At 38.5% G+C, this 72,089-nt stretch overlaps 1 protein-coding gene and 2 pseudogenes across 1 annotated transcript; 1 reads left to right on the top strand and 2 right to left on the bottom strand.

Annotated features, from left to right (window-relative positions):
* The first annotated feature begins 41,317 nt into the window (after positions 1-41,317).
* Positions 41,318-42,199, top strand: LOC111149903 (annotated as a pseudogene).
* Positions 42,200-48,486: 6,287 nt separating this feature from the next.
* On the bottom strand, positions 48,487-49,389 carry LOC111149756 (olfactory receptor 4C11-like). Its single transcript, XM_022507006.1, has one exon. It carries the CDS (start codon positions 49,387-49,389, stop codon positions 48,487-48,489), a length of 903 nt encoding a protein of 300 aa, XP_022362714.1.
* Positions 49,390-52,933: 3,544 nt separating this feature from the next.
* LOC111149902 lies at positions 52,934-63,661 on the bottom strand (annotated as a pseudogene).
* Positions 63,662-72,089: the final 8,428 nt, after the last annotated feature.

Raw genomic sequence — 72,089 nt, 5'->3', positions numbered from 1 at the left:
TAGGAGATGCTTGAGTATGAATTTGTTGATCTGCAAAAAATAAAGGAATTAATTCATGGTGTGATGTGTGATTTAATGGAACATTTTAAGCAAACTAAATATTCCTCATCATTAATATTTTGGGGGCGAGTTTTCACAAGTCACCTCAATAGTTCTTTCCTTCATTTATAATGATCTTTTCATAAGGTCATTATGAGTCTCAACAATCTTGTGAAGGTTATATCTTCCTAGAGCACTCTTCAGATACAATCTTATAGCATTTAAATGATTCTGATTAATTTTGACAATTCGATGAATATAAAGTTAAAAGATATGGCTCCATTTTATTACTAATGTCAATATTTTTGCATATTTAACATATCATTGGGCCCATGTTTTAATGGTGTATCACGTGGCATTTTCAATATATTTGACTGCCCTTAGAGGTTCATGGTATAAGTAAAAAAAAAAAAAAATCACACCTGATTTTTATCCTATAAGAATGCCTTTTTTATGCATATGTTTATCAGCCTGTATTTGTTATACATATTTATAGAGTATATTTTTGTATATTTTATATATTATATAAACACATATAAAAGAAATTTATAGCTTTATAAATATATAACATGTCCTCTTTGAGAATATTTGCTGCCTGATATTACAGCTTGAAAAGAGGAACAGGAAATGCTTAATCTTCTAAATAATGTGCTATTACCTTGATACACATTTATGATACTTAGTATTTGACAGACACTAATGCAGATAAGTGAATGAATGTTCTTTGGTAGTTGTTTATATCTCAAATATCTACATTTCTAAATTTCTCTCTCCCATTTCTGAAAAACACTCCTTAGTGGACCCCAAATCCCTGAGGTTATGTATAAATGAAAAGGGGATGTTATCATTCAATAGCTCATGCTTTCACTAATCCAAGTATTTGTTTCAGCCCTTTAGCTCTGAGGTCATTTGGGGAGATGTCACCAGGTAATTCATGTAAGACCAGATCATTATGACTGTAATCCCTAGTAGGGTTTACAGGTACCCCAAATCCCACTTCCTTGTAACAGAGCAGAGATTCAGAAGAGTGAGGCAGATATAGTTTTAGACAAGAGGAATGGTAATAGTCAGAACTGACTTTATCCAATTTGTTTTCTATCCTGGCAAAGCCGATGATCATCCAACTTTGCAATCTCACTCCTTTCAAATGAAAATTTCCCTTTTCAAATTTGGAGAAAAAAATTACCACTGACTTCAGTTCCAAGAACAAAATCTTTTTTTTTTTTTAAAGATTTTATTTATTTATTTATTTGACAGAGAGAGATCACAAGTAGACGGAGAGGCAGGCAGAGAGAGAGAGAGGGAAGCAGGTTCCCCGCCAAGCAGAGAACCCGATGCGGGACTCGATCCCAGGACCCCGAGATCATGACCCGAGCTGAAGGCAGCGACTTAACCCACTGAGCCACCCAGGCGCCCCATCAAGAACAAAATCTTTTATCTAGATCTTTCTTGTCAAGATGGTATTGAAAAGGCACTACATAAAAGTAAAAATAAAACCTGAAATGTGATGGGTTGAAATGTAACTTGGAAGATTTACTTATTCCATTGTGTTCCTTCTAAAAGTCATCTATATTATGCTGAATGATATAAGTCAAGCAGAAAGAGTCAATTATCATATGGTTTTGCTTATTTGTGGAGCATAAGGAATAACACAGAGGACATGGGGAGATGGAGAAGAGAAGTGAGTTGAGGTAAATCAGAGGGGGAGATGAAGCATGAGAGACTGTGGACTCTGAGAAAAAAACTGAGGGATTTGGAGAGGAAGGGGGTGGGGGATTGGGTGGGCCTGGTGGTGGGTATTATGGAGGACACATGGAGTGTGGAACTCTCTAACACAGAAAAGAAATTTAAAAAAAAATTAACAACAACAAAAAAGTCACCTATTCCTTTGCTATCTGTCCTGAAATTTGTGAGCATCCATAGCACAGATGAACTAAATGGACAGAAAATTCCCCTTATATATCTTTTCCTCTCCCTTGGTAAAGTTTCTTCTCCCCCAACATAATTAAACTGTACCTTATCTTCCTCCAAATCAAAAACCACTCTTGGGAAAGTGTCTGGTAAGTTTATTTACCTCAGAATTCCATTTTTTTTTTGTTTAATTTTCTTTGGATTGTGTAATCTTTGTCAAAGATTTCAAACTACAAAGAAAATGAGTTGGTGTCTTAATCAGTACAATAAGCTCATTCTTTCCTTATTCATTTGAAAGAGTGATCCATCACAAAATATTTGAACTTGAAACTATACCCCAAATTGTGACCACTCTTTTGAGTGTATTGTTTCCATGTTATCAACCCTTTAGATTTTTCATTCCTGAAGCAAAATTATATACACATGTGGATATATACTTTTAAGATAAATTAACATAAATACATATGGTTTCATTAACTTGTTAGTAACTGTGAGTTCTCATCAGATATATAATCCATAATCTTTAATCAATAATTTCCTTCCTTCTTCCTCATTTCTATCTACTTCAGTTGTCCCTAAACTTCAGGACCCAATTTGAAGAACTGTCCTCTGGAGACCTTTGGTATTTATGTTATGATTAAAAAAAAATAATTCTCACTCTTATTCTCCAATGGCATCCTTTATAGCTTTTCTTGTAAGATTATATATTGAATAGGAATCTTTGAAAACTATTTATTGTCAGGATTTTGTTCTCCAAAGTTCCAACCCCAACACCTTGTATCATATAAGCACTTAGTAGTTTTTAATTAAATTTTCTTAATTGCTTCTTAAAATATATTTATCTGATGGTTTTAGTAATATTTAGATTATGGAACACATTCACATCATTAATCCCCTGTGGTTCTCTATCTATTATGTGTGGCAGACAGACAAACATTCTCCTAATTTATAAATCCAGGAACTAAGCTGAGTTCAATTTTAAACAATGTAGTAAACATGGAGCAGAAAATATTGTATTCTGAAGAGCATCACACAGCCATGAAAGATTCTGAGAACACTGACACCCATAAAAATCATCGTCTTAAACATTAGCATTTTCTACAAGACTCTTTAACCTACAAAGAATGAAAGGAGAGCCTTGACATTTTTCTTATGTTCTTGTAACTGAGGCATGTTTTTGTCCAAGTTTTAGTGGATGACCACACGTCAATTTTTCCAAGGACATGTTCACACTTTCATATGGTTCCTCAAGAAATATGACATAAAAATGAGCTGCAATGACCTGGGGACAAATGGCCCTAATACAATAACACATCTTCTAATAAGTATTGCTCTTACCTCAACTTTTCAAACAAGTGCAGCCAACTTTGGAATGTCTAAATCTGTCAACACAGTAACAAACAAACTATTTGTTGGGTTTGGAGGTAACAAAGAAGAGAGGAAAGAAAAGCACACAGGAAAAAAAAAGTGGAGAATAGATGAGAGTGGAATAAAGTGTTAGGTGAATAATTCCACCCCATAAATCTGTCTTTCTGCAGCAGCCACAGTGCTTGCTGAAAGGCTTCCTTCAACTACCTAACCCTCCCTGATTGGTTACACTAGACTTCCATCTCTGGGAGAACCCCTATACTCATTTATATGCAAAATTCACATTCTCTGTGGGCAGGTTAATAAACTCTCCCCAGATTCTTTATACCTTAAAAGCCCAAACTGAAGAAGGATTAAAAAAGAATCCCACATATATGGTGGCACTATTCAATTTCATGATGTCGTGTTGCCTCCACATTGCCATGTTTCCTCCAAACTTTCCATGAGAAAAAGTTGTTCAGCAATCAGACTACATCTCAAATGTGGGTCAACTGCAAATTAAATTCTTACAATATTAGTTTGAAAACATATAAAGAGTAATAACTCCATGCCATGATGTGCAAATTTCTATTTATTTTTTAGATTTATTGATTTGTTTTAAAGAGAAAGAAAGAGAGAGAAAGCAGGGGGGAGTTGTAAGGCAGAGAAAGAAAATCTCAAGCAGACCTTGAGACCTTGACTACTGAGTATAGAGCTGGATGTGGCACTCAATCAGGGGCCCGAGATTATGACCAGAGCTGAAATCAAGAGTCAAAATGCTCAACCACCTGAGCCACCAAGGAACCCCACAACTTCCTATTTGAAACTGTCACTTGGAGATAGGAAAGTTGGCATTCTCCCAAACCTGTCAAGGTCACTGTCTCTATTGGCCTTTTCTCCAGATTATCACCAGGCTTAAGCTCTTCTAACTTTTGGTATCCATACTGAGGACCTATCCTCCTCAGTGACCTTTTATGAAAAGCATTTGTGAACCTTTACACATTCTGCTACCTCAAGAAACTATAATAAACCTTACAAAATGAAATCCATCCTTCCACCCCCATACAACAATGGAAAGCCACACAAAGATTTTCACATACCTGGTACTCATAAAATATTTGTGAGTTCATAAGATTTTTTACTCCAAAGCTTACATTTCATTTTATTTCATTATTATATTAATAGTAAACTTTTGAAAAAAACTCTTTTTTTTTTCATTTTCTCTTCTCAGAGGATTTGGGAGCAATAGCCAAATGACGTATGAAAATATATTTTAAATATATTGAATTATTTATAATGATGCCTCTCTGAGTACAAAGGTGTAAGCAACCTGTCACTTACCTGTTAGAACACCATAAATTAGTGCCAAATATTTCCATCCCTTTTTGAAAGCCGCCTTCCCATGAAACACAGAAAAAAAAATCCATTTTCTGCATCCTAGAGGGAATATTTTAAGACATAGTGATAAAAAATATTAGCACCCTAGAGAATATCATTCCCTAAAGTTTTCCCTTCTTTATTAGTCAGAAACATCCCAGATGTTGTAATATGTTTAACTTTTGGTTCTAACACAGTAGAGTAAGATAACTCTCCTCAGACTCAGGTTTGGTGGTTCTTGGTGCTTCTGTAGCATTTGGTACCTTGGGATGACCAAAGATACAGGGGAAAAAGGAAAATACAGATGCTTGAGGATGTGAAGAAGAAAAAACAGTGTCTTTGGCAAAAGAGGATGTTGTTCTCCGAGAAACTACTCTGACCCCTGCCCAGTGCCCTAAGTTAATATCTATGCTTTAGGAGATAAGCTTCTTTAACTCTTCTAATTTATTTGCAAGTACAATCCAGGGAAAGCAGTATAGTGTTCCAAAACCAGAGGTTCTGTTCTCTGTGTTATAGCTGAGCCAACCCCCAAAGAACCACAGATTTGTAGCAAGTGATCTAAAGATTAGTATGCGTATTGAATATATATCTCATATATATTTTTTTCAAATCCACTTCCATTTGTTTTGTCAACTAGTATTAGTAAAGATACTTGTTAAGGAATTCATTTTATTGAAATAAATTTATTACATGAATGTTTATTAAATGCCTTTTATAAACTATTTCTTAATTGTTTTCTATAAGTTATATCTTTTCATACACATAACTATTCCATGAAGTAGGTGTTAACAATAACATTTCATATGAAAAAAAAAAAAAAAACAAAAACCCTAAAACTCATGAAAATTAAGCAGCTTGTCAAGTTGTATGTTTAGTAAGTTCAGTTTGGAGATCTGTATTAATGATGCTCTTTTTCATAGTTTTTCCTGATTCCACACATTTTCCTGACACCAGCCTAAACTGAAAACCAGGAAGGACTGGAAAGTGATGATGAAGGACATTTCTAATAGCTAGCAATGGTATCTCAGGTTGAGGAGTTCAGAATTAATAGTAAAGCAATGAGAATAGCTTGAAACACAGGTAGGTAGCCATGGAATATATGAGTGAAAATCTTCAGTGGGCACTTGTTTTTTTTGTTTTTTTGTTTTTTGTTTTTTTTTTTAAGTATGAATTTCAAGTTAGAACTATAGGCCTAGATTTTGGTATGACCACTTATAAATGATAGTTTAAATCAAGAAATCAGCTAAGGTCGCTCCACACCACCTCTGCTCTGGAAATATCAGGTGGGTATTGTGGAGAAGTGAGCCAACAACAAAATGCAGGGTTACATCAACATTTAAAAGAATACCTGAAAAGAGGGATAGGAGTCAAGATGGCAGAGAAGTAGCAGGCTGAGACTACTTCAGGTAGCAGGAGATCAGTTAGATAGCTTATCTAAAGATTGCAAACACCTACAAATCCAACGGGAGATCGAAGAGAAGAAGAACAGCAATTCTAGAAACAGAAAATCAACCACTTTCTAAAAGGTAGGACTGGCGGAGAAGTGAATCCAAAGCGACGGGAAGATAGACCGCGGGGGGAGGGGCCGGCTCCTGGCAAGTGGCGGAGCAACGGAGCACAAAATCAGGACTTTTAAAAGTCTGTTCCGCTGAGGGACATCGCTCCAGAGGCTTAACCGGGGTGAAGCCCACGCGGGGTCAGCGTGGCCTCAGGTCCCTCAGGGTCACAGAAGGATCGGGCGTGTCTGAGTATCACAGAGCTTACAGGTATTAGAATGGGGAAGCCGGCTACAGAGACAGAGCCGAGGAGTGAGCTCTAAACTCAGGGTTACCTTGAACCAGTCGCAGGCTCGGTCAGCTCGGAGCGTGGCCGGTGGCCAGGGTGACGGGAGTAATTGGGCGCTGTTCTCTGACGGCGCACTGAGGAGTGGGGCCCAGGGGTCTCGGCTCCTCCGGGCCAGAGACTGGGAGGCCGCCATCTTCATTCCTGTCCTCCAGAACTCTACTGAAAGCGCTCAGGGAACAAAAGCTCCTGAAAGCAAACCGGAGTGGATTACTCAGCCAGGCCCCTGGTAAGGGGTGTGCAACTCCGCCAGGGGCAAAGACACTTGAGAATCACTACAACAGGCCCCTCTCCCAGAAGATCAACAAGAAATCCAGCCAGGACCAAGTTCACCTACCAAGGAGTGCAGTTTCAATACCAAGGAGAGCAGCGGAATTCCAGAGGAGGAGAAAGCAAAGCACGGAGCTCATGGCTTTCTCCCCATGATTCTTTAGCTTTGCAGTTAATTTAATTTTTTTTTCTTTTTCAATTTTTTTTCTCTTCTTCTGTTAAATTTTTTTAACTTTTACCCTTTTCTTTTTTAACGTTTTTTAACTAGTTTATCTAATATATATATATTTTTTTCCTTTTTATATTTTTTCTATATTTGTTTTCTTCTTTTAATTCTTTAATTTTTTTTTTCTGAACCTTTTTTTTTTAAAGATTTTATTTATTTATTTTACAGATAGAGATCACAAGTAGGCAGAGAGGCAGGCAGAAAGAGAGAGAGGAAGAAGCAGGCTCCCTGCTGAGCAGAGAGCCCGATGTGGGGCTCAATCCCAGGACCCTGGGACCATGACCCGAGCCGAAGGCAGAGGCTTTAACCTACCGAGCCACTCAGGTGCCCCTGAAGCTCTTTTTATCCCTTTTCTCCCCCCTCATGATTTGGGATCTCTTCTGATTTGGTTAAAGCATATTTTCCTGGGGTTGTTGCCACCCTTTTAGTATTTTACTTGCTCCTTCATATACTCTTATCTGGACAAAATGACAAGGCAGAAAATTTCACCACAAAAAAAAGAACAAGAGGCAGTACCAAAGGCTAGGGACCTAATCAATACAGACATTGGTAATATGTCAGATCTAGAGTTCAGAATGACGCTTCTCAAGGTTCTAGCTGGGCTCGAAAAAGGCATGGAAGATATTAGAGAAACCCTCTCGGGAGATATAAAAGCCCTTTCTGGAGAAATAAAAGAACTAAAATCTAACCAAGTTGAAATAAAAAAGCTATTAATGAGGTGCAATAAAAAATGGAGGCTCTCACGGCTAGGATAAGTGAGGCAGAAGAAAGAATTAGCAATATAGAAGACCAAATGACAGAGAATAAAGAAGCTGAGCAAAAGAGGGACAAACAGCTACTTGTCCATGAGGGGAGAATTCGAGAGATAAGTGACACCATAAGATGAAACAACATTAGAATAATTGGCATTCCAGAAGAAGAAGAAAGAGAGAGGGGAGCAGAAGGTATATTGGAGAGACTTATTGGAGAAAATTTCCCCAATATGGCAAAGGGAACAAGCATCAAAATCCAGGAGGTTCAGAGAACCCCGCTCAAAATCAATAAGAATAGGTCCACACCCCGTCACCTAATAGTAAAATTAACAAATCTTAGTGACAAAGAGAAAATCCTGAAAGCAGCCCGGGAAAAGAAGTCTGTAACATACAATGGTAAAAATATTAGATTGGCAGCAGACTTATCCACAGAGACCTGGCAGGACAGAAAGAGCTGGCATGATATATTCAGAGCACTAAAAGAGAAAAACATGCAGCCAAGAATACTATATCCAGCTAGGCTATCATTGAAAATAGAAGGAGAGATTAAAAGCTTCCAGGACAAACAAAAACTGAAAGAATTTGCAAACACCAAACCAGCTCTAAAGGAAATATTGAAAGGGGTCCTCTAAGCAAAAAGAGACCCTAAAAGTAGTAGATCAGAAAGGAACAGAGACAATATACAATAACAGTCACCTTACAGGCAATACAATGGCACTAAATTCATATCTCTATAGTTACCCTGAATGTTAATGGGCTAAATGCCCCAATCAAAAGACACAGGGTATCAGAATAGATAAAAAAAAACAAAACCCATCTATATGTTGCCTATAAGAAACTCATTTTAAACTTGAAGACACCTCCAGATTTAAAGTGAGGGGGTGGAAAAGAATTTACTATGCTAATGGACATCAGAAGAAAGCAGGAGTGGCAATCCTTATATCAGATCAATTAGATTTTAAGCCAAAGACTATAATAAGAGATAAGGAAGGACACTATATCATACTCAAAGGATCTGTCCAACAAGAAGATCTAACAGTTTTAAATATCTATGCCCCTAACGTGGGAGCAGCCAACTAAAAAACCAATTAATAACAAAATCAAAGAAACACTTCAACAATAATACAATAATAGTAGGGGATTTTAACACTCCCCTCACTGAAATGGACAGATCATCCAAGCAAAAGATCAACAAGGAAATAAAGGCCTTAAATGATACACTGGGCCAGATGGACATCACAGATATATTCAGACATATATTTCATCCCAAAGCAACAGAATACACATTCTTCTCTAGTGCACATGGAGCATTTTCCAGAATAGATCACATCCTGGGTCCTAAATCAGGTCTCAACTGGTATCAAAAGATTGGGATCATTCCCTGCCTATTTTCAGACCACAATGCTCTGAAACTAGAACTCAATCACAAGAGGAAATTTGGAAAGAACCCAAATACATGGAGACTAAACAGCATCCTTCTAAAGAATAAATGGGTCAACCAGGAAATCAAAGAAGAATTGAAAAAATTCATGGAAACGGATGATAATGAAAACACAGTGGTTCAAAATCTGTGGGACACAACAAAGGCAGTCCTGAGAGGAAAATATATAGCGGTACAAGCCTTTCTCAAGAAACAAGAAAGGTCTCAGGTACACAACCTAACCCTACAACTAAAGGAGCTGGAGAAAGAACAAGAAAGAAACCCTAAACCCAGCAGGAGAAGAGAAATCATAAAGATCAGAGCAGAAATCAATGACATAGAAACCAAAAAAACAATAGAACAAATCAACGAAACTAGGAGCTGGTTCTTTGAAAGAATTAATAAGATTGATAAACCCCTGGCCAGACTTATCAAAAGGAAAAGAGAAAGGACCCAAATAAATAAAATCATGAATGAAAGAGGAGAGATCACAACTAACACCAAAGAAATACAGACAATTATAAGAACATACTACGAGCAACTCTACACCAACAAATTTGACAATCTGGAAGAAATGGATGCATTCCTAGAGACATATAAACTACCCCAACTGAACCAGGAAGAAATAGAAAGCCTGAACAGACCCATAACCAGTAAGGAGATTGAAACCATCATCAAAAACCTCCAAACAAACAAAAGCCCAGGGCCAGACGGCTTCCCAGGGGAATTCTATGAAACATTTAAAGAAGAACTAATTCCTATTCTCCTGAAACTGTTCCGAAAAATAGAAATGGAAGGAAAACTTCCAAACTCATTTTATGAGGCCAGCATCACCTTGATCCCAAAACCAGACGAGGATCCCATCAAAAAAGAGAACTACAGACCAATATCCTTGTTGAACACAGATGCGAAAATTCTCACCAAAATACTAGCCAATAGGATTCAACAGTACATTAAAAGGATTATTCACCACGACCTAGTGAGATTTATTCCAGGGCTGCAAGGTTGGTTCAACATCCGCAAATCAATCAATGTGATACAACACATTAATAAAAGAAAGAACAAGAACCATATGATACTCTCCATAGATGCTGAAAAAGCATTTGACAAAGTACAGCATCCCTTCCTGATCAAAACTCTTCAAAGTGTAGGGATAGAGGGCACATACCTCAATATTATCAAAGCCATCTATGAAAAACCCACCACAAATATCATTCTCAATGGAGAAAAACTGAAAGCTTTTCCGCTAAGGTCAGGAACATGGCAGGGATGTCCGTTATCACCACTGCTATTCAACATAGTACTAGAAGTCCTAGCCTCAGCAATCAGACAACAAAAGGAAATTAAAGGCATCCATATCGGCAAAGAAGAAGTCAAACTACCACTCTTCACAGATGATATGATACTATATGTGGAAAACCCAAAAGACTCCACTCCAAAACTGCTTGAACTTGTACAGGAATTCAGTAAAGTGTCAGGATATAAAATCAATGCACAGAAATCAGTTGCATTTCTCTACACCAACAAGAAGACAGAAGAAAGAGAAATTAAGGAGTCAATCCCATTTACAATTGCACCCAAAACTATAAGATACCTAGGAATAAACCTAACCAAAGAGACTAAGAATCTATACCCAGAAAACTATAAAGTATTCATGAGAGAAATTGAGGAAGACACAAAGAAATGGAAAAATGTTCCATGCTCCTGGATTGGAAGAATAAATATTGTGAAAATGTCTATGCTACCTAAAGCAATCTACACATTTAATGCAATTCTTATTAAAGAACCATCCATTTTTTTCAAAGAAATGGAACAAATAGTCCTAAAATTTATATGGAACCAGAAAAGACCTCGAATATCCAAAGGAATATTGAAAAAGAAAGCCAAATTTGTGGCATCACAATCCCGGAGTTCAAGCTCTATTACAAAGCTGTCATCATCAAGACAGCATGGTACTGGCACAAAAACAGACACATAGATCAATGGAACAGAATAGAGAGCCCAGAAATAGACCCTCAATTCTGTGGTCAACTTATCTTCGACAAAGCAGGAAAGAATTTCCAATGGAAAAAAAGACAGCCTCTTCAATAAATGGTGTTGGGAAAATTGGACAGCCACATGCAGAAAAATGAAATTGGATCATTTCCTTACACCACACATGAAAATAGACTCAAAGTGGATGAAGGACCTCAATGTGAGAAAGGAATCCATCAAAATCCTTGAGGAGAACACAGGCAGCAACCCTTCGACCTCAGCCGCAGCAACATCTTCCTAGGAACATCGCCAAAGGCAAGGGAAGCAAGGGCAACAATGAACTATTGGGATTTTATCAAGATCAAAAGCTTTTGCACAGCAAAGGAAAAGTTAACAAAACCAAAAGACAACTGACAGAATGGGAGAAGATATTTGCAAAGGACATATCAGATAAAGGGCTAGTGTCCAAAATCTATACAGAACTTAGCAAACTCAACACCCAAAGAACAAATAATCCAATCAAGAAATGGGCAGAGGACATGGACAGACATTTCTGCAAAGAAGACATCCAGATGGCCAACAGACACATGTAAAAGTGCTCCATATCACTCGGCATCAGGGAAATACAAATCAAAACCACAATGAGATACCACCTCACACCAGTCAGAATGGCTAAAATTAACAAGTCAGGAAATGACAGATGCTGGCGAGGATGCGGAGAAAGGGGAACCCTCCTACACTGTTGGTGGGAATGCAAGCTGGTGCAACCACTCTGGAAAACAGCATGGAGGTTCCTCAAAATGTTGAAAATAGAACTACCCTTTGACCCAGCAATTGCACTACTGGGTATTTATCCTAAAGATACAAACGTAGTGATCCGAAGGGGCACGTGCACCCGAATGTTTATAGCAGCAATGTCTACAATAGCCAAACTATGGAAAGAACCTAGATGTCCAACAACAGACGAATGGATAAAGAAGCTGTGGTATATATACACAATGGAATACTATGCAGCCATCCAAAGAAATGAAATCTTGCCATTTGCGACGATGTGGATGAAACTAGAGGGTATCATGCTTAGCGAAATAAGTCAGTCGGAGAAAGACAACTATCATATGATCTCCCTGATATGAGGGAGAGGAGATGCAACATGGGGGGGTTTAAGGGGGTAGAAGAAGATTAAATGAAACAAGATGGGATTGGGAGGGAGACAAACCATAAGTGACTCTTAATCTCACAAAACAAACTGAGGCTTGATGGGGGGAGGGGGTTTGGGAGGGGGGGTGGGGTTATGGACATTGGGAAGGGTATGTGCTATGGTGAGTGCTGTGAAATGTGTAAACCTGGCGATTCACAGACCTGTACCCCTGGGGATAAAAATATATTATATGTTTAAAAAAAGTAAAATTAATTAAAAAAAAAAGAAATGTAAGGAAAAAAATACAAACAAAAATAAAGAAATTCTGGGAGAAAAAAAAAAAAAGAATACCTGAAAAGACTTAAGAAGCATGAATGGATAAAGAAGATATTGTCCATATATACAGTGGAATATTATGCCTCCATCAGAAAGAATGAATACCCAACTTCTGTATCAACATGGCCGGGACTGGGGGAGATTATGCTGAGTGAAAGAAGTCAAGCAGAGAGAGTCAATTATAATATGGTTTCACTTACTTGTGGAGGATAAGGTACAACATGGAGGATATTAGGGGAAGGAAAAGATAAGTGAATTGGGGGAAATCAGAGTGGGACATGAAGCATGAGAACTGTGAACTCTGAGAAACAAACTGAGGATTTTGGAGGGGAGGGAGGTGGGGTGATAGGTATCCTACTGGTGGGTATTAAGGAGGGCAGGTATTGCATGGAGCACTGGGTATGGTGCATAAACAATGAATCTTGGAACACTGAAAAAGAAAATTATGAAAAAATTAATTGAAAAGGAAGAAGCACACTCAAAGAATCATGAGTCAAAACACAAGAGGACAGTGATTTGCAACCTAAAGGAGTAGACTTTCAGAAGGACTGAATTTTCAGTGTAAGAAGGCCACCTGAGCACTAGTGCCTAAAATTCAGATGCATACAAATTATGACTGAAATGATCAGTTACTGGGAAATTAAAAATAGGAAAGTTTTGCATGTGGACCAGAAACCAAGAATTCCGATTTTACTCCTCAAATCTCCACAAGTTCCATAAACTTTATGTAGGTGTAATATTCCATAATATTCCATAAACTTTAAATACTCATTGAGGTTGGGAATTACCACTGTCTTATTATCCACCAAATCTACTAGTAAGTATTTACAAAAAGCAGTTCAGGGGTGCCTGGGTGGCTCAGTCATTAAGCCTCTGCCTTCAGCTCAACTCATGATCCCAGGGTCCTGAGAACTAGCAGGACATTGGGCTCTCTGCTCAGCGGGAAGCCTGCTTCTCCCTCTCCCACTCCACCTGCCTGTATCCCCTCTCTTGCTGTGTGTCTCTCCATCAAATAAATAAATAAAATCTCAAAAAAAAAAAAAAAGGAAAAAATCCTCTTTAAAAAAAAAAAGCAGTCTATATTATGTGCTAAGCAATCTATTGGTTACTAACTGAATGAACTGAATGAATGAATTAAACAAGTAAACCAAGCTGAAAAAAGTTTTGAGTGGGGGCACCTGGGGAACCCATTTGGTTAAGCATATGCCTTGGGCCCAGGTCAGGATCCCTAAACAGGCTCCCTGTTAAGTGGGGACCCTGCTTCCCCCTCTGCCTCTCTCTGTCTGTTTTTCATGAATAAATAAATAAAATCTTTAAAAAAAATGCTTTGAGTGATAATTTATAATTACTTCTGAATAATTCCTCTTATGATGATAGTTGGAATAAATTGAAGAGATTATTTCTGAACTAATCTAAAACTACTAATTTAGAAATAGTGGATTGAAGTGAGGTCTGGTCTGGGGAGACAACTAATAGTCCTCTAGGAGTCCCTTCAGTGTTGGGCCTCAATTGCAGCTAGGGTCAATAGCACTGAGACTGAATCCCACTAAACATCAAATAAGACCTTGAAGTGTCAGGTTGTCCTCATAATACAGTATGATATTTTTCATGAAGTGCTGTAGAATGTATCATCAATAAGGAGAACCTTTGGCTGGCATTTGCTGTTTTGATGAAACATCTCCAACACTTCAGCAGATACACCATACCTGCCTCAGGAAGAGGCTAAAGATGAGCTATAAAAACTGTCTTAGTTAGGTGCCTGGGTAGCTCAGTGGGTTAAAGCCTCTGCCTTTGGCTCAGGTCATGATCTGGAGGTCTTGGTATTGAGCCCCGCATGGGGCTCTCTGCTCAGCGGGGAGCCTGCTTCCCCCTCTCTCTGCCTGCCTCTCTGCCTATTTGTGATCTCTGTCTGTTAAATAAATAAAATCTTAAAAAAAAAAAAGGAAAAGAAAAAAAAAAAAAAACTCTTAGTGGGCCTTGTTTGATTTTTCCTGATAGGATTTGTCTTCCTTCTTTGAATGAACCTTGATTTTCTTCTGAAGACTCACAAATCCTCCATTTCTAGTATGAGTTATGAGCAGCATTTTCCCAAGGGTGGGACTATGACTTCTGTGTGGCCAATCAGAAAGCATTTCCCCCACCCTTGTTTAATGATCAAGTCAGAGATTTATTTGCAAATGAGATGCAAACTCAAAATTTTTGCTTGGACTCTTGAAAAAAGTTATTATTTTATTGCTAATAGAGTTTCTGGCATAGAGACCCAGAAATCTTAAGATCTTGCCATAAGGGAGAGAGCCTGATCTAAAACAGAGTGAGCCCAAAAGGAAGCAGAGCCAGCAGACAAGTAGGAAAAAAAAAAAAGCAAACCTATCAAAAATCTTTAATTCTACATTTTGCACATTTCCAACTCTTTTACCATATTTATTTTATTCATTTTATACTACTTTTTTTGCATGCTTTTAAAAACTATAATGAATATTTGCAAACTGAACACTATCCAAAGAACTAATATATTACCAAAAGTTAAATCCAATTAACTCCTTCCTTATCTTTTCCCTGCTTCATCCTAAAGGTAGCTAATATTTGATTTTTTTTAATACATCACTATCTTATTTCCTGAAAATAAAACATCTTAAATATATTGTTCAGTTTCTGTTTTGAATTTTAAAGAATATAGCAGACTATATGCAGAATTCTAGGAATTGCTTTTATTTTTCATTTAACATTATGTATGTTACCAAGTTTTACATTGGTTTGTGAATACAGTTGTAGATTAATTTTACTGTCATAACATACTCTCTTGACCTCAAAAAGATAGCCTAACTAAAATAGATTTACCTTCAGCCTATTTCATAATTTAAACACCCAATTTGAAGAGGTAATGGAAAGAGATGAATCAATACACAGAGGATCTTTAGGACAGTAAAAACAATCTGTATGACACTATAATATGGGATACATATTATTATTATACATTTGTCCAAACCCACAGAATGTACAACAGCAAGAGTTAATCCTAAGGTGAACTACAGACCATGGGTGATTATGACATATCAGTGTAAGTTCAGTTGCAACAAACATATGACTCTGATAGGGGATGTTAATAATGAGGAGACTGTGCACGTGTGGGGGTAGCCAGTACATGGGAAATTTCTATGCCTTCCTCTCAATTTTTCTGTGCACATAAAAGTGCTCAATAAAAGGATTTACTAGCTGATGTATAGACTTTTACACACATATGCCAGGTTTTCTTCTGGGGTCATAATCTTTCCTGAAGCTATGACAATGATGTATTCCTTAGTTCAGCCTTACTCTCAGAAGCCTTGAAACACCAACCCCTGCCTTTGGCTCATGATGCAGGAAAGGAAAAAGTGGATTCCCTGAGGTACACAGCAAACTGTGGTCAATAACTCCTTCCAACATGGTCTCCTGGTCTCCAAGGCTGATGCAATCCTTTAATTATCAGAATGTGTGATGCCAAAACCACTACCACACTAACAGGCACTTTTGTTTTTCAACTCCCCAGGGACACCTTCTTCCAGCAGCCAATGGTTTCTTGGAAAGAAGCTTCAGAGCTAAATTCTACTATTGAGCTACAGAAAAATGCTCCTACAGGCAGGCCCCAATTCTCCCAACATAATGACTGATTTTCTGAAGACATTACATCAGCCACTTTGAATGGCATCTTTGTATTTCTGTCTCCTGTGCCCTGCTCAGTCATGAACTGCAACTGAAGCCTCCAATCCTTCTCCCTAACCATGAACTCATGCCAAATCCCTGCCTTTACATGGAACATATTCCTGAGATCACTCTTCTCCTGCTTTCTGTCACTCAGATCATGGGCACAGAGCCATCTACTCATTCAAGTCTTGTGTGATCCATTGAAGTGTCCACTGTTTACACACATGACACCTACATGTTCCTTGATAATGTGTAAACCATTTTTCATCAAATTTATAAAAGACTTTTAAATAGGGATGCTCTGAAGCTCAGCTTCAGCCTTGGCATTCATCCAAAATAATTTATCAGTTTAGACCTCAGCATTTGAAAGACTAAAGAGAAAAAGGTCTACATCAATGTCATTTCTGGTTGTCTCTGCTCTTCAGGGATATGACTTTATAGGTTACTTCTGTGTCCAATCTGCCTAATGGTACAATTACAGATTAGTCATGGCATTCAAATTCACTACCGATATATGAATATTTATAGTCAAATATTAATGAACACTCTAAGTGTATCTTGGAGAAAATACTGCCTTATTTTTTTTCACTTTGGTTTTCTTGTCGACCTGAAATATTTTGGATATGACTTGGATCATCATTCTTATAATACCAATAATTAGAATACAAACCTCTTTCCCTGATGTGAACACACACATGATAGACACAAGTGCAACTGACAGCAAATCACTTCAGACTTCAGGAATAGGCACCAATAGGGTCACAAAACAAATGAAATTGCACGTTTTTTTCCCATTTTTTTAAACTCTAATGCCTTGTTGATAAATAAAAGAATCCTATTTTTGACTCTTGCCTCAAATTAATTAGCAAATTTATCTAATGGGTCTAGCACGGTCCTGTAATATTTAGATTATAACATTTAATTCTGAAATGTTTAAATCTCTTAAGAATTAAATTTATCTTTTAGAAATATTTTTACTTTTTGTTTGATTTGGGCACTTGTAGGAAATGATGACCACTTGAAAGGATCTTGATGAATTCTTCCAGTGAAACATTGAAGAAAGTTTCCAGCATAGGGCAGAATGGAAAAAGAAAAGAAAGAAAGATTAAAATGCAGGACACTGGGTCAAGTTAGAAACACAGTCTTTGAAAGGAAGGAAAATCAGCTTTTTCGGAAACCATCTGGGGATGGTAAATGCTCTAGGTATCGCTTCTGATACCCACAAAGATCTCCAAAATGATCTCTCCGCCTTGCTTCCCCATAAAGCATGCTTCCACAGAAAATGACCTCTGGTTCCCAGCTATTGAAAGAAGACTGAAGAATTAACAAATGCTAAAATTTCTATTCTTCTGTGTTTTGATAAAATTTGAGCATAAACATTATAATTAACAGTAAAATTCTCAAACACACTGGATCGTGGGAAGCTGAGCTCTACTGAGAAGACAGGGACTTTCTCAATCATTTGTTTCTTTCCACAAATACTCCTAAAACTAGAAGAGTTTCCCAAAATATAAAGCACAGCTCCTTCTCTTCCCTTCATTGTAAGAAAATTACCACTTTTACTCTCCTTCCCCACACCCCTTTCACACTTCTCTTCAATCCTTAACTGTCCCCTCTGCTTAATCTTGTTAGGGAAGTTTCTCACTTCCCTCTGCCCTTGAGTCATTATTAGAAAAACCTTCTCTACCATAAAGCTGCAAAACACCTTTGCCACGGTTTCCCTTATTACACAGATAAGTATTTTCTATTTAAATAGTTAACTATTTTTATTTCCCATGGTATAAAGAATATTGTTCCAGATAACTACACATGTATTGTCTTAGCAACTTTTTAAAATCATTTATTTTCCAAATAATTTAAATATCAAATTAATCTTTTTTCCCCAAAATCTTATACCTATTATGATCTATTTCAGAGATATGTGTTCAGCTTCCACGATATCTTTATTCCAGAGCTAATGCCACACACTTGTAATTATTTGTAGCTGGGTACTGTATTTTATCTGATAGAATTTCCCCCCCATTTTTTGTCCAAATTATCTGCTCATGTTTTGCTTATTTATTTTTCAACATAAAACAATTTGTCTACTTAAAAATATATGTTATTAGCGATTTTACTGGGGAACTCTTTAATGTGTAGGTTAACTTGGGAGAGTTGAGATTTTTGGATGTTGTGTATGTTTCAGATATCAGGGGGAATTGGAGGAAGCAATCCTTGACCCTCACTCAAGACCTAGATAAGTCTGGGTTTCCCACCCACCAGAATAGAGAAACTCATAATTCACAGGACTCAAGGTAAAATATTAAAAAGTGCATCGCCTCAATAGAGAGGAAAACTTAATCATAAAATGAACACTGTCCTAGTCCCATTTAACAAAGTTCAAGAACAATTATAGAAATGCAAAATATCCAGCAACAAAGATAAATATCATAATGCATAACAACCAATCAAATATTACCAAGCAAGAATATATCATTCATTTCATGAGGACAAAACAAAGAGGCGAGAATATATCATTCATTTCATGGGGACAAAAACAACCCATTCAATGCCACACACACACACACACACACACACACACACACACACACACACACAATGATTATAGAATTAGTAAATGAGTACCATAAAATTAATATTCTCACTTCATTGAATATCTTCAAGAAAGTGGAGAAAAATATTGAATATGGTAAGTATAGACATTGGAAACACAAAAGAGAGCCTTTTTTGAGGCTTTTACATCACTTTAAGTCTAGTGAATAAATATACAATAACTGGGATGAGAATAGCGGATGAACAGATTGTCCACTGCAGCAGAACAGATTAGTAAACTTGAAGACACTAAAATAGAAACCATCAAAATAAAAGCAAAGAAATTTTTTAAAAAGGACGAATGGATAAGGAAGATGTGGTCCATATATACTATGGAGTTTTATGCCTCCATCAGAAAGGATGAATACCCAACTTTTGTAGCAGCATGGACGGGGCTGGGAGAGATTATGCTGAGTGAAATAAGTCAAGCAGAGAGTCAATTATCATATGGTTTCACTTATTTGTGGAGCATAACAAATAGCATGGAGGAGAAGGGGAGGGGGAGAGGAGAAGGGAGTTGAGGGAAATTGGAAGGGGATGTGAACCATGAGAGACTATGGACTCTGAAAAACAATCTGAGGGTTTTGAAGGGGCGGGGGGTGGGAGGTTGGGGGAACCAGGTGGTGGATATTGGAGAGGGCACGGATTGCATGGAGCACTGGGTGTGGTGCAAAAACAATGAATACTGTTACACTGAAAATAAATTAAAAAAATAAAAAAAAAAAAGACTGAAAAACAAATACATGAGTATCCATGAGCTAAGAAAAGACTTCAAACAGCCTTATGGATGAATAATTGGAATCTTCAAAAAACAGGATGGGAGAAATTACAGAAAACAGAAATAATGGCCAAATTATTTCTGAATTTAGTGAAAACTATAAATCCACTGAGCCAATAATCAAACAAGGCACAAAGTCATGATACACACTGCACTAATAGATACATCATAATACATAGGCCAAAAACAGTGATTAAAAAGAAAATGTTACCCTAATGTTCATAGCAGCAATGGCCACAGTCACCAAACCATGGAAAGATCCAAGATGCCCTTCAACAGATGAATGGATAAGGAAGATGTGGTCCATATAATCAATGGAGTATTATGCCTCCATCAGAAAGGATGAATACCCAACTTTTTATCAACATGGACAGGACTGGAAGAGATCATGCTGAGCGAAATAAGTCAAGCAGAGAGAGCCAATTATTATATGGTTTTGCATAAGGAATAACACGGAGGATATGGGGAGATGGAGAGGAGAAGGGAGTTGGGGGAAACTGGAGAGGGAGACAAACCATGAGAGACTGTGGACTCTGAAAACAATATGAGGCTTTTGGAGGGGTGGGGGTGGGAGGTTGGGTGAGCCTGGTGGTGGGTATTATGGAGGGCATGTATTGCATGGAGCACTGGGTGCATAAACAATGAATTCTGGAACACTGAAAAGAAATTAAAAATATAAATAAAAATTTTAAAAAATGTTAAAAGCAGCCCAAGGGAAAAGACACTGGATATAGAGCAGAATAAAGATAAAAATCATAACAAACTTCCCACCAGAAACATTGTAAACCAGTGGAGCAGAAGAGAATGGAGCAACATCTTTAAAATACTCAAAGAAAAACTGTCCACCTCAAATTCAATACTCACAAAAATATCTTTAAAAACAAAGATGAAGTGAAGACTTTCAGACATATGACATTCAAGAAATTCACCAGTACCAGCCATTTAGTGAGCAGATAAGTCCTGCCAACTGGGAATATGGTTCTGAAAGACCATGAAGACCATGAAGAAGAAATGAAGGTAAATATCTGTGCAAATACAAATCGCATGATTTTATATCAGCAAAAGCCCACCTTGACTCTTTTTTTTTTTACTCTAGAATATGTGGGTTGTGGCAGATAAGATAATTTCCATTTTAATACTTTCCCAACCATGTACCAAATATTAAAAACCTAAATTTAAATGTTCTCCCAATATAACTAGAATCTCCCTCCTAAGTCCCTGAAAGTTAAATATGCTAGTTTCCCATAGAACAGCCCCAAACCATGCTAAAAGCTGAATATGGTGTAATTTTTAAAGCCTTGTGGACTGTGAAAAATATGAGAAATGTATCAAAAAATGATCTCATCTTCAAGAGAGAATTAGGAGATTTTATTTTTTTCTTAATTTTTTTGTAGAAAATGGAGGGCAATTTCCTTTTTTATTATGTTCAGTTAGCTAAAATATAGTTCATCATTAGTTTTTGATGTGGTGTTCAATGATTCATTAGTTGTATATAACACCCAGTGCTCATCACAATATATGCCCTCCTTAGCACCCATCACCCTGTTACCCCATCCCCCAACCCCCTCCATTCTGCAACCCTCAGCTTATTTGCTGCAGTCTGGAGTCTCTCATGGTTTTATTTCCTCTCTGAATTCTTCCCGTTTAGTTTTCCCTCCTTTCCCCTATCATCCTCTGCACTATTCCTTATGTTTCATATATGAGTGAAACCACATGATAACTGTCTTTCTCTCCTTGACTTATTTCACTTAGTACAATCCCCTCCAGTTTCATCCATGTTAATGAAAATTGTGGTATTCATCCTTTCTGGTGGTGAGTGATATTCCATTGTGTATATGAGCCACATATTATTTAGCCCTTCATCTGTTGAGGGACATCTCTGCTCCTTCCACAATTTGTTTATTGCAGACATTGCTCCTCTAAATATTGGGGTGCAGGTGCCCCTTCTTTTCACTACGTCTGTACCTTTATGGTAAGTGCCCACTAGTGCAATCATTGGCTCATAGGGTAGCTCTATTTTTAATATCTTGAGGAGCTTCCATACTATTTTCCAGAGAGGTTGCACCAACTTGAATTTCCACAAACAGTGTAAGAGGGTCCCCTTTCTCCACATCTTCACCAACATTTGTTGATTTCTGTCTTGTAAATTTTAGCCATTCTGACTGGTGTAAGGTGATCTCTCATTGTGGTTTTGATTTGTAATTCTGTGATGGCAAATGACATTGAACTTTTTTTTTTTCATGTGTCTGTTATCCATTTGTGTGTCTTGTTTGGAGAAGTGTCTCTTCATGTCTTCTGCCCACTTCTAAACTGAAGAACCAGGAGATTTTAAAGAATGGCTCTATACTATAATAACTCTTCTTTGTCAGGTATCTATAGAAAACTTCCTGCCCTCTGAGATTGGAAACAGTCATCCGAAGAGCAGAAGTGAAATGAATCGGCCCTATGGTCCTGGAATTGTATGCTCTAGTGGGAAATGAAACCATGTGAGTAAAGTGACCTTAATAATATATCCCATGAAAACTGATCTGAACAACATTTGCAACAATATCTATAATGAAGTGGAAGGATCATGCCAATTATAGGAAGAGGTAAGAATATGTATTTGGGATAAAGTCATCAGTAGATAAGCTCTCCAGATTACTGGTGGGTATCAATAGCAGGGTTCACATCAGGCCTGCTGCCAGATTTGAGGTGTTTTGAAATCTATTTGGAGAAGGTGCCAAATAGACCATTTACAGAACACCTTTTTTAATTTATTATTTTTTTTATTAACATACAATGTATTATTAGTTCCAGGGGTACAGGTCTGTGAATAACCAGCTTTACACACTTCACAGTACTCACCATAACACATACCTTCCCCAATGTCCATAACTACACCTCCCTCTCCCTACTCCCCTCCCCCTGGAAATCCTCTGTTTTGTGAGATTAAGAGTCTCTTAAGGTTTGTCTCCCTCCCAATCCCATCTTGTTTCATTTATTCTTTTCCTACCCCCAAACCCCCCACATTGCCTCTCAACTTCCTCAAATCAGGAGATCATATGATAATTGTCTTTCTCTGATTGACTTATTTTTTGGAGCATAATACCCTCTATTTCCATCCACATTGTCTCAAATGGCAAGATTTCATTTCTTTTGATGGCTGCATAGTATTCCATTGTATGTATATACCACATCTTCTTTATCCATTCATCTGTTGATGGACATCTAGGCTCTTTCCACAGTTTGGCTATTGTGGACATTGCTGCTATAAACATTCGGGTGCACATGTCCCTTTGGATCACTACATTTGTATTTTTAGGGTAAATACCCACTAGTGCAATTGCTGTGTCATAGGGTAGTTCTATTTTCAACTTTTTGAGGAAACTCCATACTGTTTTCCAGAGTGGTTGCACCAGCTTGCATTCCCACCAATGGTGTAGGAGGGGTCCCCTTTCTTTGCATCCTCGCCAGCATCTGTCATTTCCTGACTTGTTAATTGTAGTCATTCTGACTACAGAATGTGTGAGGTGATATCTCTTTGTGGTTTTAATTTGTATTTCCCTCATGCCAAGTGATGTGGAACACTTTTTCAACACTGTTGGCCATCTGGATTTCTTCTTTGCCGAAATGTCTATTCATGTCCTCTGCCCATTTCTTGACTGGATTATTTGCTCTTTGGGTGTTGAGTTTGATAAGTTCTTTATAGATTTTAGATACTAGCCCTTTCTCTGATATGTCGTTTGCAAATATCTTCTCCCATTCTGTCAGTTGTCTTTTGGTTTTGTTAACTGTTTCCTTTGCTGTGCAAAAGCTTTTGATCTTGATGAAGTCCCAATAGTTCATTTTTGGCCTTGCTTCCCTTGCCTTTGGCGATGTTCCTAGGAAGAAGTTACTGTGGCTGAGGTCAAAGAGGTTGCTGCCTGTGTTCTCCTCAAGGATTTTGATGGATTCCTTTCTCACATTGAAGTCTTTCACCCATTTTGAGTCTATTTTTGTGTGTGGTGTAAGGAAATGGTCCAGTTTCATTTCTCTGCATGTGGCTGTCCAGTTTTCCCAACACCATTTGTTGAAGAGCCTGTCTTTTTTCCATTGGACATTCTTTCCTTCTTTGTCAAAGATTAGTTGACCATAGAGTTGAGGGTCTATTTCTGGGCTCTCTATTCTGTTCCAATGATCTATGTGTCTGTTTTTGTGCCAGTACCATGCTGTCTTGATGATGACAGCTTTGTAATAGAGCTTGAAGTCTGGAATTGTAATGTCACCAACTTTGGCTTTCTTTTTCAATATTCCTCTGGCTATTTGAGGTCTTTTCTGGTTCCATATAAATTTTTTGGATTATTTGTTCCATTTCTTTGAAAAAAAAAATGGATGGGATTTTGATAGGGATTGCCTTAAATGTGTAGATTGCTTTAGGTAACATAGTCATTTTCACAATATTTGTTCTTCCAATCCATGAGCATGGAACAGTTTTCCATTTCTTTGTGTCTTCCTCAATTTCTTTCACGAGTACAGTATAGTTTTCTGAGTATAGATTCTTTGCCTCTTGGGTTACGTTTATTCCTAAGTATCATATGTTTTTGGGTACACTTGTAAATGGGATTGACTCCTTTATTTCTCTTTCTTCTGTCTTGTTGTTAGTGTAAGGAAATGCAACTGATTTCTGTGAATTGATTTTATATCCTGACACTTTACTGAATTCCTGTACAAGTTCTAGCAGATTTGGAGTGGAGTCTTTTGGGTTTTCCACATATAGTATCAGATCATCTGCAAAGAGGGATAGTTTGACTTCTTTGCCAATTTAGATGCCTTTAATTTCTTTTTGTTGTCTGATTGCTGAGGCTAGGACTTCCACTGCTATGGCGAATAGCAGTGGTGATAATGGACATCCCTGCCATGTTACCGACCTTAGCAAGAAAGCTCTCAGTTTTTCTCCATTGAGAATGATATTTGTGGTGGGTTTTTCATAAATGGCTTTGATGATATTGAGGTATGTACTCTCTATCCCTACAGTTTGAAGAATTTTGATGAGGAAGGGATGCTGTACTTTTTGTCAAATGCTTTTTCAGCATCTATTGAGAGTATCATACGGTTCCTGTTTTTTCTTTTTTTAATGTATTGTATCACATTGATTGATTTGCAGATGTTGAACTAACCTTGCAGCCCTGGAATAAATCCCACTTGGTCGTGGTGAGTAATCCTTTTAATGTACTGTTGGATCCTATTGACTAGTATTTTGGTGAAAATTTTTGCATCTCTGTTCATCAAAGGTATTGGTTTCTAATTCTCTTTTTGGATGGGATCCTTGTCTGGTTTTGGGATCAAGGTAATACTGGCCTCATAAAATTAGTTTGAAAGTTTTCCTTCCATTTCTATTTTTTGGAACAGTTTCAGGAGAATAGGAATTAGTTCTTCTTTAAATGTTTGCTAGAATTCCCCTGGGAATCCGTCTGGCCCTGGGCTCTTGTTTGTTTGGAGATTTTTGATGACGGTTTCAATCTCCTTACTGGTTATGGGTCTGTTCAGGTTTTCTATTTCTTCCTGGTTCAGTTGTGGTATTTTATATGTCTCTAGGAATGCATCCATTTCTTCCAGATTGTCATATTTGCTGGTGTATAGTTGCTCATAATATGTTCTTATAATTGTTTGTACTTCTTTGTTGTTGGTTGTGATATCTCCTCTTTCATTCACAATTTTATTTACTTGGGTCCTTTCTCTTTTCTTCTTCTTTTTTTTAAAATTTTATTTATGTATTTGACAGACAGAGATCACAAGTTGGTAGAGAGTCAGCTGGGGCAAGGGGGAAGCAGGCCCCCCGCCGAGCAGGAAGCCCAACACGGGGCCCAATCCCAGAACCTGGAGATCACAACCGAACTGAAGGCAGGGGCCCAACCCACTGAGACAACCAGGCACCCCTCTGTTTTCTTTTTCATAAGTCTGGCCAAGGGTTTAATAATCTTATTAATTCTTTCAAAGAGCCAGCTCCTAGTTTCTTTGATTTGTTCCACTATTTTTTTGTTTGTTTGTTTGTTTTGGTTTTGGTTTTGGTTTCTATTTCATTGATTTCTGCTCTGATCTTTATTATTTGTCTTCTCCTTCTAGGTTTAGGCTTTCTTGTTTTTCTTTCTCCAGCTACTTAGGTGTAGGATTAGGTTGTGTATTTGAGAAATTTATTTTTTCTTGAGAAAGGCTTGTATCACTATATATTTTCCTCTCAGAATTGCCTTTTCTGTGTCCCACAGATTTTAAACTGCTGTGTTTTCATTATCATTTTTTTCCACAAAATTTTCCAATTCTTCTTTAATTTTCTGGTTGATGCATTCATTCTTTAGAAGGATGCTCTTTAGTCTCCACGTATTTGGGTTCTTTCCAAAGTTCCTCTTGTGATTGAGTTCTAGCTTCAGAGCATTGTGGTCCTAAAATATGCAAGGAATGATCCCAATCTTTTGGTACCATTTGAGACCTGATTTGTGACCCAGATGTGATCTATTCTGGACAATGCTCCATGTGCACTAGAGCAGAATGTGCTTTCTGTTACTTTGGGATGGAATGTTCTGAATATATCTATGATGTCCATCTGGTCCAGTGTGTCCTTTAGGGCCTTCATTTCCTTTTTGGTCTTTTGCTTGGATGATCTGTCCATTTCAGTGAGGGGAGTGTTAAAGTCCCCTGCTATTACTGTATTATTGTCAATGTGTTTATTTGATTTTGTTATTAGTTGGTTTCTATAGTTGGCTGCTCCCATGTTAGAGGCACAGATATTTAAAACTGTTAGATCTCCTTGCTGGACAGACACTTTGAGTATGATATAGTGTCCTGCCTCATCTCTTATTATAGTCTTTGGCTTAAAATATAATTGATCTGATATAAGGATTGCCACCCCAGCTTTCTTTTGATATCCATTAGCATGGTAAATTATTTTCCACTCCCTCACGTTAAATCTGGAGGTGACTTTGTGTCTAAAATGAGTTTCATGTAGACAGCATTTTGATGGGTTTTGTTTTTCTTATCCATTCTGATACCCTGTGTCTTTTGATTGGGGCATTTGGCCCATTTACATTCAGGGTAATTATTGAGAGATATGAATTTAGTGACTATTACTGTATATTGTCTCTGTTCCTTTCTGGTCTACTATTTTTAGGCTCTCTCTTTGCTTAGAGTACCCCTTTCAATACTTCCTGTAGATCTGGTTTGGTGTTTACAAATTCTTTTAGTTTTTGTTTGTTCTGGAATCTTTTTATCTCTCCTTCTATTTTCAATGATAGCCTAGCTGGATATAGTATTCCTAGCTTCATGTTTTTCTCATTTAGTGCTCTGAATATATCATGCCAGTTCTTTCTGGCCTGCCATGTCTCTGTGAATAAGTCTGCTGCCAGTCTAATATTTTTACCATTGTATGTTACAGACTTCTTGTCCAGGGCTGCTTTCAGGATTTTCTCTTTGTCACTAAGACTTATAAATTTTACTATTAGATGACGGGGTGTGGACCTATTCTTATTGATTTTGAGGGGGATTATCTGCAACTCCTGGATTTTGATGCTTGTTCCCTTTGCCATGTTAGAGAAATTCTCTATAATAATTCTCTCCAATATACCTCCAGCTCTCCTTTCTTTCTTCTTCTTCTGGACTCTCAATTATTCTAACGCTTTTTCGTCTTATGGTAGCACATATCTCTCAAATTCTCCCCTTGTGGTCCAGTAGTTGTTTGTCTCTCTTTGCTCTGCTTCTTTATTCTCTGTCATTTGGTCTTCTATATCACTAATTCTTTCTTTTCCCTCATTTATCCTCACAGTAAGAACCTCTATTTTTTATTGCACCTCATTAATAGCTTTTTTGATTTCAAATTGGTTAGATTTTAGTTCTTTAATTTCTTCAGAAAGGGCTTTTATTTCTCCAGACAGTGTTTCTCTAATATCTTCCATGCCTTTTTCGAGCCCAGGTAGCACCTTGAGAATTGTCATTCTGAATTCTAGATCTGACATATTACCAAAGTCTGTATTGATTATGTCCCTAGCCTTTAGTATTGCCTCTTTTTTTTTTTTTTTTTTTTTGGTGAGCTTTTCCGCCTTGTCATTTTATCCAGGTAAGAATATATGAAGGAGCTAATAAAATGCTAAAAGGGTGGCAAGGACCCCAGGAAATTGTGCTTTAACCAAATCAGAAGAGACCACAAATCATTGGGGGAAGGAAAGGGGTAAAAAGTTCAGAGAAAAAAAAAATGAAAGAAATAAAGAAAAAATATATATATACACACCAGTCTATATACCAGTGTATGCAAATATATATATATATATATATATATATATATATATATACTAGTCAAATATATATATTAGACTGGTGAATAGAACAGAGTCACCCACTTAATTTTGGGATTACTTTGGTCTCTTAGAACAAACTACCTCCCAAAATTTTAAGGAATGAAAAAAAAAATACACACACACACACACACACACACACACACAAAATAAAGGTAAACATGATGAAGGCATTGAATATGAATATAAAGATGAAATTTTTATTTTTAAATTTCTAAAAAAGGGATTGATAAGATAAGTTGTTTGGGAGAATAAAGAAAAAGAAAGTGGAGAGAATTTGCTCAGGCTAGAAACTAGGACAAAGCCCTGTGCTAAATTTGGGGTATATTTTGATCTATTAGAAGAAGTTGTACCCCAATTTTTTTAGAAGAAGAAACCTTATATGTATACAAAAAATAAAGTTAGATACAATGAAGGATAAAATATGACTACAATAATGAAGGTTCAAAAAAGATTTTTTAATGAAAGGTATTGTTAAGATAAACAACATTAAAAGAGGAAAGAGTTAAAGTTTGAAAAAATTTAGTTTAAGAAAAAAATAAAATTGAAAAAATTAATTAACTTTGCAAGACTAAAGTTGCATAGGGAGAAAGCCATGAATTTCATGCTTTGCTTTCTCCTCCTCTAGAATTCCACTGCTCTCCTTGGTAAGTGAACTTGGTCTTGGTTGGATTTCTTGCTGATCTTCTGGGGGAGGGGCCTGTGTTGGGGTCTGTTATCAAAGGAACGAGACTGAGACAAAGTGAAAGTTATGCAAAGCCTTATTCTATGCCAAGCATTAGAAGTCAGACTGACTGGCCAGAGCCACCTCTGAAGAGAGGGACCCTGTCCCGATCTCACAGGCTGGTTTTATAGGGTATAACTGCAGACCTCAAAGTATGTGGGTTCTATTGTTAAGTCATTTACTCCCAGAATTGATACCCAGAACTGATACCAGGAAGTGCTGGGGAGTTTATTCCCAGAATGAAGTCCGTGGATGTAAACAACAACATAGCTACCTAGTCAATATGGAGTCGCTCTGGCTAAGCAGGCCCTAATAGTTAAACAGGTTTCAACATTAAATCAGCCCTAACACCTGTTGTAGTGATTCTAATGTGTCTTTGCCTGAGGTGGAATTGCGCCGCCCTTACCAGGGACCGGCTAAGTAATTCGCTTAGGTTCGCTTTCAGGAGCTTTTGCTCCCTGAAGGCTTTTGGTAGAGTTTTGGAGGATGGAATGAAAATGGCGGCCTCCTAATCTCCAGCCCAGAGGAACTGAGAGCTCAGGGCCCCACTCCTCAGTGCACTCTTGGAGAAAAGTGCTCAATCATTCCCGTTTCCATGGCCTCTGGCCATGCTCCGAGTTCACCCAACCTGTGACCAAGCATCTCTGGCACACAGCCCCACCTAGAGTCTCCAAACCCAGCAGATCTCTGCGCTCTTCCAGGGGGTTCTCCCTGGATCTTGTGGGGTCCCTGCTCACAGAGCAGTGGTCACATTGTACCATGGATCACAGTTTAAGGTAACCCGGAGTTGACAGCTCACTCCTTGACTCTCTTTGTAGCCGGCTTCCCCCCCGCTCTAATACCTGGGAGCTCTGTGACACTCAGACACCCCCGATCCTTCTGTGACCCTGCAGGACCTGAGACCACACTTTCCCCTTGAGGGCTTCACCCCGGCTTAGCCTCTGGAGCAATGTCCCTCATTGGAGCAGACTTTTAAAGTTCTGATTTTGTGCGCCATTGCTCTGTCACTTGCTGGGAGCCGGCCCCTTCCCCGTGGTCTATCTTCCTGTTGCTTTGGATTCACTTCTCCACAGGTCCTACCTTTCAGAAAGTGGTTGATTTTCTGTTTCTAGAATTGCTGTTCTTCTTCACTTCAATCTCCTGTTGGATTTGTAGATGTTCAGAATGTTTTGATAAACTATCTACCTGATCTCCTGCAACCTGATGTCATCTCAGCCTGCTACTTCTCTGCCATCTTGACTCCTCCCATTTACAGAACTCTTAACTAAAGTACAGATTGTTCATTTGTTTCAGAGAAAAATCAAGGTACAGGATGCTAAACCAGGAGGAAAAAGAAAAGACTTATTACTAAAAAGAATTGACAATATATTTTTAAGGGGGGATTTGTCACACCTGTGAACAAAAAAACTAACCCAATGGTGTGATAAAGCTTTATAAAGACCAATTTCCAGGACAATTTCCTAAATAGGTAAAGGAAAAATCCACTCACCATCATCCTGTTCAGGTGAGGGTGACCTTCTGGTTAATGGTAATTTTTGTGGCTTCTACAACCCTTTGGTTAAATTGGCTCTTATAAGATCTTTCCACAAAGTGGTGTTCAAGTCAAGTAATAGACTAAATCTGGGCTCCCAGTTTCACCTAACCCTAGAGGATTTTGTACTTAGTCTACACAGTTTCCTATTTTCCTTGGTTTCCTGATTTTCCTTCTACTTTGCAGGTCACTCTTCATTCTCCTGTAGATTCTACTTTTTCTCCCTGACTAATAAGGGTGTATGTCCTATGTCCTCCTATCCTCTGTCAATACACATTGCTACAGTAAATGCATTAAATCCCATAGATTTCAATGTTACCTAACTGCCGAATATTCACATATTTATGGCTGCATCCCAGATCATGCTCCCTAATTCAACACTTGTATATCTAACCACCTGCCTTAATCTCCACTTTGTTGTCTAGTAAAATCCTGAAATCAAAATGTCAGAATGTGAATTCCTGATTCCACTTCCAGTCATTCTCCCCACCCTCTGGTGATGAAACTAACATGATAAACTCTGGCTCTCTGGCCTCCATATGGGCTCATAGGTCCACCACAAAACAGAACACTAATTTCACAATGTATTTTCTAAGAAGGAGAGTGAGAGTCATTTCTACTTCCTTCTAAGAATACAATCAACTGGGGCGCCTGGGTGGCTCAGTGGGTTAAAGCCTCTGCCTTCGGCTCAGGTCATGATCCCAGGGTCCTGGGATCGAGCCCCATGTTGGGCTCTCTGCTCCGTGGGGAGCCTGCTTCCTCCCCTCTCTCTCTGCCGGCCTCTCTGCCTATTTGTGATCTTTCTCACTCTGTCAAAAAATAAAAGAAAAAGGAAAAAAAAAAGAGTGCAATCAACAAGGGTTCAAAAAGACACCCAAATGATTTGATAAGCACTCTACTTGGATAACTTGTAGCAATCATCCTTAATTACAGGGAATGTAAATCCCTTGGTAAACCAAAAAGTTTATTTCCTCCTCAGGAATATAAATGCTTAAGTATTGTGTTTTAAATCTATTTGAAAGCAATACAAACCTTAGTTCTCTAAATTTGAACAAGATGCAGTAATTGGGTTACTTTTCCCTCATTTCTGTCACAGAGTGCTTGCCTCCACAGTAAGGAAAACCAAGATAGAAAAATTGTACCTGATTCTTGGACTCTCTGAAGTTATGCAATGTGATCAAATCTTGAGTTTATTAATATCTTACGTTAAATGACCTTAGAATTTTTATTTATACGACATTCCATTGTTGATGAATTATAAAAACTTGGCTCTATGCATTCCCACTCTTACTTGGTTTAAGTATTTTATATGTAGATTTTACCTATTTCATAGAATTATAGGTCAGGAATTAACTTCAAAATATAACATTAAATGAATCAATTATATTGAATAAGTACATACATATCTGTTACTCCTAAAGTGTGTGAGTAATTCACACTCAATACCTGCTTGCTTTATCTATAAGCAACACTTATTCACTGAGTAAGAAAACCTGATTATGAACTCAAATTCTAACTTCAGTTAGATTAAGCTATTTTGTTTAATCTACTTTTGTTTCCCTTAAGCAAATTTTTCAAAACTAAATGAATGAGTGTGTGCTTAAAATTGAAAATTGGTAAATAAATTGTGTAGTCATCTAGAAAGTGCTCACAAGCAACAAGAATAGGAGTGGATAATGTACTTGCAAAGAATTACTAGGAGATTCTCTGATGGCCTTTCTTCAATTTCACTTCTTCTCCTTCCTTCCTTCCTTCCTCCCTTCCTTCCTTCCTTCCCTCCTTCCTTCCTTCTCTCCTCCCTTGCCTCCCTTTTGGATTCCCTCTGCCCTCTTTCTCTCTGTCCCAGTCTCTCATTCTGTGAATACACATCTGTGTTTCTCCATTACTAGCTCTGCTACTGCAGAAATTGAGGCTTACAGAGGCTGAGATCACTAAGCCAGTAAGTGGACTGGCTGTGACTTAGCAATAGGTTTCCCACATCTGGATCCTATAACATCCCCAGATAACATAAAGGCAGTTGCGGAAAGAAGTGCTAGGAGTCTGGCAGGAACTGGATGGGATGAGTGTGGAACAAATAAAGTGAGAAGAACAAAGAAGTGAAATTGAGGGTTGCTGGTGACAAAGTGGAATGTTAGATCAAAAATTCAATTCTGCACTGTATCAATAGGAAGTATTAGAAAGATGGAGCATTAGAGATAACCTAGGGCACTGGCTTATCCATTTTTTAAAGATTAAATGAACAATCTTTCTAAGAATGCCATACGCAGAGGTATAAACAATCAATGCAACTGAGAGATGGATGTTTGTTTTTGAAGAAGACCATGTCCTTCTGTTGTTACTCCACTAGTGAGTCATCACACTACAAATGAGGACACTGAAGCTGGGAGATGTCTGTAATCTTCCCCAGGAGCAGACCACATTAGAGACACAGCCTGGATAAAGTCCACTTCTCATTTCAAGAGTCTGGAGTCACTGTTCCTTCTAATCCACAGGGGTCCTTACAGGCAAGATCTCAGTTCTTGGGTCAGGAGAGAGGGGATGAGATTAAGCAATGGGAACAAAGGGCATTTCAACGGTCTTCCTTGGAAGCTCTGCATTTTGTGTATGGGGTGGAGAGGGAGTGATCATGTTGAATCATAAGAGTAACTTCTTAGCATTGACAGAGTGGTTGAGTCCATATATCAATTGAAGTTGTGATCTAGAAAATTCCTAAGATACAGCAGCCAGTTTCTGCTTAAAAGTTCTCAGTAGTAACACAAGGCCTGTTTTCACTGTAGCATTTCTTCTGGGTTGTAATAGCAACTCTCTTGAAACTTCACATCATCTGTTCTCTTCTGTAGTGGTGGAACAGAGTAGTTAACAATTTGAGCTGTGGATTCAAATGGCTGTCCAGAGCACACTAGTAATCTAATCTTCTTCTTTTTTTTTTTTAATTTTTTTTCTTTTTTTAAAAAATTTTTTAAATTTATTTTTAGCGTAACAGTATTCATTGTTTTTGCACCACACCCAGTGCTCCATGCAATCCGTGCCCTCTCCAATACCCACCACATGGTTCCCCCAAGCTCCCATCCCCCACCCCTTCAAAACCCTCAGATTGTTTTTCAGAGTCCATAGTCTCTCATGGTTCACATCCCCTTCCAATTTCCCTCAACTCCCTTCTCCTCTCCCTCTCCCCTTGTCCTCCATGCTATTTGTTATGCTCCACAAATCAGTGAAACCTTATGATAATTGACTCTCTCTGCTTGACTTATTTCACTCAGCATAATCTCTTCCAGGCCCGTCCATGTTGCTACAAAAGTTGGGTATTCATCCTTTCTGATGGAGGCATCATACTCCATAGTGTATATGGACCACATCTTCCTTATCCATTCATCTGTTGAAGAGCATCTTGGTTCCTTCCACAGTTTGGTGACCATGGCCATTGCTGCTATAAACATTGAGGTACATATGGCCGTTCTTTTCACTACATCTGTATCTTTGGGGCAAATACCCAGTAGTGCAATTGCAGGGTCATAGGGAAGCTCTATTTTTAATTTCTTGAGGAATCTCCACACTCTTCTCCAAAGTGGCTGCACCAACTTGCATTCCCACCAACAGTGTAAGAGGGTTCCCCTTTCTCCACATCCCCTCCAACACATGTTCTTTCCTGTCTTGCTAATTTTGGCCATTCTAAGTGGTGTAAGGTGGTGTCTCAATGTGGTTTTAATTTGAGTCTCCCTGATGGCTAGTGATGATGAACATTTTTTCATGTGTCTGATAGCCATTTGTATGTCTTCATTGGAGAAGTGTCTGTTCATATCTTCTGCCCATTTTTTGATATGATTGTCTGTTTTGTGTGTGTTGAGTTTGAGGAGTTCTTTATAGATCCTGGATATCAACCTTTTGTCTGTACTGTCATTTGCAAATATCTTCTCCCATTCCGTGGGTTGCCTCTTTGTTTTGTTGACTATTTCCTTTGCTGTGCAGAAGCTTTTGATCTTGATGAAGTCCCAAAAGTTCATTTTCGCGTTTGTTTCCTTTGCCTTTGGAGACATATCTTGAAAGAAGTTGCTGTGGCTGATATCGAAGAGGTTACTGCCTATATTCTCCTCTAGGATTCTGATGGATTCCTGTCTTACATTGAGGTATTTTATCCATTTTGAGTTTATTTTTGTGTATGGTGTAAGAGAATGGTCAAGTTTCATTCTTCCACATATAGCTGTCCAGTTTTCCCAGCACCATTTATTGAAGAGACTGTCTTTTTTCTACTGTATATTTTTTTCTGTTTTGTCGAAGATTATTTGACCATAGAGTAGAGGGTTCATATCTGGACTCTCTACTCTGTTCCACTGGTCCATGTGTCTGTTTTTATGCCAGTACCATGCTGTCTTGGTGATCACAGCTTTGTCGTAAAGCTTGAAATCAGGTAACATAATGCCCCCAGATTTATTTTTGTTTTTCAACATTTCCTTAGTGATTCAGGGTCTCTTCTGATTCCATACAAATTTTTGGATTATTTGCTCCAGCTCTTTGAAAAATACTGGTGGAATTTTGATCAGAATGGCATTAAAAGTATAGATTGCTCTAGGCAGTATAGACATTTTAACAATGTTTATTCTTCCAATCCAAGAGCATGGAATGGTCTTCTATCTTTTTGTGTCTTCTTCAATTTCTTTCACGAGTGTTCTGTAGTTCCTCAAGTACAGATCCTTTACCACTTTAGTTAGGTTTATTCCCAGGTATCTTATGGTTCTTGGTGCTATAGTAAATGGAATCAGTTCTCTAATTTCCCTTTCTGTATTTTCATTGTTAGTGTATAAGAAAGCCACTGATTTCTGTACATTGACTTTGTATCCTGCCACATTGCTGAATTGTTGTATGAGTTCTAGTAGTTTGGGGGTGGAGTCTTTTGGGTTTTCCATATAAAGAATCATGTCATCTGCGAAGAGAGAGAGTTTGACTTCTTCATTGCCAATGTGGATACCTTTTATTTCTCTTTGTTGTCTGATTGCTGTTGCTAGGAATTCTAATACTATGTTGAACAAGAGTGGTGAGAGTGGGCATCCTGATCTCAACGGGAAGGCTGCAAGCTTTTTCCCATTGAGGATGATATTTGCTGTGGGTTTTTCATAGATAGATTTTATGAAGTTCAGGAATGTTCCCTCTATCCCTATACGTTGAAGCCTTTTAATCAGGAATGGGTGCTGGATTTTGTCAAATGCTTTTTCTGCATCAATTGAGAGGACCATGTAGTTCTTCTCTCTTCTCTTATTAATTTGTTCTATCAAACTGATTGATTTGCGAATGTTGAATCATCTTGTAGCCCAGGAACGAATCCCACCTGGTCATGGTGGATAATCTTTTTAATGTGCTGTTGGATCCTGTTTGCTAGGATCTTGTTGAGAATCTTAGCATCCATATTCATCAGTGATATTGGTCTGAAATTCTCCTTTTTGGTAGGGTCTTTGCCTGGTTTGGGGATCAGGGTAATGATGGCTTCATAGAAAGAGTCTGGCAGTTTTCCTTCTCCTTCAATTTTTTGAAACAGGTTCAGGAGAATAGGTGTTATTTCTTCTTTGAAAGTTTGGTATAATTCCTCAGGAAATCCCTCAGGTCCTGGGCTCTTGTTTTTTGGGAGGTTTTGGTCACTGCTTCAATCTCATTACCAGATATCAGTCTATTCGGGTTGTCAATTTCTTCCTGGTTCAATTTGGGGAGTTTATAGTTTTCCAGGAATGCATCCATTTCATCTAGGTTGCTTAGCTTATTGGCATATAACTGTTGATAATAACTTCTGATGAATGATTCTACTTCCTTAGTGTTAGTTGTGATCTCTCACTTTTCATTCATAATTTTATTAATTTAGGCTTTCTCTCTTTTCTTTTGGATTAGTGTGGCCAATGGTTTATCGATCTTATTGATCCTTTCAAAAAACCAGCTTCTAGTTTCATTGATACGTTCTACTGTATCTCTGGTTTCTACCTCATTGATCTCAGCTCTAATCTTGATTATTTCCCTTCTTATGTGTGGAGTTGGTTTGATTTGTTCTTGATTCTCCAGTTCTTTAAGGTGTAGAGACAGCTGGTATCTGGATTTTTCAATTTTTTTTGAGGGAGGCTTGGATGGCTATGTATTTCCCCCTTAGGACGGTCTTTGCTGTATCCCATTGGTTTTGGACAGAACTGTCTTCATTCTCATTGGTTTCCATGAATTGTTTCAATTCTTCTTTGTTCTCCTGGTTGATCCAAGCATTCTTAAGCAAGGTGGTCTTTAGCATCCAAGTGTTTGAGTTCCTTCCAAACTTTCCTTGTGATTGAGCTCCAGTTTCAAAGCATTGTGATCTGAGAATATGCAGGGAATAATCTCAGTCTTTTGGTATCGGTTGAGTCCTGATTTGTGACCCAGTATGTGGTCTATTCTTGAGAAGGTTCCATGTGCACTTGAGAAGAATGAGTATTCTGTTGTTTTAGGGTGGAATGTTATGTATATATCTATGAGGTCCATCTGGTCCAATGTGTCATTCAATGCTCTTCTTTCTTTATTGATTTTCTGCTTCGGTGATCTGTCTATTTCTGAGAGAGGTGTGTTAAGATCTCCTACTATTAATGCATTCACATCAATATGACTCTTTATCTTGATTAACAGTTTTCTTATGTAATTGGCTGCTCCCATATTGGGGGCATAGATATTTACAATTGTTAGATCATCTTGGTGGATAGTCCCTTTAAGAATTATGTAATGACCTTCTGTGTCTCTGACTACAGTCTTTAGTTTAAAATCTAATTTATCTGATATGAGAATCGCTACCCCCAGCCTTCTCTTGAGGACCATTGGCATGAAAGATGCTTCTCCATCCCTTCACTTTCAGTCTGGGTGTATCTTTAGGTTCAAAATGGGTCTCTTGTAGACAACATATGGATGGGTCCTGTCGTTTTATCCAATCTGCAACCCTGTGCCGTTTTATGGGCACATTTAGGCCATTCACATTGAGAGTGATTATTGATAGATATGTTTTTATTGACATCGTGTTACCTTTGAAGTCTTTCTTTCTGCAGATTGTCTCTATATTTCTGTTCAATGCTATTCTTAGGATTTTTCATCTTTTCTGGAACCCCCCTTAATATTTCCTGCAGTGTCGGCTTGGTGGTTGCATAGTCTTTTAAGCCTTGCCGGTCTTGGAAACTCTTTATCTCTCCATCCATTTTGAATGTCAGTCTTGCTGGATAAAGTATTCTTGGCTGTATGTTCTTCTCATTTAGTGCCCTGAATATATCTTGCCAGCCCTTTCTGGCTTGCCAGGTCTCTGTGGACAGGTCTGATGCTATTCTGATGGGCTTTCCTCTGTAAGTAAGGAGCCTCTTTGTCCTAGAGGCTTTCAAGAGATTATATCTACAATTATGATTCCTCAATTTAACTATCAGGTGCCTTGATGTTTTTCTGGAATCTATAATCTTGTGTGGAGACCGTTTGGACTCTAGTATATAAATGCTGGTTCCATTCGCTAGATTGGGAAAGTTTTCATGAAGAACTTGTTCCACTATATCTTCTAGACTTCTTTCTTTCTCCTCCCCTTCAGGGATTCCAATAATTCTGACGTTGGAACATTTCATGGCATCATTTATTTCCCTGATTCTGTTTTCGTGGCTTCTAAGCTGTTTGTTCCATGCTTCCTCCTGATCCTTTCTCTCTATCTGTTTGTCCTCCAGATCACTAATTCTATCTTCTGTCTTAGTTACCCTAGCTTTGAGAGAATTTAGGTTAGATTGGAACTCATTGAAAGCATTGTGAACCTCATCCCTCATAGCTTTCAGCTCTGCCCTAACATTGTGAGCATCACCTCTGCTTGCTTTCAGTTTTGCCCTAATCAATTCCGTTTGGTCTTCCATGGCTTTCTCCAACCTAGCTATTGCCTGGATAATTGTTAGCCTGAATTCTCTTTCTGACATATTGTCTATGTTGATAGCCATTAGCTCTGTTGCAGAAGGCCCATCTTCAGTATTTTTCTTCTGTTGGGCATTCCTCCTCCTAGTCATTTTGGTGAGAGATGGCTGAACGGATGTAGCTGGATGTATCGATCGTGGTGCAGTCAAGGTGCACCCTGGAACGCTTCTGAGCAATCAGGATTCCCCACCCAAATGAGAGAAAAAAGAAAAAAAAAGAAAAAAAAGACAGAGAGAGACAGGAAAGAAAGGAAAGATAAAAGAGAAGGTCCAGCCCAAATGGGCCCCAAGGTAAGATTTATGAAGTATACAAACAAAAATAGACAAACAAAAAGACTGATAAAAGTATATGACAAGAGAAAAAAAATAATATATATATATCTAAGCAAGTAAAGGAAGAACCTTGTCAAAAAGAACCCTATGTGTAAGATTTATATACTATCAGGACAAACACAAAAACACAGAAACACTGGTGGAAGAAAAAGATGGGAGAGTGGTTATAAATTCTCAGTGTGGGTGAGGAAGTTTGTTTTTATTCTTCCTGGATGTATCTTGATATCTTTGTTAAAGGACTTAACTTTCCTAAGATAAAGGGGGATTAAAAATTGGTTTACCTATATGGGTAGCATTGATTGGGGAAAGGGGATTACCTTGAAGTTTAACTCTATATGAATATTAGAAAATAAAAATAAAACAGGTATAAACTAGACTAAACTAAACTAAAATTAAAAAAAAGAAGAAGAAATTTAAAAAATAGAAATGCAAAAGAAAAACACAGGTGTATGTATCAAAAAGTTCAGGTTAGAAGGTTATTATGGAATTTGATGTACTAGACATCTCACTGTGAGGGTAAATAGGTTAAAAAATTATCTATATATATAAAAAAAACATGAGCCAGAATAGTGGGAACGAATTAAAAATAAGTTGTCCTATGAAGTAGTGGCGGTTGTTCTCTTGCTGTCGGTTTTTTGTTTGTTTGTTTGTTTGTTTGTTTTCTTTCCTGGTTGGTTTTCTGGGGAGGGGCCTGACACGTGGGTTTTCAGTCAATGATGTTCTCTGAGTTAAGTCCTCCAGCCCCCCTCAAGGGGGTTGGTTCTGAGGAAACTGGTTTTTTCAGGCTTTTGTTCTCTGGAGGTTTTTATGTTTGTTCACTTTTTTTTTTTTTTCTCTCTCTCTTGCCTTGACCGCTTTTGATGGTTTTTGTAGGTTTAGAGGAAAGCAAACAGCACCCTGACCTCCCTCTCAGAGAGAAGCCTCCGTCTGACTGCAGGGCCCAAATAAATTCCCCTTTGGCCGCTGGCAGAGCATGTTCCGAGTCACGGACCCTGGGGACATAGGATTTTCTGCTTGTATCCAAAACCACGGCAGCGGCGGTGGTCTGGGCAGCTCCAGACCGCCAGAGAGGTTCCAAGCAGCGATTGCACACTGAGATTTTCCCGCTGGCCCAGGCTGGGAGTGCTTGGTCTTTCCAGGTCCGAGAGCACCAGGCTGGCGCCTGTGCGCACCTCTCTCAGGGGAGGGCATGGGGCGTGACTCGAACTCTGATAGCAAAGCACGGCACTTGCACTCACGTGGGGACTGCAAAAAGCCTGTGCTTCTGCTGGCTGGCGAGGCTCCCAGCCCCTCATGGGAGCCGGACCCCACGCGCTCTCAGGTGCACTGGTGGCTCAGGGACCAAGACCTGGCTTCTCTGCCACACTCTCTCTGGCTCTGCACCAGGGGTGGCTGTCCTGGGTCTGGGGACTTAAGCCCCTGTCCCTAGCCGCCCTGATTCCCATAATTTCCCCCGCCCCCATGATCCTTTGCTCTTTTTGAGTGCTTTCTACCAGACTCCAAGTTAATGCTGGTCCCCAGACACAGGGCACTCTTTTATTGGGATATTACTTTCTAATGGGTCACCTCTGGTGGCTCCCTCCCCCTTTTGTTTATCTTCCGATATCAGTCCAACTTTCCCACTCCGCTTTACCTTCCCACTGGCGTCTTCTGCTCCTGTAGAGATCCAGACATGTATAATTCTTATCTCAGGCTGATTTCGTGGGTGATCGGAGTTCTTTGGAAGGTAATCAGCTCACTTTAGGGTACAGGTTGAAAGGGCGCCTCCTCCTACTTCCCCACCATCTTGTCTCCCTCAGTAATCTAATCTTCTGCAAGAGATTTAACTTCCCAAGATCTCAGTTTCTCTTTTTTAAAATGGGAGTCCCCGTGGTACTTAACTTCACAGGGTTGCATGAGGCTTAAGCGAGGTAATTCTATATCATTCTTGACACAATGCCCAGCAACACAGTTAGTAAACCTAAAATCTGAGTGTTTACTTGGTCTCATTATTATGTTACAAAATATTTTGCTCCATTTACAGAACAGAGAAATCCAAAGGAATGACTTAAGCTGTTACAGGCTTGAGTCAGTTATTGTGACCTGGATCTTGGCTAGACCATCCTTGTTTGTCATCTTCAAGGAACAATGTATTGTCCAGGTATGATACAATCACCGGTCTTTTCTGTATTTTAATCATATAATAATTACAGGTAAAGCACAAAATTACAACGGAATTGTCACATTGTCTACAAAAGACAATAGGAGGCATGATCCTCTTCAGATTGTTTTGAAGGCGAAACCGAACAGTATATTGTAATGTAATTAGCGCACTGATTGGTTAATGATAACCTCACAGAGTAATTACTGGAGAACCAATATTGATATTTGAAGGCACTGACAGGATGCAGAAAATACGGTCTGCTTTCTGGCTTCACCACTCACAAGCTGTGCATCTTTTATTGTTTCCTGAACTCTATGAGGGTCTGCTCCATCCTCTGTAAAAATGAGTCAATCATAGGTTTATTCTAGTACCCAGAGTAAGGTAGGTATTCAAAAAGGTTGGCCAATAATAATAATAATTGTTAATAATAAAGAAGGAAAACTGACATTTCACACGGAAATGTCATGGGAGAACTAGCATTAAAGAAGTATCTACCTTTTAAACACTTTATCAAGCATATTACTAAGATTCAAATGTTTGGATGGTGAATAAATTAATAAAAATAAATAACAATGTTCATGAAGTCCTGAAAAGACATAGGGCCAAATCACCCCTAATTATAAATCACATGTACTTTTATAGGATTTCCAGTTCTCACCTGGAGCTCATATCAGTACCTAATAAATGGGAAATCCAAACAATGTGGCTGAATTCTTTCTTTTGGGCATTGCAGAGAACCTGGAGCTGCAGAAAATGCTCTATGCTGTGTTTCTAATCATGTATGTGTCCACAGTGTTGGAAAACCTACTCATCGTGGTAACTGTGATCACAAGTCAGAGTCTGAGGTCACTTGTATATTTGTTCCTTACTTCCTTATCCCTCGTGGATGCCACCTACTCTTCTGTCATTGCCCTCAAGATGATTATAGATTCCCTTTCCAATAGGCTGCCTGACTCAGCTCCTTGCAGAGCATTTCTTTGGTGGTGTGGGGATCATCCTTCTCATCGTGATGGCCTATGACTGCTACGTGCCCATCTGTAAGCCCCTGCACTACACAACCACCATGAACTCTCTTGTGTTCTGTCTGCTGCTGGGAGGGGCCTGGGTGGGAGGGTTTATCACACAGTAATACAGCTTCTCTTCATGTATCAAATACCCTTCTGTAGCCCCAATGTCATCGATCACTTTATATGTCATTTGTTTCTCTTGTTGAAACTGGCCTGCATGGACACCCACACCCTGGGTGTCTTAGTCATCCTCAACAGTGGGGTGATGTGTGTGACCATCTTCCTTATCCTCATCACCTCCTACATGGTCATCCTCTGCTCCCTGAGGTCTTGCAGCTCTGAAGGGCACCGCAAATTCCTGTCTACCTGTGGCTCCCACCTCACTGTGGTCATCTTGTTCTTTGTGCCATGCATTTTCCTGTATATGTGGCCTGTGGCCACTTACCCCATAGACAGAGCAATGGCTGAGTCTCATTCCATCATCACACCCATGTTGAATCCCTTGATCTATACCCTGAGGAAAGCTGAGGTGAAAAAAACCATGAAACTGGGGAAATGATGGACTTTTGCTGGCAAGTGACAGTCATGCTAAGATGATTTTTTTTTTTTTTATAAAGACAAATTCTTTCTGAAAGGTATGAGAAATAAACTCTCCATTCTCCACCAGGAGCCAGAGGGATTTCTGAAGAATAGAAACCTACTGGGGCACTTGGGTAGTGCAGTCAGTTAAGCATCACTCTACTGCTCAGGTCATGATCATCGGCTACTGGGATCAAGGCCCACATTGGTCTTCCTTCTCAGTGGAGAGTCTGCTTCTCCCTCTTCCTCTCACTGCCCCCCACCTCCCTGGCTCATGCTCTCTGTCTCTCTAATAAATAAATAAAATCTTTAAAATGTGTGTGTGTGTGTTTGTGTGTGTGTGTGTGTATCTATATACACATATTTTATATATTATATATAACATGCGTACATATATATATGTATGTATATGTATATGTATATTCCTGCTTTATTCTCTTTCTTGGCTTCCCATTGTCTTTAGAAACATCTTGCTTTGTCATAAAATTCCCTGTTTACTCTTTCTAATGCCTCTAAGGCTCAGAGCCCTCCTCCCTCACTGTACATCAGCAGGGGTGGGCTTTTCATGTGCCTCCAGGGTTCTGTGGGATTTTATCACCTCAGTTCTTTTGTTTCTCTCTTTCTGAAACAAGCCCCATCTCCCTCAGTTGGCTCCTTCTCCCTAATTTACAGTCTGGGTTTGAGATTAAGTGTCCTTACCTCAGACAGCATGACTGTTTTAAAGATTCTTCCATTCCTTCCATAATTCCCTATGTCAACAACTTCTTTATTTTCTTTGTAATAATGATCAAACATATAATTAATTTTGCATCATCATCATTATCATTTGACTTTTGCTACTTGACATCTCTCTAATATGGCGGACATCTTGAGGGAAGGACTTTTGTCTATTTTTGCTTGGCATCTATTAAGTTTCAAAGAGAGATCTGTTGAATGATTATAGAATGCAAGTAGCCTAATTCAGATGGTTAGTGGGGGAAAGGAGAAAATCAACAAATCACTGAAAACAAACAAAGGCAGAGAGTGATTATTAGAATAGAATCAGTGGTAGTGGAGGACTCTGGTTATTTTATGGAGGGTACCTAAGGTTGGACAGAAAATGATTCTATTAGCAGATAACATTTCACGTGGTTTTGAATTCTTTTGAGATTTTCTGAGGAAAAGGGCTGGAACATATTAATCAATACATTTAATGATGATGAGCACCAATAAAGAAAAAAAAAAATCTGATCAGGAGGAAACAGCTCTGTGAGGATTAGTGGGTTCAATGTTCTGGAAAGGGACTCTCTAAAGCAGAACCACTGTGGTATTTTCAAGGAACTGTGAAAGACCTGGAACATAATGGTCCAGGAAGAGAGTGGCAAGAAGCAAGATCAGAAACACACACAGGGTCAGATTATGTAGTGCCGAGACCTCCAACATTCCCTGAAACTACAAAAAACATGAATGTTATTATTGTTTTTTAAAAATGACCAAGACTCAAAAAGTCTTGAAATGTTGAAATGTTTGCTGACACTAACTTTTGTGTATTGAGGAGTTGGGGGAATAGGTGTGAAAATCTTTTGCAGCTAGTTTCCATTTGTCCTTTAATTTTTGATTGTAAAAGGAACTTTACAACAGCATTTTAAAATATATCACAGTAAAATACTCCTCTTAGCTTTATATTTTAAAATTGTTTCCATTTATCAATACAGAAGAAAAAATCCATAACAGTGTGATGAATTGGGTCTTTTGAAAACCCTTAGGCTGATCTTTATTTTATTATATCACATAATATAAACACTGGGAAGGAACTTAGAATGAGGTCCATGTCTTTACATCTGTGTAATATGTAAGGTTTTGGAACTTGATAAAAGTCCATCAAAGGAATAGTGTGATGCTAGCTTTAGTTTCATGTTTCTCATTCAATTATTGAGAGCTTTTTGTGACCATGCCATCCTAGAATGTAGGGTCAATTGCCAGTTCATTCACATCTTTTCGTAGAGGATTAAATTAGTTATCAGGTAATAGCTTGCCTCCATTTCTCATTAAATACATTTTAACAGATAAAGCCTGGAAATTTTTTACAAATTCTGCTTTCCATAGTTTGCCGATTTCTGTTATCAGGATTTTCTGATGAACAAATTACATTGTTAAATTAAGAAGGACTATCTAAGATGTCAAAATGGGATTTGATAAAATGTCATCTGAATTATAATTAAAGCACAGTAAAATAAAAGTAAAATGAATTTCTTTAACTTGGTCAAAGGGTATGTTCCAGAAACCTAAAGGAAATGTCACACTTAATTCTGAGAGAGATCCATTAAATTCAGGAATAAGATAAGGCCATCTTTAGAGCTGCTATTGTTATATATTTTACTAAGAGTTTTAAAGCCAAGTTCTCCTTTCTCCACATCCCCTCCAACACAAGTTCTCAAACTCATATATTTACAGAGTTGAGGAAGATTAAAAAAAAATTGAATAGAGTCAAACTATGCAAAGACATTTAAGAAGAATTTAAGACATTTGTTCCTAGAAGAAAGGGAGCAAATACTGTCCCTTTTAAGAGTCTGCCAAGACTAAGCTCTGGTGTGTTGTTGCCTTATGAGGAGCATATATCCAAATCTGTCCCAAACTCAGATTTTTAGGAGTAATCAGGCATTCAGGGGCACCTGGGTGGCTCAGTCATTAAGGTCTGCCTTCAACTCAGGTCATGATCCCAGGGTCCTGGGATTGAGCCCAGCATCAGGGTCCCTGCTCAGTGGGAAGCTAGCTTCTCCCTCTCCCACTTTCCCTGCTTGTGTTCCCTTTCTCGCTGTGTATCTCTCTGTCAAATAAATAAATAAAATCTTTAAAAAAAAAGAAATCAGGCATTCATATAGTATATAAATTTTAATGACTTAAATACACTGATGACTGATTATGCTTATAAAACCTTATGTTAAACAACAATTTTTAGATTAAACAAATTTATAATTTTCAGATTAAATTTGGTCCATCAGCCTGTCACTTTGGAAATTCTGTGTCAACAAATGAAATAAGAATAGAAGGAAATAAATCAATCAGAACCATACATGAAACAACACAATTCATTACCAGTTGGTGTGTTCATCTAGTTCACAAAACCAAGACAATCAACTAACAGACTATAGTGTTTATTAAAGGAGCTGAGTCAAAAGTCAGCATAATAATCTTCCAAATCTAAGGATAATACAGTTATAAAATAAAATACATCTCCTTCACAATAACAATAAGATTAAGATATGTAACAAAAACATGAACGGTCTTCACGAAAAACACTAAACATCTTTTTTTTTTAAAGATTTTATTTATTTATTTACAGACAGAGATCACAAGTAGGCAGAGAAGAAGGCGTTGGGGGGTGGGCAGGCTCCCTGCCGAGCAGAGAGCCCAATATGGGGCTCGATCCCAGGACCCTGGGATCATGACCTGAGCCGAAGGCAGAGGCTTAACCCACTGAGCCACCCAGGCACCCAACACTAAACATCTTTGCAAAAGACATACAACAACTGAATCAAGTAAGTTATACAGTTCACAACAGGAAGAACTCCCATTTTAAAGCTGTTGATTTTTCCCAAGTAATTGACACACTGAGTGAATTCCTAATCAAAATCTCTGGAGGTGATTTTTTAAAAGGATTTTATTCATTTATTTGACAGAAAGAGAGAGTGAACACAAGCAGGCAGGCAGAGAGAGAGGGAGAAGCAGGCTACCTGCCAAGCAGAGAGCCCGATGTGGGGCTCAATCCCAGGACCCTGAGATCATGACCTGAGCTGAGGGTAGAGGTTTAACCTACTGAGCCACCCAGGCACCCCTCTGGAGATGATTTTTATGGAAACTGAGGAAATGATTCTAAACTCCATATGATAAAATATATAGTTGAGAATAGTCAAAGGACTTAGGTGGGGGGGAGAGGGAGAAGAACCAATAGCAAATATATCATAAAGCTATAGCATTTTTCTTAAAATAGTATATGCCCATAGAATAAACAAATATGTTAATAGAACACAGTATCATGCAAAGAAATTCAACCATATATATTTGGTAATTTAATATATGATGAGTTTGAAAGAATTAATCACATATGAATAAATTATATTAAGATAAATGACCATCAATTTGGGAAGAAAAGGTTAGAACTTATTTCACAAAGTCAATAAAAAAGATTTTATGTGTATTATATTTTAAATACATTTTAAATCTAATTAGAGTAGGAATGGGGACATGGGAGATGGGATGCAAGGAAAAATTATGTTTAAGCTGAATTACATACTTCCTTGTAATATTATCCTATTTTTTTAAGCAAGGAAATGCAATTGTTTCCATTTTTCCATAACTAATAATTATTTTAAAAATATAAAAACAAACGATTCATTTAAGGAAAATGTAGTGTTTTAAATTTCTGGACATAATGCAGTCACTATTGCTATAAGTAACTAAAAGCTGCACAAAATATATGAAACATTGTTTTCAGTATTGAATGACTGGCAGCATAGTATTGGGAGCCCTTAGAGAAAGGAAGCAGATTAGGTAAGCACTAGCACAGCCACAGCTGCACAAGAAGACTCCACCTGACTGTAGAAATGAGGAGAACTGGATGTGGCTCCCCTCACCCTGGAACCACAAAAGGGTTGTTGTTGTTGTTGTTGTTGTTGTTTTCCCCTGATTGGTTTTCAGGGAAAATAGAAAAAAGATTGATTTTCAGACTTATTTTCCTTTCTCCTCTTCCAATGCTTGGAGTGATTCCTTTTCCCCTTTCCTCATGACTACTTCCTAATGTCAATTTCTGCCCAATTTACTTTGAAATATTCCCCATATGCTGACAAGGTTTAATTATACAAACTTTGTCCATAAAAAAATGTATCCTTTATGTGAGTGTAAATAAGTTTTTCTCAAATGTTCTCACTTATTCTTTGACAAATGTCCTCCTGGGGACTTAAATATGTGTTTCATCACCACTTCTTACCTAAGAATTCTGGGAATCTCTGTTGAGACATGATAACATTGTGTCTTCCATTGGCAGAAATTTTTCACGTACTAATGAAGCTCATTGTATTCTTTTCTCATTAGCCTCTATCACCTAAAGTAAAACTTCATGGTGCCAATTTGATGGGAACTATAAACCCAGGAACTGAAAGAGCATCATATGACAGTGCTTGATTATGAGGTTACGATGTGGTCCTGGTAGTGGTAGGTAGGTATTATACATATCAAGTGGGTTATCTTCAAAAATGAAATACATATTTTAAAACATTCTCATATGAAAACAAAGGACCAAAACTGGAAAACACTAAAGCAGACTTTCCAATCCTGGGTTTTCCCAAGGAATCTGAATTTTATTTTTGCAAGAACTATTAGGAACAACAAAACAACAAAGTGTTTCCTGATACCCATACAAACATAGCAGCCAAGGATGCCTAGCTACACTAAGTCAATAATCTATAGATACTCTGAAACTTCTTTACTTTTTCTGCAAATGTTAATATACCCAGAAATGATTCTCAAAATGTAAGAAAGGCAAAGCTTCTTTCTCCAACCTGGACAAAGTTCTCACTTCACTTTTACTTTTTCTTGGTCTTCACTGTGCATGGTTCTCTAGTCCCCTTTGTACCCTTTATCCTCCCTTCTGCATATTCCTACTGCCAAATACCCTCACTGCCTCTCCCTTCTCCCTTGTGAAGAGCTATAGGAAGGACCCCACCAAAAGGTAGCTGATGGCTGATACCGCCCATCACTGCCAAGTATGAGACTCTCTTTCTCTTACCATTCACAGAACTTTTAGAGGTTCTCCAGTGACAGTCCAGGTTTTCAATGAGATTTCTAGCTTTGATTGGAGTTTGAGCGTTTTTCAATGTCGATTCCCCAGTGAGGTGGCTCATGTACAAATTCCAGAGCAGAATTTTCTCACACACACACACACACACGATCATTCTGTCACTAGTCAGTACATTTCCTTCTGAAGACAAATTTGTACAGCAAAATAATTATCATATGAATATTTCAGATATCAATAGCATTCAACTAAGTGCCATTATACTTTGTTCAAGATGATTATGGACTGTAGGTAATCCTATTATAATGGAATCCTCTCAGAATAAGGAACATATATTTCTAAATATTTATTTATATTAAAACAAATATACAAACTATTAGTGTATTAATTTTCCCTCTAAGAATGTTTTATGTTTCCTGTCCATGAAGCAAAACCAAACTGTTAAGGAAATATACAATAGAATCCCTGAATATCATGTATCAATAGAATCATACTTAGCTACACCATAACTTTTTCATGGCATTTTTCACTTCCGCATTCCTCAGTGTATAGATCAGAGGGTTGAGCAAGGGTGTCCCAATTGTGTAAAACACAGCCACCATCTTGTCTACTGGAAATGTGGTTGCTGGGTGCGTGTATATGAATATACATGGACCAAAAAATAAGACAACCACAATAAAATGGGAGGTGCAGGTGGAAAGAGCTTTTCGCCTTCCTTCTGCACTGTGGTTTCTCAGAGAGTACAAGATGATAATGTAGGAGATAAGTAGAATTATGAAACTCACCATGCATATGGCTCCACTGTTGGAAACAACTAGCAAGTTTATCACATAAGTGTCCATGCAGGCAAGTTTCAATAAGGGCTGCAAGTCACAGAAATAGTGGTCAATCACATTGGGGCCACAGAAAGGCAATCTCAAAGCCAGGAAAAGTTGTGCTGAAGAGTGGATACAGGATCCCACCCAGCCCAGAATCACCAGCACACGGCAGACATGGCGGCTCATGATGGCTGTGTATCGCAAGGGCTTACAAATGGCTACATAGTGATCAAAAGCCATGAGGATGAGCACAAAGATTCCCATGCACCCAAAGAAGTGGGTTGCAAAGACCTGAGTCATGCACTCATTGTAGGAAATGGTCTTCTTCTGAGATAGGGCATCCACAATCAATCTGGGGGCTGTGGTTGTAGAGAAGCAGGCATCAGCAAAGGAGAGATAGAATAGGAAGAAGTACATGGGACTCCCAAGGGTCCTGCTTTTCTTAATAGTCACTACAATGAGAAAGTTCCCCAACAGTGTGGCAAGGTAAAGCATCAACAAGACCGTGAATATTGCTTTCTGCTTTCCTGCATCCTGTGTCAACCCAAACAGAATGAATTCAGTCACACTGCTATTCATTGCCACATTAGTGACTGCAGGTAAGGTGCAGTTGACAAGGGCTTAATCTGCAAAGAGAAGAAAAGATGTGACATCATGGGAAGACTAGTGGGCTGGCCTCTGAATTCCTTCTTTTTGTTCCAAGTTATGTTACTTCCAACTGCCTTTAATCCTCTATGAATCTATATAAATCTGAAGAATTCCAAGCCTCTCCCAGATCCATCTGTTGGTTCAGAAACTAACTGCATTTCATCCAGGTATAAAAATTAAATGTCCTTTAAAAATTTTGATTCCTTACAAGATTGAACATAGCAGAACAGAACTTGTACTTTCCTTGAGCAAGAGACTTCACTGCCTTGAAATTTAGCCTTCATATGAAAAATGGATTCAAATACTTGCCCTACCTTACCCTGAGTTTCCTTAAGAATTAAAAAAAAGATTTTTATGCACACATATATTTCATGTATTATTCATTTTATCTATGTGCTTTTAAATCTATAAAACACTATCCCAATATAATTAAGCACCCATATTGCTGGAGAATCCCTCCTGAAGAAAATATTCCACTTCAGTTCATTCATTTTTGGATCCCTGATCCCTTCATCTCTGACTCCAACAAAATCTTGGAGGAAATATGTTTTTAAAAAACTATTTTCACAATCTTTTACTTATGCTTCTTATTTTAAATGTCAAACTCACTGACTGTCATTAGATAAAAAATGTCTGGAGAACTTTAAGAACTGCTGCCCCAAATGCTAGAAATTATCATTGATATTGATAATTATTAAAAAGGTTTTCAATATTTTGTGTCCATTTATTAAATATGTCTTACTGTAGAATAATTTGTGGTTATCACTAATCATTCAAAGTACAAAAAAAGGAGAGAAGAAAATTAAAATGTGTCTCCAAATTATTTATCCTATAATCCTACTCTGCAGAGATAACTACTTTTCTTTTATTATATTTCCTTTCAGAAACATTCTATCAGTATACTTGCATATGTGTATCTCTACAACAGTTTTCTATATACAAGTATGGCCATAATTTCATCGTTGATGATTTTGCAAAAAAACTGATGAACATGCAGACAGTAATTTGTGACATTATCTTATTATCTCACTTGCTTAAGATAAATAAAATTGTATCTTATGCGCATATACTTTTTTATCACCAAACATATTCTACATTTTTATTACATTTTTAAAAGATTTTATTTATTTGACAGAGAGAGAGGAAGCACAGCAGGAGAAGCAGCAGGCAGAGAGAAAGGGAGAAGCAAGCTTGTTGAGAAAGGAGCCCTATTAGGGACTCTATCTTAGAACTGCAGGATCCTGACCTGAGCCACCCAGGCATCCCCATTTTTACCACATTTTTATGAAAATATTGCTCTTCTGAGAATTTCTTCTCCTTCGTCAGTTTATATTTTGCGATCTTGTTATTTTACCTGGAATGGCTATTAATCAAGCAAAAGAATTACATCTTGACCAAGAACACGGCTACTAGAGTCATCAGATGTCTTGAGTTCAAATCCATGTTCCACTATTTACTTGCTTGGGAAAGCCACTTTATACATAGTTGTGTACCTCCCCAGATAAAAAGAAAAAAAGATCTGGTTCATATTAATAAGTAAGACTATGTAAGTGCCAGTCTCTGCTTCTTTTTTTTTTTTTAAAGATTTTATTTATTTATTTGACAGAGAGAGATCACAAGTAGATGGAGAGGCAGGCAGAGAGAGAGAGAGGGAAGCAGGATCTCTGCCGAGCAGAGAACCCGATGCGGGACTCGATCCCAGGACCCTGAGACCGTGATCCGAGCTGAAGGCAGAAGCTTTAACCCACTGAGCCACCCAAGCACACAGTTTGGGTAATTGTTAAGAGACAATAACAACATCATGCTCTTTGTAGTTTCAGGGAGTGTTGGTGGTCTTGGAACTACATAATCTGACCCTGTGTACATTTCTGATCCTACTTCTTGCCATTGTCTTCCTGGACCATTACATTCCTGGCCTTTCACAGTTCCTTGAAAAGACCATGATAGTCCTGCATTAGAGTGTCCTTTCTGGAATACTTACTCCACTAATCCGCATATGGCTTTTTCCTCCTGATCATTTCTGTTGTTTATTGGTGCTCATCATCATTAAACATGTTGATTGATATGTTTCAGTACTGTTCCTCAGAAAATCACAACAGAATTCAAAATCAGCTGAAATGTTACGTGGTAATAGAATCCTTTTGGCCTACCCAATGTGAAGTACCCTCCATAAAATAACCAGAGCCCTCCACTTCCACTGAGGCTGTTCTAATGATCACTCTCTGCCTTTTTTGTTTGTTTTGTTTGTTTTTAATAATTTGTTCATTACCCCCCCATCAAAAGAATTAGACTGCTCTGGAAAGAAAGGCCCTTTCATTCTATAATCATTTAATAGACTTTACTGGAAACCTATTAGATGCCAAATATAAATAAAAGTCCTCTGTCAAGTTATCTGGTATATTAGAGAAGGCAAGAGACAAAACTGAAATTTAATGGAAAAGTAATTATATATTTGTTCATTTTACAAAGAAAATAAGGAAAAATATTGTCTTAGGGAATTAGTCTATTAATGGAGGGAATTAGGGGAGGGATCTTTAAAACAGTCATGGCGGATGCTCTCTGAGGTAAGGACACTTAATCTCTTAATGCCAGGCTGTAAAATAGGGGGAAGGAGAGAACTGAAGAGGATGGGGCTTGTTTCAGAAAGAGAGAAGCAAAAGCATTGAGGTGAGAAAATCTCACAGAGCCCTGCCCCTGTGGGGGCAGATGAAAAGTCCACCACCTACTGATGCACTGTTAGGGATGAAGCAAGTTTCTCCAGTTGGGGTTGAAGATTAGAGGTGTGAGAAAAAAGAATCACAGAGTTTTATGACAAGATAAAAGCAATGGGAAGCCAAGGATGGGTAGAAAGCAGTAAATGATTATGATTCTTTAAGAAAAACACAATCCTTAAATCCTAGATCATTAAGCAAGTTTCTATATTTTTAATAGATATATTTATTTCCTTAAGAGAAAAGATAGAGAAAATGCTTGAGCATGGGGAGTGCCGGAGGGAAAGAATCCTTAAGCAGACACCCTGCTGAATGGGGAAACAGTCATGGGGTTGGATCCTGGGACCTAGAGTTCATGATCTGAGCCTAAAGCAAGAGCCAGATGTCACACAAGCACCCCAAGATTGCCTCTATGTATGTGTATTTTTAACATTTTATATATTTGTTTGAGCAAGAGAGAGAGAGAATGAGACGGAGGGTGAAGGGAAGGCACAGAGGGTGAGGGAATCTCAAGCGGACTCCGAACTGTGCAAGGAGACTAATGCTGGGCTGGAACCCAGTAGCCCAGGATCATGATTTTTGCAAAAGGCAGACATTTGACCAGCTGAGACACCCAGGTGCCCCAAGCAGCTTTATACATTTAAGAAATTCCTCTGCTGCTAGAAAATAATGGACACATTATTTCTCACATCTTTCAGAAAGAATTTCTCTTTATGGGAAACATGATATTCCTAGCAAGACAGTCATTTGCCAACAAAAGCTCCTCATTTTTGCAGTCTCCACATGGCATTTTTCACCTCAGCATTCCTCCTCAGTGTGTAGATCAAGGGATTCAACATGGGTGTGATAATGAAATCAGACACAACCATTGCCTTGTCTAAGAGGTGAGTAGTTGCAGGTTGCACACACGGGAAAATGCATGGCATGAAGTAAAAGAAGACCATGGTGAGGTAGGAGCCACAGGTGGAGAGGGATTTGCACTGCCCTTGAGAACTGCAAGACCCAGGGAGAGGAGGATGATCACATAGGAGGTAATGAGTATAAGGAAGATGGTCACATACATCACCCCCCTGTTGAGGATGACTGAGACCCAGGGTGTGGATGTCCATGAAGGCCAGTTTCAACAAGGAAAACAAATCACACATAAGGTGATCAGTGACATTGGGGCCACAGGAGGGTATTTGATATGTGAAGAGAATCTGTATTACTGCGTGGGGAATTCCCCCCACCCAAGAACCTCCCAGTAGCAGACATCACACGTGAGAGCTCATGATGGTCATGTAGTGCAGGGACTTACAGATAGCCACGTAGGGGTCATAGGCCATCATGATGAGAAGGATAATCTCTACATCAGCAAGGAGCAGGGTCAGGCAGCCCCTTGGAAAGAGAGTCCACAATCACCTTGAAGGGAATGACAGAAGAGTAGGTAGCATCCATGAGGGAAAAGGAAGTAAGGAAAAAATACATAGGTGATCTCAGATGTTGACTTGTGACCACAGTTACCACAATGAGTAGGTTTCCCAAAACAGTGGACATATACATGATTAGAAACACAGGAGAGAGCATTTTCTGCAGCTCTGGGTTCTCTGCAATGCCCAAAAGAATGAATTCAGTCACATTGTTTGGATTTCCCCAGTACCCATCCAGGTACTGATATGAGCTCCAGCTGAGAGCTGGAAATCCTATAAAAGAACATGTGATTTATAATTAATGGTGATTTGGCCCTATGTTTTTCCAGGACTTCATGGACATTGTTATTTATTTTTATTCATTTATTCACCATCCAAACATTTGAATCTTAATAATATGCTTGACAATGTGTTTAAAAGGTAGATACTTCGTTAATGCTAGTTCTCCCATGATATTTCCAAGTGAAATACAGTTTTCCTTTATTATTATTACTATTATTAATTATTATTATTATAAGCCAACATTTTTGAATATCTATCTTACTCCAGGTACTAGAATAAACCTATGACTGACTCATTTTTACAGAGGATGGAGCAGACCCTCATAGAGTTCAGGAAACAATAAAGGATGCACAGCTCGTGAGTGGTAAAGCCAGAAAGCAGACCATATTTTCTGCATCCTGTCAGTGCCTTCAAATATCAATATTGGTTCTTCAGTAATTACTCTGTGAGGTTATCATTTATCAATCAGTGAACTGATTACATTACAATATATTGTTCTGTTTTGCTTTCAAAATAATCTAAGGAGTATCATGCCTCCTATTGTCTTTTGTAGACAATGTGACAATTCCGTTGTAATTTTGTGCTTTACCTGTAATTATTATATGATTAAAATACAGAGAAGACCTGTGATTTTATCATACCTGGACAATATATTGTTCCTTGAAAATGACAAACAGGGATGGTCTAGCCAAGATCCAGGTCACAATAACTGACTCAAGCCTGTAGCAGCCTAAGTCATTCCATTTGGATTTCTCTGTTCCATAAATGGAGCAAAAGATTCTGGAACATAATAATGACACCAAGTAAACACTTAGGTTTTAGGTTTACTAACTCTGTTGCTGGGCATTGTGTCAAGTATGAGATAGAATTACCTCACTTAAGCCTCATGCAACCCTGTGAAGTTAAGTACCACAGGGACTCCCTTTTTAAAGAAGAGAAACTGAGATCTTGGGAAGTTAAATCTCTTGCAGAAGATTAGATTACTAGTGTGCTCTGGACAGCCATTTGAATCCACAGCTCAAATTGTTAACTATTCTGTTCCATCACCGCAGAAGAGAACAGATGATGCAAAATTTCAAGAGAGTTACTATTACAACCCAGAAGAAATGCTAAGATGAAAACAGGCCTTATGTTACTACTGAGAACTTGTAAGCAGAAGCTGGCCACTGTATCTTAGGAGTTTTCTAGACCACAACTTCAATTGACATGTGGACTCAACCACTCTGTGAATGCTAAGAAGTTACTCTTATGATTCAACAACACCACTCCCAACCCACCCCATACACAAAATGCAGAGCTTCCAAGGAAGATAGTTGAAATGCCCTTTGTTCCCATTGCTTAACCTCATCTTCTCTCTCCTGACCCAAGAACTGAGATATTGTCTGTAAGGACCCCTGTGGATTAGAAGGAACACTGACTCCAGACTCATGAAATGGGAATTGGGCTCTATCCAGGCTGTGTCTCTAATGTGATCTGCTCCTGGGGAATGTTAAAGACATCTCCCAACTTCAGTGTCCTCATTTGTAGTATGATGACTCACTAGCGGAGTAACAACAGAAGGACATGGTCTTCTTCAAAAACAAATATCCATCTCTCAGTTGCATTGATTGTTTATGCCTCTGGCAGGGTACTCTTAGAAACGTTGTTCATTTAATCTTCAAAAAAAAAATGGATAAGCCACTGTCCTAGGTTATCTCTAATGCTCCATCTCTTTAATACTTCCTATTGATACAGTGCAGAATTGAATTTTTGATCTAACATTCCACTTTGTCACCAGCAACCCTCAACTTCACTTCTTTGTTCTTATCACTTTATTTATTCCACTCTCATCCCATCCATTTCCTGCCAGACTCCTAGCACTTCTTTCCACAACTGCCTTTATGTTATCTGGGGATGTTACAGGATCCAGATGTGGGAAACCTACTGCTAAGTCACAGCCAGTCCACTCACTGGCTTAGTGATCTCAGCCTCTGTAAGCCTCAATTTCTGCAGTAACACAACTAGTAATAGAGAAACACAAATACATACTCACAGAATGAGAGAGTGGGGCAGAGAGAAAGAGAGCAGAGGGAAGCAGAAAGGCAGGCAAGGGAGGAGAGAAGGAAGGAAGGAAGGAAGGAAGAAGGAACGAGAAGTGAAATTGAAGAAAGGCCATCAGAGAATCTCCTAGTAATTCTTTGAAAGTATTCTTGTTGCTTGTGAGCACTTTCTAGAGGCCTACACAATTTATTTACCAATTTTCAATTCTAAGTACACACTCATTCATTTAGTTTTTAAAAATTTTCAGAAAAGGCCACAAAAGTAGATCAAGTGAAAAAATTCAATCTAACTCAAAATAGAAATCAATTTCATAATCAAGTTTCCTTACACAGAGTGTTGCTTACATATAAAGCAAACAGGTATTGATCATGAATTACTCACGTACTTTTAGAGTAATAGATATATTGAGGTGGATAGGGACTCCCAGGCCCCAGCCCTTTCCAGTCCCCTGCTCCCCATTGCTCCTCCTGGGGCAGAAGAAAAGACCAAATGGCCATCCCATTGGATTAAGATAACAAGTAATTGCTCCTGCTGAGGCAGAAGAAAAAGACCAGATGCCCATCCTGTTTGATTAAGAAAAGAAAAAGAAACAATTCCCCAAGGGTGATTTAGCACTCTCCTGAGAGGCCTCCCCATAGATTATACTTCCACATGAAGGAACCATTTGGCCTTGAGAGGCAAAGGAAATGTCTCAGCTTTGAGAGACTGCAAAAACATCCAGTTACCATCCCTCATCACCCATAACCATAAAAACTCACTCCTAACCCTGTCGGGTGCTCAGCCTTTGGGAAACAATTGCACTAAGCCCACCAGGGATAATAAAGCCAAGTTCTCCCTGATTTCCGTGTGCTGCTTCAATTTCCTCAGTTGCTTCAGATTTTTCACAATATTTGGTTCCCTGACCAGGAAACCCAACTGTGCTGGCCCATTGTACCACCGGTATGGGACAGGTGATGGGCCACAGAGGGCAAACGGAGTACCTATCTAGGGTTTAGGCACGCCCCACTTATTTCAGTGGACCCAAAGCTGGACTCTCCCGCACAGCCCTGGCTCACCTCTTCCCTGCTAGACCAACAATAGGAGATTGGGACAACTGACTGGATCCACCTGTCGAAGAAGGTAAGCACCAGGGCCACTGTCTGAGCCAGACCCAACTCTGAGGTTGGAGGGGGAGTCTGATCACCTCTCATCAGTCAGGGATACCCAAGGCGGTGTCCAACCTGTTTGAATCTGAGAAACACTTGTATGTATGAGTGTGTCTGATGGCTCCACAGTTTCAGCTATGGAGTCTGAGTGGGCTGCACCCTGAGTTTTGTGGAGTGTCATATGGCATAATGGTCATCTACTCCATGGAGTAACCTGGTCTGGGACTTATATGGACAAACTTTAGCTAAGGTTCTCCTAAGTTCTCGCAGAAAGAATCCTCTCCCTTTGTGACATCATTCATGATGGGAGGGAAACCCAGTAGAACCACTGTCTTAAGACTGCATGCTTAAAAAACAAAACAAAACAAAACAAAACAAGACAAGGCAAAACAAAACAAAAAAGGCTTCACCAGTGACTACAGGGTTCACATGACCCTGGGGAAACTCAGGACACTCTGCAAGCTATAATGTCCTAGGCTTGATGTTGGATGGCCCTCAGAAGTAACCTTAGATTTGTCCACTGTCCAATGTGTTTATCATGTGGTCACAGGAAACCCAGGACTCCCAGATCAGTTTCCATATATTGACTCTTGGTTAGAAATAGCTAGAACCCCTCCCCCATGGGTATGGTTCTACGTTAATAGTAATGGACAGGAAGGAATTTCCAAAAGGAATTCCACAGGTCAAGGCCTCCTGGGGAGAGGAACTCTAGTAAATTCAGTGTGAATGCATGAATGAATATGCAGTTTGACCTGGCATCTTCACTGGCTGGGATGGATGGGAGGACGAGGACCAGGGATGTGTACAGGTGCCGCCCGTAGGGCTCTGCAGATTCAAGAGCTTGGGAAGCCTTGGCCTCGCGGAGGGGTGGGTGGGTGGCAAAAGGGGCAGCAACACAGAAGAGCTTTGGACAATGATGAACCCATTGGAAAGTGTAGGGACCACAGTCCTCTAACCCAGGGCCTAAAGCTGAGCTACAGGAAAACAGTGCTCCAGCTTTTTATAAGAGGCATGTGTGGGGAGATACCTGATTTAGCAGCTCTGGCAGCCCACAGGAAACTTGATCCAGAAAAACAGAATGTAAAATAAAAGGAGCTCTCATATTTACCTTTAAGACAAAGTGGGGGTTGCCTGGGTGGCTCATTCATCTGCCTTTGGCTCAGGTCATGATCCCAGGTGTCCTTCAGGATGGGGACTTTAAGGAATACTCCCAAGCAGCTGCCAAAAAACAAACACACAAACAAACAAACAAACAAAACAACAACAACAACAAAAACTCCTTTGTTTTGGGGAAATTCCCTGTCTTCTCTGTCCCAATATGGATTGTCTATCCCCTTCCTTTTTGTTGGTGGAAAGCATGGTGTCTGCTCCTCTGGAGCTGGTGATCTCCTAAACCAGGAATGCTTTCTCTGCCCGCTGGCAGCACTTTGTCTCTTCTGCCTCCCTATCCCCTTTCCCTGTTTCTGCACTACCTTGGGTGCAGCCTGCATTACTGGATTTTAGAGCATCCTCAGTGCCTCAGGCATCATGGCTCCTCCCTTCACTGGCAGGAGAGCAAGAAAAGCACCCCAGAACCTAACACCACCCACTCCAGATTTCCCCACACACATCTCAGATGAAAAAAAAAATTGAGTATGGGGAAGATCCCGGTGGAACATATTTCAGCATTTTAACTAAGTTTGTTCATTTGGTTCTGGCAGATGTGTCTTTTAAGTTATCAGTGGTAAATGTGAAACTTTTATTCTGTCAAGGTTTACTGAAGGTCAAATAACCTCATGTTACTCTCTGTTGGGTTGTTAGTAAAAAATAACTAAAATGGTTAATTGTCTCATCAAAGTTTTCAGGGGTAATTTTATTTTATTTTATTTTATTTTTTTTTTTTTAAAGATTTTATTTATTTGACAGAGAGAGATCACAAGTGGGCAGAGAGGCAGGCAGAGAGAGAGAGAGAGAGAGAGAGGAGGAAGCAGGCTCCCTGCAGAGCAGAGAGCCTGATGTGGGACTCGATCCCAGGAGCCTGAGATCATGACCTGAGCTGAAGGCAGAGGCTTAAGCACTGAGCCACCCAGGTGCCCCCTTCAGGGGTAATTTTAAAAGTAGCTTTCAAAGTCTTTGGTAACCTGCAACTTTAAAGTTTTGGTTGGATGACAAATGGAATTAAAATTATGGACATCTAGGTCTTTTCCAAATGGGATAAAATGTTAAACCATTGATTACTAGACATAGGTTTGTGCCTTTGTCTTCCTACTGCAAAGAATATTTAAATCTGTTGGTAAACATGTTTTGTGCTTAACTGATTCATAAATTTGCCATCTAAAGAATTCTGTTGTAACCATTCACAATTAGTTAATACTTAGCCATCATTAGAGACTGAAGTGTTTCTAACAGTACCAAATTAACACTACAAAATTCTGTAGCTAAGACTGATGGAAATAAGGGAAATAACCCTGTATGTTGAAAAGTAGGAGATATGTATGAAAGATAAGGAATGGGAATACATTTTGTTGAAGGTAAGAGAAGGTAATTTTATCCTAATTGAGATGGTTGTTTGGAAGGAAATGGCTTGGGACAAAACCTGAATGCAAAGGAAAGTTGTAGAAAGTTTGTGATGGAAAATCTTTGGAATGCAATTTTAGGTATGGTCCAGATGGACTAAGATTGAAATTAATTTTAAAAAGACACTGGTATAGAAACCTGTTTTTCTCTCTGTTCAAAGACAGTTTTCTTATATTAATTGATCTGCTGTTAAGAAGAAAATGTAAGTAGTTTTCTCTTTTTCTGCCCAGGAAAAAAACAAACAAACAAACAAAAAAAAACACAAAAAGAAAAAACAGTTTCTATGTTTTGTTTTATCAGATCTCTAACATCCCTAACTATACTTAGGTATGTGCTTTAAAACTTTCTACGATTTTAGCAAATGTTGACAAGATTTAAACTGTAAATGAAATCTCTTTAACTCACAAGGCTTTTCTTTGGTATGCTAAGTTACTCAGGAAGTACCGCTAAACAAATGGTAAACCTTGGGTTACATTTGGGTAAATGCTATAACCTCTCTAAAGGTTCTATACATTTCTAAAAGTTTTAATGTTTTGATAAGGTCATCACTTGATATTTAATTATTGAAATGTTATATGTCACAGAAATAACCTGATTTCCTTGCCAGCTAAATTGTAAACTCTCATCTCATCAGGTCTTTAACCATATCTGTTCTGAGGTTTTGTCATTTATAATTGCCTTAATTCTCTTGTAAAATGAACTTCGCCTTAAAGGAGATTTGTATAAAGGACTTTCAGGACACATACAGGTATTTGATATATTAAAAGTCCTAAAACTGAAATGTGTAAGAATTTCCAGAACTCACTAAAGCTGCATTAAAACTAAACCAAAATTAGTAACATGGGACTAAATGAACTAAAAGATTAATAGTATTGTGTCTCTTATTTTAAACATTGCTGGTTTTCTAATGTTTGCTCTTTCACACTAAGGAAAATTTTTCTTAAGTTATTAGTGACTTACAGAAATGTAAAAATATTCGTTTGTAAATAAATCAAAGAATTCAACTTTTCTCTCTGTCTGAACCCTCTAAAACTCAAAGGGTCTCAGTGAATATTCTTTCTCCCATGGCAATCAGTCATTTGCATAAGTTCAGTAAGAATCTGTTCTCCTTGCAACAGAAAAACATTGTAAACACTGGTTATTTTACCAAGGCATTGACTGGAATGTCATATTAGAGAAAGTCATGAAAAGATTCAGATATGACCAGACATTTTAAAGGAACTAAGGTTGACTTTATAAAACCTGGAGCCATAAAGCCCCTTGGAAATGCTGGCCCGATACCATGCTTACAGAAGTCCCAGCAGCCTCACCAGGTGAGTAAAGAGTGTCACTTCCTGGCAGGTGCAGGAACCTCAGGATACATTGGGGACCTCAGGAAGGGGAATTCACCCAATTTGACCAGTATTGCAGGCACGTCTGAAGGCAAGTATGTGGCTTGGCTTCTGGCCTGGAGAGGCTAGAGAGTTCAACCTAGAGATTCCTTATAAGAAGTTCCAGCAAAGCAGATTCTAAAAGATCTATATGATCACTCATTGTTCTTGCTGAGCTTATGTAAATAATTAGGCCAAATCTGTTAAAAACTGTACTTGTTCTTCAGCTAAATTAGTCCTGATTTAGCTATCTCTGGAAATGAGTGTTATTTTAGGAAAAAAAAATATGTTTTAATAACACACCTTTGTGAATTCTAAATTTGATTGTCTTTAGATGCTTGTTGTTTACCTAAGCTAGACAACTTGAGGTAAACTTCAGAGAAGTTACACAATAGTTCGTTTAGATGATCTTCTTGCTTTTTATTCTGTGGGGATAATAACAAGAACCCATGGCACATAATTAAACAACTGGAAAATGGGATTAATTTCCCAACAATTATATAACTTAAATATCACCTTGACCAATTCTGTGTGGCTGGGATAATGAAATTGCCTAAAAGCCAGAGCATACCCCACTCCATAGGATTAACTATGAACCTGTGGAGATAATACATGACCCGACTTTCTTTATGATTGCTTGGGTAATGCACTTGGGTATAGCCTTATCTCCTGAGACAAGTTTTCCCCCACTTGTCAGTGATCCTTTGTAATTAGAATGTTAATACTTTAAACAAAGAGCTTAGTGGTATTTTTCAGTTATATTTATCCTAGAAGTCACCTCTATTGAGGTACGATTGTAAACAAAAGGCTTTCTAAGCATACAACAGGACTCCTGGTAAAAGGATCCTCAAAGCTCCTTACAGCCCCTGACTATAATGACTTCACATCAGGTCCAGAGAGTCTTAAGAACCAAAGGCCACCAATGGATGATAGAGTCTTTGCTGGCATAGCTACTACTGCAATGGGCCTTGTGACTTCCCTTAACTTTTACTTCAGGCTTTCACAAGAACTCAACAATGACATGGAACGTATCACAGATTCATTAACGTCCCTCCAGATACAACTCTCCAGTCTGGCAGCAAAAGCCCTCCAGAATCCGTGAGCCCTAGATCTCCTCACTGCTGAAAATGGAGGAACCTGTCTTTTCCTACAAGAGGACTGTTGCTACTACATCAACCAGTCCAGGATCATCCCTTCCAAGGTTCCTGAGCTCTGGGAATGCATCCAGCACTGTCAAGAAGAACTCACATCTTGGGGTTTCAACCCACAATCATGGACATCTTGGCTATTACCCCTAGCAGGCACTTTATTGTCCCTACTCCTCCTAGTTACCCTCGGTCCTTGTTGCCTCAACAGCCTCGTCCTTTTCATCAGAAATACCATCTCTCAACACACGACAGTCTATACCCTTTCCCTCTGAGGATAGAGTCCCTTAAATCAAGATAATGATTATCTCTAGGGTACCCCTGCCAATAATCAAGAGGGGGGACATGAGGTGGGTAGAGACTCCTAGGCCCCAGCCCCTTCCCATCCCCTGTGCCCCATTGCTCCTGCTGGGGCAGAAGAAAAGACCAAATGGCCATCCCATTTGGTTAAGATAAATAACAAGTCATTGCTCCTGCTGAGGCAGAAGAAAAAGACCATATGCCTGTCCTGTTTGATTAAGAAAAGAAAAAGAAACAAGTCCCTCAGGGTGATTTAGCACTTTCCTGAGAGGCCTCCCCATAGATTATACTTCCACATGAAGGGGCCATTTGGCCTTGAGAGACCTCAGACCCAGCCTGAGAGACTTTGAGAATGACCTGTTAACATCTCTTATCACCCACAACCATAAAAACTCACTCTTAACCCTGTCAGGTGCTCAGCCTTTGGGAAATGATCCCGCTGAGCCCATTGATGATAATAAAGTTAATTTCTCCCTGATTACTGTGTGCCACTTGAGTTTCCTCAGTCGCTTCAGATTTTCTGCAACAATACATGTGCTTATTCAATAAAACTGATTCATTTAACGTTATATTTTGAAATTAAGTTCTAAGCTACAATTCTATAAATAAGTAAAATCTACATACGGTATACTTAAATGAAATAATAGAGGTGATTAGTAGAGCTGAGTTTTTACAGTTGGCCAACCATGGAAAGTTGTAAAAATAAAGATTCTAATGTTGTTTAACACAAGATCTTGCAAAACTCAAGATTTGATCATATGACATACCTTCAGAGTCCAAGAACCAGGTGCAAATTTTCTAACTTGGTTTTTCTGACTGTAGAGGCAAGCTCTCTGGGACAGAAATGAGGGAAACATCATCCAATTATTATATCTTGATCAAATTTAGGGAACTAAGATTTGTATTGCTTTCAAAGAGATATTTAAAACACAAGACTTAAGCATTTATGATCCTGAGGAGGAAATAGCATTTCTGTTTTACCAAGGGATTTATCATCCCTCCAATTAAGGATGATTGCTACAAGTTATCCAAGTAGAGGATTTACCAAATCATTTGGGTGTCTTTTCTCAATTGATGGAGGGGCTATACCCTGACCCAGTGAATTTGCATCCATCTGCTTTAATAATAGGGTGTTCCCGGGGGAAAGAAACTCACATGGGTGAGACCACCAGCTGCCTCACAGCAGAAGTCTACATCAGTGTTAACCATGTAATCCAATCCTTTGCTCCTGTATGGAGTGGCCATGTGTGTAATCATCCAATAGAGCCACATGCTTCTTAGCAGGCATTTTCCCTTCTCTTCAATAATCATTTTTTTTAAATCTCAAGAATTTAATCCATGCAAATTGGTCCTTGAATAGCTCCACCACAGAAGTGGTAAGCAAGACTTGGTTCTTTTTTTTTAAATTATTTTTATTAACATATAATGTATGTCCCAGGGTTACAGGTCTGTGAATCATCTGCCTTACACAATTCACAGAACTCACCATAGCACATACCCTCCCCAATGTCTGTAACCCAGACACCCTATACCTACATCCCCACCTCCAGTAACCTTCAGTTTGTTTTGTGAGATTAAGAGTCTCTTATGGTTTTTCTCCCTCCAGATCCCATCTTGTTTCATTTTTTCCTTCCCTACTCCCCAATCCCCCAACTCTGCCTATCAAATTCCTCATGTCAGAGAGATCATATGATAATTAAGGCTTGGTTCTTTAAAAGAACTCCTAACCTGGCAATATTTTCCACCCTGATTGGATGGGAGGTATGAAGAGAAGAGCAAACTGTGACTTAAAGATGTTAACCTCAGGTATGCTAGGATGGCCTTGACCTCAACTGTGAAGAAGAAGCCTTCTCTGAGAGAGGAGCACAGTGCTGGTGGGAGGGTGGGTAGAATGACTGGAGTGGAATCAGGAGTTCACTTTCTGACATTTTGAATTTGAGATTTTATTAGACAACAAAGTGGAGATTAAGACAGGCAGTTAGACATACAAGTGTGGAATTAGGGAACGTGATCTGGGATCCAGCTATAAAGATGTGAATATTCAGCAGTTAGGTAACATTGAAATCTACGGGATTTAAAGTATTTACTGTAGCAATGTGTATTGACAGAGGAAAAGAGCACTTAGGGCATACACCCTTAGTAGTCAGAGAGAAAAAAAAAAGTAGAATCTACAGGAGAATAAAGAGTGGCCTGCAAAGTAGAAGGAAAATCAAGAAACCAAGGCAAATAGGGAACTGCATGGACTAAGTACAAAATCCTCTAGGGCTAGGTGAAACTAAACCGGATTTAGCCTATTACTTGACTTTAATGCCACATTGTGGAAAGATCTCATAAGAGCCAATTTAACCAAAGTGTTGTAGAAGCCACAGAAATTACCATTAAGCAAGCAGGTCACCCTCACCTGAACAGGATGAGAGTGAGTGGATTTTTCCTTTACCTATTTAGGAAATTGTCCTGGAAATTGGTCTTTATAAAGCTTTATCACAACATTGGGTTAGCTTATCTGTCCACAGGTGTGACAAATCCCCCCTTAAAAATATATTGTCAATTCTGTTTAGTGATAAGTCTTCTTTTTCCTTCTAGTTTAGCATCCTGCATCTTGATTTTCCTCTGAAAGATCTGAACAATGCTGTACTTTAGTTAAGAGTTCTGTAAATGGTCTCTTTTGGCACCCTCTGCAAATAGATTTCAAAACACCTCAAATCTGGCAACAGGCCTGATGTGAACCCTGCTATTGATACCCACCAGTAATCTGGAGTGTCATCTACTGATGACTTTATCCCAAATACATATAGCTACCTCTTCCTAGAGTGGTACCATGATCCTTCCACTTCATTGTACATATTGTTGTAAATGTTGTTCAAATAAGTTTTCATGGGATAGATTATTAAAGTCACTTTGCTCACATGGTTTCATTTCCCACTAGAGCATTCAATTCCAGGACCATAGGGCTGATTCTTTTAGCTTCTGCTCTTTGGATGACTATTTCCAATCTCAGAGGGTAGGAGGTTATCTAAGTTGCTAGATACCTGACAAAGACAAGTCATTATATTATAGAGCCATTCCTTAAAATCTCCTGGTTCTTCAGTCAAGAAGTGGGCAGAAAACATGAAGAGACACTTCTCCAAACAAGACATACAAATGGATAACAGACACATGAAAGAAAAAAAGTTCAATGTCATTTGCCATCACAGAATTACAAATCAAAACCACAATGAGAGATCACCTTACACCAGTCAGAATGGCTAAAATTAACAAGACAGAAAACAACAAATGTTGGTGAAGATGTGGAGAAAGGGGAACCTTCTTACACTGTTTGTGGAAATTCAAGTTGGTGCAACCTTTCTGGAAAACAGTATGGAAGTTCCTCAAGATATTAAAAATAGAGCTACCCTATGATCCAGAAATTGCACTAGTAGGCACTTACCCTAACGGTACAGATGTAGTGAAAAGAAGGGGCACCTTCACCCCAATGTTCATAGCAGCAATGTCTAAGATAACCAAACTGTGGAAGGAGTGGAGATGTCCTTCAACAGATGAGTGGCTAAAGAAGATGTGGTCTATATACACAATGGAATATCACTCACCATCAGAAAGGATGAATACCACAATTTTCATTAACATGGATGAAACTGGAGGGGATTGTACTAAGTGAAATAAGTCAAGGAGAGAAAGACACTTACCACGCGGTTTCACTCATATATGAAACATAAGGAATAATGCAGAGGATGATAGGGGAAGGGAGGGAAAACTAAATGGGAAGAATTCAGAAAGGAAGAAAAACCATGAGGGACTCTGGACTGCAATGAACTAGGTAAGGGTTACAGAATGAAGGGTGGTGGGGGATAAGGTCACAGGGTGATGGGTACTAAGGAAGGCATGTGTTTTTTGTTGTTGTTGTTGTTGTTTTGTTTTTCTCTCTTTTTTTTAAATCTTTTAAATTTCTTTTCAGTGTACCAGAATTCATTGTTTATGTACCACACACAGTGTTCCATGTAATACATGCCCTCCATAATATCTACCACCAGGCTCACCCAACCTCCCACCCCCGTCCCTTCAAAACCCTGAGATTGTTTTTCAGAGTCCAGAGTCTCTCATGGTTCATCTCCCCCTTCAATTTCCCCTAACTCCCTTCTCCTCTCCATCCTGTTGAACACTGGGTGTTATAGATAAATAATGAATCATTGAACTCCAGAGCAAAAACTAATGATGTACTATATATTAGCTAACTGAACATAATAAAAAGGAAATTTCCCTCTATTTTACATAAAAATTAAAAAAAAATCTAGTTCTCTCCTGAAGATGAGATCATTCTTTGATACATTTCTCATATTTCACACAGTCTACAAGGTTTTAAAAATTACACCACATTCAGCTTTTAGCCTGGTTTGGGGCTGTTTTATGGGAAGCTAGCATACTTAACCTTCAGGGATTTAGGAGAGAGATTTCTAGTTATATCAAGAGAACATTTAAATTTAAGTTTTTAATATTTGGTACATGGATGGGGAAGTATTAAAATGGAAATTCTCTTATCTGCAACAACTCACATACTCTAGAGGAAGAGAAATGAGTTAATATGGGCTTTTGCTGACATAAAAATCATACGATTTGTATTTGTACATATATTTACTACTTCTGTTTGTCTTCATTTCTTTCAGAACCATATTCCTAGTTGGAAGGATTTATCTGCTCGCTTAATGGTTGGTACTGATGAATTTCTTGAATGTCATATGTCTGAAAGTCTTCACTTCAGCATTGTTTTTAAAGATATTTTTTGTGAGTATTGAATTTGAAGTGGACAGGTTTTTTTGTTTTGTTTTGTTTTGTTTTGTTTTTTTGTTTTTGTTTTTGAGTATTTTAAAGATGTTGCTCCATTCTCTTCTGCCCCACTGGTTTACAGTGTTTTTGGTGGGAAGTTCATTGTGATTTTTATCTTTATTCTGCTGTATATAGAGTGTCTTTTCCCTTGAGCTGCTTTTAACATTTTCTTTTTATCACGGTTTTTGACCAATGTATTATGATGTTTCTCTTAGTGTAGTGTGCATCATGATTGTGTGCCTTGTTTGATTATTGGCTCAGTGGATTTATAGTTTTCACTAAATTCTGAAATGATTTGGCCATTATTTCTCTTTTCTGTCATTTTTCCCATCCTGGTCTTTGAAGATTCCAATTATTCATCCATCAGGCTGTTTGCAGTTTTTTCTTAGCTCATGGATGCTCATATATTTGTTTTTCAGTCTTTTTTTTTTAATCTCTTTGCTTTCATTTTGATGGTTTCTATTTTAGTGTCTTTCAAGTTCACTAATCTTTTCTGCTGCAGTGAACAATCTGTTCATCTGCTATTCTCATCTCAGTTACTGTATATTTAATCATTAGACTTTTAAAGTGACTTAAAAATGTAAAAAAAGGTTCTTTTTTGGTATTCCCAATGTCTATACTTAGCATATTCAATCTTCTTCTCTACTTTCTTGAAGATATTTAATGCAGTGATAATAATAATTTTATGGTACTCATTTACTAACTCTATAATCATTGTTATTTGGTGTGTGTGTGTGTGTGTGTGTGTGTGTGTGTGTGTGTGTGTGTGGCATTGAATGGGTTGTTTTTGTCCCCATAGAATGAATGATATATTCTTGCCTCTTTACATGCTTGGTAATATTTGATTGGTTGTTATGCATTATGACTTTTATCTTGGTTGCTGGATATTTTGCATTACTATAATTGTTCTAACTTTGTTAAATGGGACTAGAACAATGCTTAGTTTATGACTAAGGTTTCTTCCCTATTGAGGCAATGCACTTTTTAATATTTTAAGTGATACTCTGTGTATTATGGGGTTCTCTATTCTGGTGGGTGGGAAAACCAAACTTTTCCAGGTCCTATATGAGTTCCAGGGATTGCTTCCTGCAATTCCCCCTGATATCTGAAACATATACAACATCTAAAGGTCTCAAATCTCCACAAGTTAGCCCACAGATTAAAGAGTTCCCCAGTAAAATCACTAATAACATACATTTTTAACTAGACAAACTGTTTTCTTTTGAAAAATAAATAAGCAAAACATGAGCAGGTAATTTGGGCAAAAAATGGGGGGAAAGGTCTATCAGATAAAATACAGTACCCAGAGGAGGAGGAGTCAAGATGGTGGAGAAGTAGCAGGCTGAGACGACATCAGGTAGCAGGAGAACAGCTAGATAGTTTGTCAAACCATTCCAAACACCTACAAATCCAACAGGAGAGCAAAGAAAAAAACAGCAATTCTAGAAACAGAAAATCGATCACTTTCTGAAAGATAGGACCAGCGGAGAAGGGAATCCAAAGCAACAGGAAAGTAGACCTCTGGGGGAGGGGCCGGCTCCTGACAAGCAGCAGAGCACAAAATCAGAACTTTGAAATGTCTGATTCACTGAAGGACATCACTCCAGAAGCTAAGCCGGGGCGAGGCCCACAAGGGGACAGAGTGGTCTCAGGCCCCACAGGGTCACAGAAGGATTGGGGGTGTCTGAATGTAGCAGAACTTGCAGGTATTAGAACGGGGAGCCTTTCGGCTCCTCCAGGCAAGAGATTGGGAGGCTGCCATTTTCATTCCCATCCTCTGGAACTCTACAGATAGCATTCAGGGAACAAAAGCTCTGGAAAGCAAACCCGAGCAGGTTATGTAGCCTGGCCCCTGGTAAGGGCAGTGCAATTCTGCCTTGGGCAAAAACACTTGAGAATCACTACAACAGGCCCCTCCCCCAGAAGATCACCAAGAAATCCACCCAAGAACAAGTTCACTTACCAAGGGGAATAGCAGAATTCTAGAAGAGGAGAAAACAAAGCATGGAATTCATGGCTTTCTCCCCAGGATTTTTTAGTTTTGCAAAGTTAATTAATTTTTTTAATTTTATTTTTTTCTTATGCTAATTTTCTTAACTTTTACTCTTTCCCCCTTTTATGTTTTTTAACTAGTTTATCTTAACAATACCTTTCATTAAAAAAAATCTTTTTTGAACCTTCATTTTTTTTTTAAAGGTTTTATTTATTTATTTGACAGACAGAGATTACAAGTAGGCAGAGAAGCAGGCAGAGAGAGAGGAGGAAGCAGGCAGCCAGACAAGCAGAGATCCCAATGTGGGGCTCAATCCCAAGACCCTGTGATCATGACCTGAGCCAAAGGCAGAGGCTTTAACTCACTGAGCTGCTCAGGTACCCCAGTGAACCTTCATTATTATAGTCATATTTTATCCTTTATTGTATCTAACTTTATTTTTTGTATACACATAGGGTTTTTTTCCTCTAAAAAATTTGGGATACAACTTCTTCTAATAGATCAAAATATACCCTAATCTTAGCACAGGGCATTGTTCTAGTATCCCGCCTGAGCAAATTATCTCCACTTTCTTTTTCTTTATTCTCCCAACCAACTTATCTTATCAACTCCTTTTTTAGAAAATAAAAAAAAAAACAAGTCATCATATTTATAGTCATATTCCATCTCTTCATCGTGTTTATGCTTATATATGTTTTTCATTCTTTAAAATTTTAGTAGGTAGTTTCTTCTAAGAGACCAAAATACTCCCCAAATTAAGTGGGTGACACTGTTCTATTTACCAGTCTAACATATATATATATATATATATATATATATATATATATATATAATTCTTTGTTTCTTCTTTATATTCTTTGTTTATATTTTCCTTTGTTTTTTCTTCTTTCAGTTTCTTTTTTTTCCTGAACTTCTTTTTACCCCCTTTCTTCCCCCCCAAGCTTTGGGGTCTCTTATGATTTGATTAAAGCACATTTTCCTGTGGTCTCTGCCACCCTTTTAGTATTTTATTCTCTCCTTCATATATTCTTATCTGGATAAAATGACAAGGTGGAAAAACTCACCACCACCACCACAACAACAACAACAAAAAAAAAACAAGAGGCAGTACTGAAGGCTTGGGACCTAATCAATACAGACATTGGTAATATGTTAGATCTAGAGTTCAGAATGATGATTCACAAGGTGCTAGCTGTGCTCAAAGAAGGCATGTAAGATATTAGAGAAACCCTGTCTGGAGAAATAAAAGTCCTTTCTGGAGAAATAAAATAACTAAAATCTAACCAAGTTGAAATTAGAAAAAAAATGTATTAATGAGGTGCAATAAAAAATGGAGGCTCTTACTGCTAGGATAAATGAGAGAAGAGAGAATTAGTGATATAGAAGACAAAATGACAGAGAATGAAGAAGCTGAGCAAAAGAGAGACAAACAACTACTGGACCATGAGGGGAGAATTCAAGAGATAAGTGATACCATAAGATGAAACAGCATTAGAATAATTGGGATTCCAGAAGAAGAAAGAGAGAGGGGAACAGAAGGTATATTGGAGAGAATTATTGTAGAGAATTTTTCTAATATGACAAAGGGAACAAGTATCAAAATCCAGGAGACATAGATAATCCCCCTCAAAATCAATAAAAGAGATCCACACTCCATCATCTAATAGTAAAATGTACAAGTCTTAGTTACAAAGAGAAAATCCTGAAAGCAGCCCGAGACAAAAAGTCTATAACATACAATGGTAAAAATATTAAACTGGCAGCAGACTTATCCACAGAGACCTGGCAGGCCAGAAAGAACTGGCATGATATATTCAGAGCATGATAAAAAACAGGCAGCCAAGAATACTATATCCAGCTAGGCTAACATTGAAAATAAAAGGAGAGATAAAAAGCTTCCAGGAAAACAAAAATCAAAAGAATTTGTAAACACCAAACCAGCTCTACAGGAAATATTGAAAGGGGTCCTCTAAGCAAAGAGAGAGCCTAAAAGTAGTAGATCAGAAAGGAACAGAGACAACAGTCACCTTACAGGCAATACAATGACACTAAATTCGTATCTCTCAATAGTAACCCTGAATGTAAATTGGCTACATGCCCAATCAAAAGACACAGGCTAGGGGTACCTGGGTGGCTCAGTGGTTAAGCCTCTGCCTTTGGCTTGGGTCATGATCTCAGGGTCCTAGGATCAAGTCCCGCATTGTGCTTTCTGCTCAGCAGTGAGCCTGCTTCCTCCTCCTCTCTCTCTCTGCCTACTTGTGATCTCTGTCAAATAAATAAAATCTTCTAAAAAATTTTTAAAAAAGACACAGGGTATCAGAATGGATAAAAAAACAAAACCCATCAAAATGCTGTCTACATGAAACTCATTTTAGACCCAAAGACACCTCCAGATTTAAAGTGAGGGGGTGGAAAAAATTTACCATGCTAATGGATATCAAAAGAAAGCTGGGGTGGCAATCCTTATGTGAGATCAATTAGATTTTAAGCCAAAGACTATAATAAGAGATGAGGAGGGACACTATATCATACTCAACGTGTCTGTCCAACAAGAAGATCTAACAATTTTAAATATCTATGCCCCTGGTGCACCTGGGTGGCTCGGTAGGTAAAAGTCTCTGCCTTTGGCTCAGGTCATGATTCCCAGGATCCTAGGATTGAGCCCCGCATCAGGTTCTCTGCTCCGCAGGGAACCTGCTTTGCCCTCTCTGCCTGCCTCTCCACCTACTTGTGATCTCTGTCTGTGAAATAAATAAATAAAATCCTAAATAAATAAATAAATACATATCTATGCCCCAAACATAGGAGCAGCCAACTATATAAACCAATTAATAACAAAATCAAAGAACACATCGACAATGA

This window comes from Enhydra lutris, unplaced genomic scaffold, assembly GCF_002288905.1.
Source record: "Enhydra lutris kenyoni isolate GAN:26980312 unplaced genomic scaffold, ASM228890v2 scaffoldscaffold22, whole genome shotgun sequence".
In the NCBI taxonomy this organism is placed as follows: domain Eukaryota; kingdom Metazoa; phylum Chordata; class Mammalia; order Carnivora; family Mustelidae; genus Enhydra; species Enhydra lutris.
The sequence above is the reverse complement of the archived record's forward strand: the minus strand, read 5'-3'. Positions and strand labels throughout refer to the sequence as shown.

Coding starts and splice junctions, on each gene's coding strand:
- LOC111149756 (XM_022507006.1), bottom strand. CDS start 49,389: ATGAATAGCAGTGTGACTGAATTCATTCTGTTTGGGTTGACACAGGAT.